This window comes from Canis lupus, chromosome 3 (assembly GCF_003254725.2).
Source record: "Canis lupus dingo isolate Sandy chromosome 3, ASM325472v2, whole genome shotgun sequence".
Classification (NCBI taxonomy): Eukaryota; Metazoa; Chordata; class Mammalia; order Carnivora; family Canidae; genus Canis; species Canis lupus.
In genome coordinates, this window is record NC_064245.1 from 82,432,591 (window position 1) to 82,504,679 (window position 72,089).

At 36.1% G+C, this 72,089-nt stretch overlaps 1 long non-coding RNA gene across 1 annotated transcript; it reads right to left on the minus strand.

Annotated features, from left to right (window-relative positions):
* Positions 1 to 6,990: 6,990 nt before the first annotated feature.
* LOC112653622 (uncharacterized) lies at positions 6,991 to 14,908 on the minus strand. Its single transcript, XR_003132318.2, has 3 exons — positions 14,759 to 14,908; positions 7,709 to 7,771; positions 6,991 to 7,059 (listed from the first exon to the last, which is right to left on the minus strand). It is a non-coding gene; the product is annotated as an uncharacterized LOC112653622 (long non-coding RNA).
* Positions 14,909 to 72,089: the final 57,181 nt, after the last annotated feature.

Consider the following 72,089-nt stretch of genomic DNA (forward strand, 5'->3'; position numbering starts at 1 on the left):
GATGTGGGACTCAGTCCCGGGAGGGAGTCCGGGATCATGCCCTGAGCCACAGGCAGATGCTCAACCGCTGAGCCACCCAGTCATCCCTCATTCTTGGAATTTTTAACGTATTAGTGATTTGTCTTAGATTAAATGAAATAAGTGACATAAAAACAAACACAAAAACTGAGTAATTGCTGCTGTTTGAAGTGACACTTCTTACTTCTTCCCAATGTCTACTTTTGGTGGTATCAGTTCACTTTCAATGGCCGGAAACACTAGAAACCTTCCAAAATGGAATTTCTCTGTCTCATGTCCTCCTGATGTTTTTGCTCTGATCACTGGACTGTGTTCATCCCTTCTACTCTCTTGTAGCAGTATGCTACAATGGTCACCACGATGATGAATGGATTTGATTTTGCTTATTTTTAAATCCATAAGCAAATATCTCAAGCATGATCATCCATTCACCTTGTTCCTCTGATATGATCTAAGTACTTCAGAAATCCACCCCTGCCTTCCTGTTACTATTTATTACCACTGCTCTCAGACACACACACACACACACACACACACACACACACACACACATTGTATCATGTAAAGAACGTGAACCTCCTACCTGGTGTCCCTGCCTTTACGGTTGCATTTCCAACAGCACCCCCATCCCGGGCACTGTATTATCTAGAAGCAATTAGGATGAGGCGGGGTACAAATCTGTCATAGCACTTTCATTACAAAGTATTCCAACATCTATAAGACTTTACTGCATTATAAAGAGATGGTTGTATTCCCAAATTATTACAGCCTCCTTTAGCTAAGGGTGAGTATATTTCTATGTATTGTAACACTGAGTAATACCTAAATTATAGTGTTATTTAGAAAACATGTGTTGAATTGATCTGGATAAATATGCATTAACTTTGCAGAGAGACTATTTGGTTTATGATTGTTATCTTTCCTTCATTCTTTGCTTCCACCTTTCTCTTCTTTCACTCCTTCCTCCTTCTTTCCTTTCACTCTTTCTTCCTTTTCTTCATCCTTAGAGTATTTTTTAAATGCTTGTTATTGACAGGCTTTTGGTGTTTGGGATCCAACAAAACAAAAAGTCTCTGCCCTGCTGGAGCTAAGTTGTGTAATTAAGAATTAAGAATTAGAAAATGTAGTAGCTAGCCTAGATAGTATATTATCAGATTTAAGTCCTACGGGGAAAATAAGTAAAATTTGAGCAAGGTAGAGATGATCCAGAACACCAGAGGGGAGAGTTGGAACAGGCTGAAGTATGAAATGGGGCTGTCAGAATAGATCTCATTGAGAAGGCAAGATCTGAGCAAACATGTGAGAGAGAGGAGGGATGAGCCAAATAGAAAATCTCAGGAAAACTCATCCCAGGCAGAGAAAAGAGCTGTAGCAAAGCTGGCTCGTGTGTGGTATCTCCCTTTATCTGATTCTCACCAGCTAAAGATACAAGTCTAACCTATACTGAAGTTCTTTAAAAAACTGAAGCCTAGTGCATATGAATATCTGATTTGTCCTGTAGTTCATGGCTATAAAATTTTTTGCATTGTCATTTTCATTCACTTCTGTTAGTTCCTGTTTCTAAGCAGCAACTCTGAGTCCTGGAAGGAAGATTGTGCCAGAAGGTCATTATGTGTGGAAGGAGGGAGAAAAGCTGTGAGCAATTCAACTAAAGCTGTTGTAGCGGCAGGCTAAAGTCGCAGAAGGGCCAGGGAGCAGCACACTGAATGAATGCAGAGTGGCCAGAAATGAGGCATCAGATACCAGTGTGGGAAAAGGCAGCTCTAGAAGGGAAGCTTTTAAGCACATTGACTGTGTATCACGAAGACAGAAGCTCAGGCATGAAGAAAAGTAGGAGAAATAAAACAGAGGCAACATTTTTCTTAAGTCATAGCAAGTCAATAAATAACTAGATTCACCAAATGTTGCTTTTCCATGAACAAAGGCTTAACTAAGATTCATAAATGTAGTAAAGCAGATGCAGTGTGGGAACCATGAATAAGACCTCTTCATAGTCAAGGGTATGCATTTATGTGCTTATGACATCGTAAAGAATTTTTTTTCAGGACAGAGATCAAGAACATTTTTTCCCTCTATGCTCATTTTGGTATATTAGATGGTGAAGTGTTATTTTAACACGTTAAGAACTCGCAGAGGCTTTCCAGAAGAATTTGCAAAGACAAAATGTCTAGGATATCATGAATATCATGAAGAGTACTAGTTTTTCTTCTTGCAATTTTACAAAACAAAGACACACGCACCAATTCAGAACATTCAAAGGACAGACAATAAGTTCACCCTTGTTTTCTTTTTTACTGTTTTTTTTGTCTTTTCTCCTCTTTTTGAATTTCTTTGTTCAATTGAGTTACACAGGAAATTCTTTGATGAAGGAGTTCTATGTCTTAGACTATACATATAATTTTAGTTGTCTAGTTAGGGTTGAGAATGATGGCGATGCCAATGGTTTTTTTTTTTTTTTTTTTGCCAATGGTTTACCAGATAGACGTAACAAGCAAATAAAAGAAGTATGTGGGAAGGCATTTTCATATCAGAGAAAGGGAGATTAGTCCATAGTGATTGGCTTACAGACACTACAGCAAGGGTTAAATCAGGAAGATGATGCTTCCAGGGGACATAAAGATACAAGGAAAGGGTCTAAAAAAAAGAATGACAAAGATTGTCCAGAGAAGTAGATGAAGAATTAGAAAACACTCGCAGGAAACTTGGCAAAAGATGATTTGAAGGCCATATGGTCAATGCTTGCAATTATTACAGGAGGGCAAAGTGGTTGTGACCTGAGAAGTAGGTCCTGTGAGTTCAGGTATTAGAAAGCCGTGACTAAGCACAGAACAATGGGAAAATGAGGAAACAATTGGAGATGAGGCCATGAGAGCTGTGAGGGCAGTGAGCAAATAAATCAGATTTCAGGGATTCAGCAATGCAAGAAAAGACAGAAAGGAAGGAATTGTGTAATTGGAGAATGGTGTGGGTTAGAGAATTATCTATTAGGAACAGGAGGACTTTATTATTTTTTTTTTTTTCTGAGATGAAGGCAAGTAAAGGACATATACTTTAAGTACGAAGGCAGAAGATGAAACAATTACGAAATAATTATACAGGAACAATAATAACCACAATTTGAGTACTAGGTACTAAGTTAAGTGGTTTACATTTTCTACTTCCTAATCTTCCTCCAGAGGAGTTATTAGTACCTTTAGTTTTCCAGAGGAGACTGAAGCAATTATCACATGGCCCAGATCACACAGCTCACACTTCGTGGAAATGATATTTAAGTACAATTTTTTTTAAGCAAAAACCATGGTCTTTATTGCAATTCTTATAGGGTAGGTGGGTGGAGTTAGTAGCAAAGGAGACTGGGGAAGGCTTTGTGTTGAAACTGAATAATGATGAAGGAGTGAAGAAATAAAATTATTTTTTTTTCGTGTGTGTGTGTGTGTGTGTGTGTGTGTGTGTGATGTAAACAGCAAGGAATTTAAACCTGAAAGGATGATGAAATTTAGAGAATTTTAAACTTCTGAGGAATCAGGAATGCAGCTGATAAAGCTGAACAAAATATTTGCTGAGCAATGTTGATAGAGTGGTGAAAAATATCAGATGTAGCATCAGGAAGCTCGGAGGGGGGAGGAATGTGCAAAATGGACCCTTCATGGTCACCACATATAGGGCACTGGGCTCAACTTCCACTGTATCACTGGAAATGAGATAAGAAACACATTTTATTGAAGAATCTTAATTTTAAGATTAAGAAGAGAGGTTATAAATCAGCTTTTCTTTCATCATCCCCCTGATGAAGTGAGTGGGACCAGGAGTACTCAGATCCTCAGAATGCACTTATGTTTCCAAACACTGTGGAATGGTGGAAGTTTTTTGAAAATGCTGTGTGCCTTTTTGGCTTCTTGAGCAAAGTGAATTGACATGCTATAGAAAGTCGTTTTTTGTTTTGTCTTGTTTTGGTTTTTGTTTTTGTTTTATACCTCAGATCTATTTGCTCTTCACTTTTCAAGCACGTTAGATCTAGAGCCATCTATTCCTCTTCAAAAGATAAAACTAATCTTTCCCCAGGAGAAATTCTGAGTCCTAAACCTGCAGACGTACCTTTTTTTCCCCCTCTGGAGACACTGATTGGCCTTCCAAAAGGGTAAGAACAGAGGCTTTACCCTTCTCTTCCCCAGGAGAATGTGTTTACATTAGAGACATTAAATTCATCTACTCTAAAGAGGTGAAGGAAGCAAGGTGTACAGGTACCAGATTCATATTTTCAGGGTTCCTGTCCTACAATACAGACCCTGGTAAGTGTACGATAATATCTGATCTCATCACATTGCCCTAGAAGAGAGGAGAAGTGAGTCAAAGAATCAATGTGATTATTGCTATAACAATAATAATCTCTCCGTGTCCCAGGAAACTCGGATCTACTTTTAAAACAATAAGAGTAAATGTAGATATTAGAAACTCCTCATATTGCACCCATATGCTATTGCCTTTTCTATTTGCAGTTCAAACTTGAAAATAAAAGTATTATTGTGACGACAAGCAATCTATGTTTGAATGCTTCTATTTCCAGATGTCTGAGGGCCAGTCATCCAGGATGTAGAGTCCGAGATCCATGAGAAGCTGTGGTCCTTTCACCTGTGAGGGGGGAAAAAGACACTGATTCTATGGAAATTCTAGCCAGGTGCAGCTCTTTGCCTGCAGGAGTCCTAGTAGCTGACTCTTCCTAAAACCTCCAGTGAGCAATAGAGTTTCAAAGAGGCCTGCTCTTTGCATTAACAGAAAACAAAAATGTGGTTGGTCAATATAGCATATGGCACAATCCAAAGAAGATCAGAATGGAAGATGCTAGTAAGAATCATCGAAATAAGCAAATTTTCAGGATTAAATTAGAAGGAAAATGAGTCAGGACATTCTAGAATATTGGAAAACTGGACAGTTAATAGCTATTTTGGTAATGCTAAGCTGAACACCAATTTCAGTGGGAGAAGCATGGAGATTTTGGAGGAGTAGTTATTTAGAATTGGTCAGAGGACGATCAGATTTTAATACATGAAAGATACTATATCGCTGGACAGTGACATAGTTTAGGATGTTATGCTAAGAATATATTGTTTAAGTAGAAAGGAACAGTAGGCGGTTGAAGAGACAAAGCTAAGGAAAACCACATCTTCGAGTAGTCTCTTTGTGAACATCTTAACTGCTGCCATGCATTAAAGCAAAGGGTTGAAACTAGTCTATAGATCCAGGTGTGGAAGGTATGAATAAAATATGACCGGGGGCGGGGGGAATAAAATAGATATAATTAGATGTTATTTTCAAGAAGCTTTTGCAGGATGCAATCTAGAAGCAGAAATAAAGTATCCAAAGAAATACTAACCCAATATCAAGAACTTCTACTATAAGGAGCTGAGAGATGAGGATATGAAACAATGAGAAGCCCAGATCTGGGACTGCTCCATTAAACCTCCTTTCCGTGCATCCTATAAATGTTACCTGATAAGTTATCTGGTCCAACTTGAACTTCACACTAGTTATAAGAGTTGATTCTGACTCATCAAACTAGGTTTGAAGATTCTACCCCTCACAAGAACAAGAAAATCAGCTGTCTTCCCGACCCTTAACTTTTCTAATCCACAAAGCATGGATGTCCATGCCTAACTTATTAAATCAGATACTTGCTTGTATATTGAATGAAATGATATGTATAAACTGTATAAATCTTTAGCGTAGGACAAGACACGGAGTGTGTATTCAATGCATGGCTTTTAGCATTATTGTATTAACAATCTCTTCCTCAAGAATACATTGCCAAATCCATTGGCCTTTTCTGCCATCAAGATTTTGTTTGTGTTTTTGTTGTTGTTGTTGTTGTTGTTTTACCTTTTTTTCATATCTAGCTATTCTAAAGGTCATGGCTTATGTTTACCAATATGAGACACTGAAATGGAGGTGTATATTCATTTTGAATCAACACCTATGGAAGGAAGGGGCAAGAAGAAGAAATTGAATTGTAATACAAGCCCAATAAAGCTTTGGTCAATCTCCTGGGGGAATCTGGAGTGAATACCACCTATTAGTGTTGGCCTATATTGAGCCAAAATGCCAGATATTTATATAGCTGACTCTCCCAGTCACCAGATATGGCTCCCAAAGCAATGGAGTAACCCCCATGAGGTGTCTCCTCTGCAGAAGGTCTGTGACCCATGTTCAAACTGGAAGGGCCAGTAGCTGGAAGCTGTCTGCTGACCACATTCCTGGAGATGCAATGAATCCTTCCCTGAGGGAAAATCTGGATGGTTCTTTTCTGGGTATACCACGCTGATATCCGCCTTACAATAGGCACTTACTTAAAAAGTGGTCTTTATTTGTATCGTTACTTTACAAGTTTCATTCTTGTAATCCTAATTAGAATATAAGCTACATACTATGGGAACAAAGTTTAATATTTCTTTCATAGTCATCATAGCACCATATACAGTATGCAGCAAATATAAAGTACCTATTTTTTGAATTATGGATAAAATAATTCAAAGTATAGCATCACCTTTGTCCAAAGTGCATTGAGGATATTGTCAGAATGTTAATTTTTATTATTATTATTTTCTTATAGCAGGAGGTAGGGAGGGACAAAGGGAGTTGGAAAGAGAGAATCTCATCTTAAACAGGCTCCATGCTCAGTGCAGTGCCCAACACGCGGGCTTGATCTTCCAACTCTGAGATCATGACCTGAGCCAAAGTCAAATGTTTAACCAAATGAGCCACCCAAGTGCCCCATGTTGGACTCTGTTCTGAAGGGCAAGTCAAGTATCTATTTTAGGACCAGTACCAATTATCCAAAGTGAGTTGCAGAAATTGTTATAATTACACCCTCAGCTGGATAGAAGTTACTCATTTAACACACATATATGAACTTCCTCTTTTCTGTCAGGCACAGTTCTCAGCCACAGGGATGCAGCAGCAAACAAAATAGATTACTTATCTGTTCTCACATAGATGACATTCCAGGAGTCTTACAGTGGCTTTCTGAAGACAACACCACAGCTTCGACTATAAACAAAGAAATGTATCACTACAGTTGACCTGACAAAATGGCAGATCAGATAGCGATGGGTGGTTCTTGCTCTACTTTGTGGAGCAAAGTGTCTTAGTCAACCAAGAAGATTCCTAGCTTCAGTGAAATGTTGTAGGAGCAACTTCAGAGGAATGTTTCAAATATTTCTCCTCCACTTCGTAGGAGAAAGCTGCATGGCTTTTTAGTCCCACTGGAAATCACAGTGCTAGATTTTTAGTATTCCAATAACAGTTTTGGATCAACACACAAAGCCCAACCATCTTCCTCTAGTTCCTGACTACAGGCATGTAGAGGTTTCTGCCTCCTGTTTCTCTATGCAAAAACACAGAGCACCCACATCCCACACGTTATATTCCCTCACACAAGCACCTCTATCAAATATTGTCTATCTATGTCAGCATATGGCTAAAGCAAGGAGTTGAGGTCATGATCCCAACTCAGAAAAAGAGCATGACATAGTTTAGTGGGTCAGGGTCTGGCTACTGGGTAATATTGATTTTCTAGTTGCCCACCATGAGACCATGCTCCTTTTACATAATTACAACAATTATTCGATTTACACCATTACCTCTGTTTCTAAATAAGATTTAGAACTACACAACCACCAATAGGAGTATGACTTACCTGGTCACGGTCAGTTAAGGAGCATCTACAGTTGGCAGAGAAAAGCTGGAATTTAAAGCTGCACTGTGAACAAAGGCAAAGGTTAAAAGCATTATTTTAAAAGCCCTTTACCCTGGGGATGTCTTCTGGAAGTGTAAGCCGTCCCTCTCGGGAGAAGTGGGAACACTTTGAGCATTTGTGCATCTGTGATTTCGTCCCAGAGGAGCAAATTTCTTACATGCAAACATGAATCTGTATTAGCTGACAGAGCTCTTCTTGCTGCTGAGACTTCAGTCATGTTTAAGCCACGTGAGTCAGGATAGTGCAGTACAGGGCAGAGGCAGAAAATCACGAGGAAGCATCTTCCAAAAAAGAGGAAATGAACTTACATAAAGGAGGTGATGAAGAAGGAGACTGAGTAGGGGTCCCCTGAGCACATAGATTTTGCTGAGTCTTTATATAGGTCATTGCATGTGTGTCTGCCTGTGAAGGCACAAAGGATATTTTAAATTACTATATAAATGTATCATCATCATCATCATTATATATCGTATGTTATTATTTGTCAACCTCAATATGAAATATACATTCTTAGTCTTTCAGAAATCCTCTTTTCCCAGGGCCATTGTGACTCCAGGAATAACAACAACAAAAAGATTGATTACCCTTCCCTGAAGTCTCCCTATGACCCACTAGTAAAATACAAGGAATGAAAAAGGTAAAGCATCAATAAGAGGTCCATGTTGCTCTGCAAAATCTTTCTTTTTTTAATATTTTATTTATTTATTCATGAAAGATACAGAGAGAGAAGTAGAGACACTGGCAGAGGGAGAAGTAGGCTCCCTGCAGGGAGCCCGATGCGGGACTTGATCCCAGGACCTCAGGATCAGGACCTGAGCCAAAGGCAGATGCTCAACTACCGAGCCAGCCAGGTGCCCCTCTGCAGAATCCTTCTATAACCTTTCTTTTTTATCTTTTGTAGGCCCAGCCATCAGCACCATTATCCTACAGTGGGAGATGTGGCAGGTATTATTTTAGATTATAAGGTATCTCCTTCCTTCCATCCTTCCCTCCTTCTTTTCTAAATTTTTCTTCCTCCCTCCTTCCCTTGCTTCATCCCTTCACATACTTATGCAGCAGCATATACAAAATAATACAGAAGTTATTTATTATGCTATTGTTTTTGATGACTTATGAGCGATGAAGTTTTATCCATACCAAGGATTTGTGCTGTATGGTTTTCTTCTTTGCGCAAAATTTAATTCATTTGCCTCAAGGCCAAGAGCCAACATATTGATTTATGGCTGTCAGCTTGATTATATTTTCCTGCTAAAATATACTTTTAAAATATTAAAATATGTTAGTTGATATATTAAAATTAATTATATAAAAATTATATAAAATTAATTATATAAAAATTATATTAATTACTTATGTAACCCAATAGGTTTAAATGAGAAACAAACTCATTTCACTTTTTATGATATGATTCAACATTTTACACAAATGTTTTTGTCCTTGGGGTTAAGGATAATTGGTGCCCTTTGTATGGGACAGGGAAATGTAAAAATCATATAAACGTGTTAAATTAGTTTCCTAGAGCCTCGGTAACCAATTATCAAAAACTTGATTGTTTAAAGTGATAAATATTTATTTAGCTCTCACAAAAGTCAGGAAGCCAGAGGACTGAGATCACATTTTCCTCGGGGCCACCCTCCTTGCAAAGGGTGTAGATTAGAAAACTTCCTTAGCTCTTGCAGCTTCTGGTGTCTGCAGGTGCTCCTTGGTTTGTGGCTGAATAATACCAACCTTCGTGTGTCTTCACGTGACCTTCTTCCATCTCTCTGGGTGTCCTTTTCTGTCTTAGAAGGTCATTCACATTGGATTTAAGGCCCACTGCAGGCCAGCAGGATTTTGTCTCAATCCTTACCTTTATTATACCTGCAAGGACCCGATTTCTAAATAAAAGCATATTCCGAGGTTGGGGGTAGACATGAATTCTTGGAGGGACACCGCTAAACCCACTACATGCATTAATGCAAAAGGTGAGCATTTTAGAGTTGTTACAAGATTGGATGGATGCTGTGATAGCCACTAAGATCTTTCATGAGTGAAGGACCCACTGGATGTGCTGTTGGCAGGAGACCCCCAAACATCAGTAATCTTTTTTGGGAATTATCTTAGCTGAAAAGGACCACCTCATCCAAGATTCTGTGAGTGGGTTGCATCCAATGACTGATGGGGGAAAGGCGATGAAGACATAATGTTCTTTCCTCCACTCGTGATAGCTCTCAAGGGACATCATGCCTTCACCGCTCTATGCAGGGTCAGCTCAGGTTTCCACTGAGGTTGCATTCCATGTTGACATCTCAATCTGCCTCATGCAGTTCTCCCATCTATCTTTCTCTTTCCCTCCCCTACCAGATGCCTCCTACACAGCTTGCAAGGGCACTCACTTACAAACCTTCCTTATACTAAACTTGTTCCAGATTCTACTTCCAGGGGATTTCTTCCTGCTATAGAAGATATGGATACACAACTTATACGAATGTTTCACAGAATAATACTAATCTCCATTATCTACTATACCTTTTATTATATTATCATTTTGCTTTATTCCATCCTATCCTTTATGTTCTACTTGTCCTATCCTATCCTATCCTATCCTATCCTATCCTAGCATCTTAACCTACCCTATCTTGTCTCAAACTATTCCATTCTATCCCATTGTGTATTGTGGGCAGAGATTAAAGAATTTGTGTCAAGAAAGACTCAGTAGGAACCACAAACAATAGTTGGAAGAAACATTGCTCTTGTGTGCTTTGCTGTGAAAATAAAGCACATTTCTCTAACTGCAGTTACATTGACTCCTAAAAGAAAAATGTTTAAATTTACAAATATATTAATAGCCCTCTAGACCATGCAAATGGTAAGTTGGGTTATTAGGTTTTGCCAAAGTATTATTTGAATTTCTAGAAATGCCTATAAAAATGCATCTTAAAGATGTAGCCAATTACTGGCAAGATTGAAATGAACAAAAATGCATAGAATGTGAAATATAAATTTAAAACATTCTTATTTAAAATATTTGGAATGTCTCATCCTAAGGTAGTAAAGAAAGTTTGATTCAATAAGCAAAGACACAAACACATATTTCTTACTATGAATCAGAATTTGCCCTGATACATTTAAACTTGCAAGGTAATAGGACACAACAAATTTTCTTGTGGTAGCAGATCTTTGATACCAATTTGCACGTTTTCTGCCTTCTATTTGGTACACTTTTAGAATGAATTACACACCCCAAAATTCTGTAAAACCTCATATCAAACATGTTAAGTCCTTCATCCCCTGCCGTCTTTTGTTTTATCCATACAAATCTTTTCTTTAAATATATCAACTTTTATTGTTTTCCTTTTCAAAACAATGAAATTCCTGTTTTGATATGGTTGTGTGTTGGTCTTTAAGATTAAATAATTGAAAAAAAAAATGATGTAGGTGTAGTACAGTGGGAAAAGTTCTAATCTTGGTCTTTAGTTTGCCCAGTTGGAATTCTATTAGTCAATATTTTAAAAAATTAAGTATTGGGTACTTCATGTCTTCACTTTAAAAATAATAATAATAAGACTGGCATACATGTTTTAAGGTTGAATGCCGAACTGATTTTTTAAGGAAAACTTCTGAAAGGAATCTAGAGTTCAAGACATATACAGGCTTGACAATAATTTTTTTAAAAAATTAAAAAATAAAGCATCAAATGTTGGTTTTTAAGTCAACTGTCAAGTTGGTATCTGGTACTTCTCATTGTAATATATCAGGAACTATGCAGATTTCAGAGAAATATCCTCTTTCCTTATTAAGAACCTACTAGATGGAGGTTCCGTTAGGACTTATAGGGATATAAGTATGAGTCAGACATATTCAGGGGCCATAAAAAATAGAGAGAAGGGGGTAAAAGAGATAATTATCAGCAAGAACTTGTTACCATTAATAATGCGAACATTGACATGAGAGAGACATAACTGAGATTTCAAAATATAACAGGAGATCAGGTGTTAGAAGTTTTCTTAAAAGAAAATTGACCACTGCACATCTATTATAACAACAAAAAAACAACAACCTGACCCCACCAGTTGCTGGTGAGGATGTGAAGACACAGGAACTCTCATTCATTACTTGTGGTAATATAGCTTGGTACAGCCATTTTGGAAGATGGTTTGGCACATTTTAATACAACTTTATATACTCTTACCTATAATTTAGCAATCGTGTTCTTTGATATTTACTCAGATAAGTTGAAAACTTATGTCTACACAAAACCTGCAAATGTTTATAGTAGCTTTATTCATAATTTCAAAACTTGAAATTACCAAGGTTATTTCAGAAAGTGAAAGGATAAACTGTGGTATATCCATATGGTGGAATATTATTCACCACTTCAAAGAAATAAGCTAAGTCATGAAAAGACATGGAAAAAACTTGAACACATAGTATTAAGTGATAGAAGCCAGTCTAGAAAGTCTATGTACTGTGTGACTCCAACAATATATGACTTTCTGGATAAGAAAAACTATAGTGAAAGTTAAGGGATCAGTGGTTGCCAGGAATTGGGAGAGGAGGGCTTAATAGACAGAAAACAGCATTTTTAAGACAGTTATTGTGTCTGATACTATAATACTGCATACAGATCATCATGCATTTATCAAAATCTGCAGAATGTACAACACCAGCAATTAACCTCAATAGAAAATACGAACTTGGAGTGATAATGATGTGGGAATGTAAGTTCATGGATTGCAACGAATGTATCATTCTTTTGCAAGATGTTGATAGTGGGAGAGGAGGGTGTGGAGGACAAGATATATAAGGGAATCTTACTTTCCTCTCAATTTTTATGTGACTCAAAATAAAGCTAAAGGTCTATTAAAATAAAAAACTCCAAACAAATTAATATTACAAATCTCAGAGAGTTGTAATAAAACAAAAAGTGCATCCTTCAAAAAAGAGAAAGGCATTATAGCATGAAGTAACAAAGAAAATCTTAGAAAATATTTTCTTGTTTAAGGTGAAATCAATTTTACATATTATAAATTGTCATAAAGAACTAAAGGATAATAGCCAAGGCTATTATGTAAATTTACCTATTACTATATCTATTTGAGGAAAAAAATTAAATTTTCCTCAATATCCAGAAGTAGAAGATTCCCTAAGTAAAAGATGATTTGTACCACATAGCAGGATATTTTATAGTCATTAAAAATGAAGATATAAAACAGAATTAATGAAGGAACAAGTAAAAAACCAAAAGAATGTATTAATTTTTGATGAGCTCAAATGACATTTATATATTTGTTCATCACTATTTAGAAAAACAATTCACTCTCCAGCTTTCAGGAGACTAAGGGAAAGCTATGCCTTGCAACTGCTGAAAACTTAGTTGAGTTGCCAAGAAAGCAGCATGGAGATAATCACATACTTCTGATAGGGCTCTCTTTTTTTTTTTTTTTTTTTTTTTTCTCAAAAGATGAAGCAATATTCAAGATTAATCAGTTGTAAGCTATCTTCCTGTCATCAACAATGCATAAGTAGCAAAGAGAAAGAAGTTGTGGAAAGAGTTGAACAGCTGAATAATGAATGTGTGTGTGTATTTTGTTAGATGCATATTATATATGCAATCTCTAAATCCCATTTTGCTGTTATATATAACCAAATTATATACAAATAATATATATTTATATGTAATTACACACACACACACACACACACACACGATACCAAATGGGGATCCAAAGATTCAAAATCCATTGTAAAAGAAAGTGAAGTGGGAAAATTAAAGTCACAGATTGATTCACTCAGAACATTTAGAAAAGAAAAAAAAATCTGATTAAATGTTCTTCAAACCAGTAGATGAATGGCTTGAGGCTCTAAATCAGATTGGATAAAAAGTTACAAAATCTACACAAAGTATTTCCTTTTTCATTAGGAACTATCTTTAAGAAAATCTACATTTTTAAAATTGAAATATTGACTGAAAAAAGTTCTGTTTCAAATCAAAAGTCTTAAAGAATGACTAGAAGTACAAAGGTCTGAGGTAGCCAGTCAGATGCGTTGTGTTACAAATGAGCTGCAAGACAAATGAGATCAAAGCAAATTCCAGCTCTTATTTTATTTTCTTGCTTGTTTATATAACATATAACATTGGCTTTGTGGCGTTATGTGGCATATTAATATTTGATGCATTTCTGCTTAACTAGATCATTCTAAAAAAAAAAAAAAAAAACAAACTAGATCATTCTATACAGCCCTGAGTCTCGTCCTTCTTAGAATAGATAGGATATGATCTTAAATAGTGTTTTCTAGATTTGTGAGCTTAAAAATAGTAACTGATAGTAAAATCATAATAACCTAATGTGGAGAAAAAAAGAAAAGAAAAACCTTAGGAACATTAAGACAATAGCAAAAAAATGGATCTACGTTATTTTGTCTTAACAGGCATCAAATTCTTTAGCTACTCTCAACATACCAATCATGTTCTCTACTTCTGGTAAGAAAATAATTTTAAAAATAACCCATTGGAGTCAAGGAGTAAACTGGATGTCTGTTCATTTCTTTGTTTTAAACTTAAGGACAGAGTGGCCCCCACATCTCAGTAAATAGCAAAAGGCTCTAGCAATTTTGGCCCTGGAATCATTAAAATAAAACAAACACACAGAAAACAGCAACAAAGTAAAGCCACACAAAGTACCAAAAAGTTGTAGCCCAAGGCATACCCCAAGTCCAGGATCCTGGCTACCTGAGTTCAAAGTATTGAGCCTTCACTCTTCCTAAAACTCCTCTGTGATATTTATTGTCCTAGAACAATCTGTAAACTGTGCCAATGACTCTCCCTCGTCACCAAAAGCAGAGACACAGAGCTCAGAAAGGTCATAGTGTTCTAATAAACCCCTCTGAGAAAACAGCACGCACGTCCAAGATTTCAATTCTCTTGGAATCAATAAACTTCCAAATGTCTCTGGGAAGCCATGCTTCTTGTGAGGCAGGTTGTCCTTTCCAGATCCACGGGCGTCTTACCTTGGGTGCTTCAGCACTTAGCAGGTCGATTAACTGTTACAAGAACTGATTCCCCTAAGGAAATGGGTCCTTATCTTTTCGGCCCAGCGAGCTGAAGGCGAGCTCTAGTGAATAGAGAAGGGAGGAAGTGAGTGAAGGAATTCGGTAGTACAGCACAGGAGGAAGAGCAGACTGATAGGGTGTGTAGATGGGATTTGGTTGGCTGCCTGCCTCTTTTCCTTCCTATTCTGTGCTCATATCTCAATATTTTAGTTTTACTTATTCATCTTTTTTTTTTCCTCCCCCGTAATAGGAAAATATTCTAAGCCTGGCCAAAAATCCTACATGATAGTAAAAGCAGCAAGATCATCTGCAAAACAAAAGCTCCCCTCAGACACATTAAAAGCTAGGCAGAAATTGGTTAATACTTCTCCAGTAGCTGTTTTGCTCAAAGCTGATTTGTTCAACCTTGTGGACTCTCCTTTGGGAGCTTAGAACACTTACTGTAAGTACATTTGTGCCCCATGAAATCACAGTCAACTGAGCGAGCTATACATCAATTAATACTTTGCATGAGCTATGTCTCCCCTCAAATGTAAAATCAGCAAAGTCCACAAGTTTGAATAGTGCATTTAAAATACACTAATAATGCCTATCTTCAGAACAAAAGAATCCTGATTTCTGAAAGTGCTTCACTGAAACTTTACACAGAGAAAATACTTCTTTTCCAAATAATTGATTATATTCAAACTTCCATAAGTTGAAAATAATTGGTATAGGTTAAAAGTATCTTTTTTTTTCATTCCTTTTTGGTCTTGTTCAACAATTTTTTACTTTACAATATTCAGATCCTATTTACTTAAGTTTGACTTCCATGATTTCACATAATTTGTGAAAAAAATAATTACTGCTTTAAATCTGTAGTGTGTTCCCTGTGCATGCTTCTTCCCTGTGCATGCTTTTCCTGGCTACCACTTATTCTTTCATCTGAAAGTATATTAAAGAGTAGATTCAGGTACCATGATACTATCTCTAATCCAAACAGAAATTGGGTTTATATTTATGATACAGGAAAAAAATTGAAGTGATTTAAAAATTTAAAGAAAGACCTATCTGCACTTCACTACTGAATGTCTGGGTTGTTTTATCAACAACTGACTGAGTCAATATGTAGCAATTAAAAGCAGAGATTCTGGAGCCAAACTACAGAGATTCTAAAGAGCCAAACAGGTTTATGTTCTGTTTTTTGTTTTTTCGTTTTTTTTTCATTTATTTTCTGTGTGACCTTAAAAAGTTTACCTAATTTCTTTCCTTTCAGTGAATTCATCTGAAGAAAGTGGCTCATAATACTAAATTAACTTATTAGAATTAAATGAATACACACATAGGCACAGAGTAATTAGAATTCTCTTTGGTAATAGAAATAATAGATAGATGGATAGGCACAAGTGCAATGAATATGTTAGCCATAATTCCTGAATTCATGAGCACAGTATGTGCCTTATCAAATCTTGAAATTATCTTCAAAACTAAAGAGATATTGTTTTTAGCTCAAACCTTTTGCCATAACTTGTATACACACGTAACAACAACAACAAAAAAACTTCTAATTATATAACAGCACTACAAGTACACATGTTCTAAGGAACTAAAACAAATATGCACAGTTCTTGATGCACAGAAGGCCCATAGGAAATGCTCAGTGACTTGAAGTTAGGCGGGAAGAAAACAGAGCTTTGTCATTTGATTCTGATATTTTCATATTGACAGAGTATTTGTTCTGTATGGGACAGTCAAGAAGGTTAGGCCAGGACCCAAGAATACAAAAATGAATAATAAATATAAATATGTGTGTGTGTTGATGTTACAAGGCATTATATTTTTAGTAATAGAAGTCTTATTTACAGAATAAGAAGAGAATGAGCATATCTGAAAAAAAATCTGGAATAGTTCACCAAATGAGGCTTTATAGTTGGATTTTGGATGGGCAAGACAATCTGAGCTTGCAAAATGGATACTGAAATGGGAATGAACAACATTTGAAATAACATAAGAATAGTGGTTGAACCTGAGGGACTTGAAAATAATTCTATAGGCATAGTGTTCAGGTACCTGACACCCAGTAGGAGAAGAGTGTTTTGGAGACACAGATAAAGAGAACACAGCCTACAAACAGCCTTCAACAACATGCTCACAATTTTGTATTTATTTTCTAGCATTTGAGAGCTCCTGCAAATGTTGAATAGAAGAGCTTTATAATCAGATTTCCCTTCCAGAAAGATCACTGTAGTGGCAGTGATGTAGGAGTACTCCAGGGAAGAAAGGGTAAACATTTCAAGGAAATTATTTCAGTGAAACCACCTGAGTATAAATGAATGTATTACAATGAAAAGAACAAACAGACATAAGACAAGTTAAACATCCTTAAAAACCAAACATATTTGAGATGAATTGGGAAAGATGAACAGCTATCATGGTGGATGTCCCCAGACGGTGATGTGCTGGTAAACTGGCTCCCTGATAAGAACAAAATCAAAGTGCTGAATTGTAGTATCTGCCAATTTCCATGGTATAAATTTTCCAGTGAAGTGAATTACAAGCTGTCAACCTGATGTCACTGAAGGTGGAATTGGGGAAAATGTGCACAATTGGGTCTCACAAGCCAGTAAAGATCTGGTTCCAGAACACCACTTCCTAGGATCACTTCCTTATAAAAAATCAAGTTGACTGAGATGTAACAAAAACTGGAGCAAATAGAGAGAGACAAGTTTTGAAAGAGAGAGAGATTCGTTGTGAACTTAGTTTGAAATATACTGACTGTAATTTGCTTATGAGACATCCAGATACAGATGCTCATGCTAGTGGCTGTTGAGTGGGAGGATTGCTGGGGAGCAGAGGGACCTATTGCTATCACCGTGGTGAAAATTGAAAAATACCTGCCTAAGACGGTATTTGCAAGAGATATAATTGAAAGGACATATTCAAATGATATTTAAAAGCAATAAATTACATAACAGAATTTGTAGAATGAGGAGGAGCCAAGTGTGTTTTCAGATTTCTTACCTAGATGACTGTTTTTTTTTTTTTTTTTCTTCCTGTTGCTGTTTTAACCAAGGGACACAAGTCACAGAAAGAGGCATGTAGGTTTGGGTACTAACAAAATAATAAATGAAATTTTATATATATATAGTATAAACTATATATATATATATAGTTTCAAATAACTATATATATATAGTTTCAAATATATAAACTATATATTTATATGTAGTTTCAAATACCTACATCATTGCAGATAGCCTGTAGAGAGTTGGCCTCAGTGGAATAAATGGATGGGCTATCAATAAACAGTGACTAAGAGAAGAAAAGGATCTTCAGTGGTGGGAAGGGAGGAGGAAACGCTCTGGGGAAAGGAAACACAGATGCGAGATAATCTGTAGAACGTTTTGATGATGTGAGAAGCGGTAAAAGAAAAGAAATGTTCTTATCAGGATGGGGAAGGGCTCAAATGCTAAAGAAAGGAGGATTCGAGAAAACCAGTGAAGATGCTGGAGGAATGAGCATGATCCAATAACTTTACAAAGAATTTGTAATTTGTGAGATGATTTAGAAGAGGAAGAGCAAAACACAAAGCCTTCAGGGGCCATTTGAGGTGGTCTGGGCTTGAATAGATGGGAACTGGACATATGATGAAAACTCATGATATTTGAAAGGAAGGAAATATTTAAGACCACCATTTCCTTTTATAGAGTAAGACTACTCACAGAGAAGGAACATTTTCCCTTTGCTCAGCCAGACGTTCAGAAACTGAAATAATAGCCAGCAAAGTCATTAATATTTTAAACTTCACGGTAAGGCTTACAAGTTTAAAAAGAGAAAAATAAGGGCAGGGAATGCCGTGCCCATCAGAGGAAATGCAAATAAGCTCAGAACTGGGACAGTTTGGGCTGCAGGTGAGGTGGGATAACATGCCAAATGGAAGGGACAGAGTGACAAGGTGAAGCAAACTGATCTGGGCCATTGCAGTGAACTTCTTTGCCTTGAAACACTGTGTCGGGATCCGTGAGTGGCACAGCGGTTTGGCGCCTGCCTTTGGCCCAGGGCGCGATCCTGGAGACCGGGATCGAAGTCCACGTCAGGCTCCCTGCATGGAGCCTGCTTCTCCCTCTGCCTATGTCTCTGCCTCTCTCTCTCTCTCTCTGTGTGACTATCATAAAAAAAAAAAAAAAGAAAGAAAGAAACACTGTGTCTCGTTCCTCATACTGGAAGCATACTTAACATTTTATTTTGCTATACAAAATGTAAAAATAAAAGTAGATCAACTCGGAGCTATTTATGTATTCCCTCCAAGATTGTGCATCTTTCAGAAAAACCATCTTCCAGAATGGCTTATAATTGATTTCAGACATACAATACATCGGAATAAATATAGTTTTTGAAAGTTTGCTATTCACACCATACGAAGTATCAAATGCCATTACTAAATATCCCATTTCCGAGTATTTATATTATCTTGCCATTATCGTGTAGCATTGATAGACACATTAAGTTTTATTACCATTTTTACATATAATTTTTATAATTTGGAGAAATATTTTTCTCTACCATATTTGGTTCCTCCTTTTGATGATATGCTATAATCATGATATAAACAAGTTAAGTGATAAATTACTTAGACTTCTAAGTAAGGTCTATTAGACCACTTTTTTTTTTTTAATTTTATTTAGATTCAATTTTCCAACATAAAGTATAACACCTGGTGCTCGTCTCATCATGTGCCCTCCTTAATGCCCCTCACCCAGTTACCCCATCCTTCCACCCATTTCTCTTTCTGGTACCCTTTGTTTGTTTCTGAGTCAGGAGTCTCTCATGGTTTGTCTTCCTCTCTAATTTTTCACCACTCAGTTTCCTCCCTTCCCTTATAGTCCTTTTCACTATTTCTTATATTCTCCATATGAGTAAAACCATATGATGATTGTCCTTCTCCGACTGATTTATTTCACTCAGCATAATACAGTTCTGAGTTCCATCCACATCGAAGAAAATAGGAACCATTCATTCTTTCTGATGGCTGAGTAATATTCCCTTGCATATATAAACCACACCTTCTTTATCCATTCATCTGTTGAAGGACATAGTGGCTCCTTCCAGATTGGCTATTGTGGACATTGCTGCTATGAACATTGGGGTACAGGTGCTTCTTCACCTCACTATATCTCTATCTTTGGGCTAAACACCTAGTAGTGCAATAGTTGGATGATAGGGTAGCTCTATTTTTTACTTCTTGAGAAATCACACTGTTTTCCAGAGTGGCCGCGCCAGCTTGCATTCCCACCAACAGTGCAAGAGGGCTCCCTTTTCTCTGCATCCTCTCCCACATTTGTTGTTTCCTGTCTTGTTAATTTTAGCCATTCTCACTGGTGTGAGGTGGTATCTCATTGTGGTTTTGATTCGTATTTTCCTGATGGCAAGTGATGTGGAACATTTTTTTCATGTGCTTGTTTGCCATGTGTAAGTCCTCTTTGGAGAAATGTCTGTTCATGTCTTCTGCCCATTTCATGACTGGATTTTTTTTTAAGATTTTATTATTTATTCATGAGAGACACACAGAGAGACGCAGAGACACAGACAGAGAAAGAAGCAGCCTCCATGCAGGGAGCCCATGTGGGACTTGATCCCAGGACTCCAGGATCTCACCCTGAGCAAAAGGCAGGTGCTTAACTGCTGAGCTACCCATGTGTCCCTGACTGTTTGTTTCCTGGGTGTGTTGAATCTGATAAGTTCTTTACAGATCTTGGATACTAGCCCTTTTTCTGATATGTCATTTGCAAATATCTTCTCCCATTCTGTAGGTTGTTTTTTTAATTTTGTTGACTGTTTCTTTTGCTGAGCAGAAGCTTTTTATCTTGATGAAGTCCCAAAATAGTTCATTTTTGCTTTTGTTTCCCTTGCCTTCATAGATGTGTTTTGCAAGAAGTTGCTGTGGCCAAGTTGAAAAAGGTTGTTGCCTGTGTTCTCTTCCAGGATTTTGACTATTAATTCAAAAAGTATTATTTCTTAATAGGTATAAAATCAGCAGGTGTATACTATTTTAAAGTTCATAAAGAACTTTTATGAACTCTAGTTCATCTTCACTTCTACTCTGGAAGCCATTGGAAAGTGTGCTGAAAATCATTCTATTAAGCAGCATTAATTAATATTCCCATTTGATTGAAAAAGTACAGAAAGTCAAGAAATTTTAATGATTAAGCCATGATCAATGACATTTAATACAGATATTCTAGCTCTACATCCTCATACTTCTTCTCTAGATGAAGATGGACAGAGCAAGACAATTTCTAACTTGTTTATATTAGACTTCAAATAAAATCTAAAGATAAAAAGGATGGGGAGGTGGGTCTGAGTCAAAAGTAACAGCAAATAAGTGAATATCTGCTTCTATTTTTAGGGACCATAGTGAACACCAGAAGACAACCACATAATATTATCATTTTTATTTATTTAATTAAATAAACATATTGAATATGTTTATATTATATATAAATACACATATAGTTTATATTATATATAAATGTACTAAATACGTGTATATTTAAATTTATCAGAAATCTGAAAATGCAAGAAAACCTAAACAAAGTAAATTTCTGAAAAAAAAAAAAAAAAAAAAGATGTTTATAGGAGAAAGAGATCTCAGCTCCTCTTACCCCTGCAGAAGGACGAGAAAATAATAAACCTGCCAAAGTCTGGAGTAGGAAAAAGCCTAACTAAAAGTTAATAAACCATTAGTGTCCAGGTTATAAGCCATACAAAGCACCCTGGGCTCTCAGGAACCAAAGGCTGAGCAGCCAACAAGCAGGAGCATTGAAAGACATCTATCTGACAGATGGCTGGCCTTCACCTCCAGAAGGCTGAGTGCTGAGTATGAGAAATAAAACATCTCCAGCGTTACAGAGAGTAAGGCCTCCCATCTTCTGAACGCTGAGAGAAGAGTAGAATCATAGAAAGAATCTCTGGAGTTATAGAAAGCTCAAGGCAGATCTAGAGGTGAAGAGAACTATACAGCAATTCCAAAGCTGGGTGGCTAGATGATACGGCAGAGAGATCAGCTTCCATAAAAAATTGTAGAACACTCAACCAGGCAAGCAAGTATAATTTATATTTAAAAGAAGAAATAATTAATAAAGATAAACCCAGAGATAAGATGTTAGAATTATCAGACAAGAGCTTGAAAAAATGTGGGCTTCACAGGAAATATGGAAAACAAATGTGAAATGATGGGAAATTTTAGCAGAGGCATAGAATCTACAAAAACAAACCAAAAGTAAATACTAGGGAAAGATATACATAGAAATATTCATATGTAAATGTAAATGTAGGTATAAATATATGCATATATATAGATATCAAGAAATAGATAATATCAAATGAAGAATTCATTAAATAAACTTATAAATAAACAAAATACAAGGAAGAAAATGCATGACCTTGAACTTGAAGATAAATACACTATGAGAAAACAAGAGAGTGGAAAAAAAGAATAGTACATGTGAGATCTGTTGGAAAATATCAGATTGCTCACCATATATACAAGCGGGGCCATATTTTTAAGGAAACAGAAAGTCCTTCAGCATTTTTTCATTGTGGTTTATTGGAATTGGAATCTCTCAGCCTCTATGAGTCTGAAAATGTATTTATCTAACTTTCATTCTGAATCTTATTTTATTGTATTTTATTTTATTTGGATTCTATTGCATTTTATTGTATTTGAATATAGAATGCAAATACAATATGAGGTTTCATATAGAATTATTTGAATATAGAATTTGAGGGTATTTGAAGTTATTTTATTTGGCTAAACTGGTGATGGGAATTAAGGAGCACACTTGTGAGGAGCACTGGATATTATACCAAGTAATGAATCACTGAAGTCTACTCCTGAAACTAGTATTACACTAGATGTTAACTAACTAAAATTTAAATTAAAACTTGAGGGACGCCTGGATGACTCAGCAGTTGAGCGTCTGCCTTCAACTTGGGGCGTGATCTTGGGGTCTTGGGATCGAGTCCCACATTGGGCTCCCCACAGGGAGCTTGCTTCTCCTTCTGCCTGTGTCTCTGCCTCTCTCTCTGTGTCTCTCATGAATAAATAAAATCTTAAAAGAATAAATAAAAATAAAACTTGAAACATGAAACAAACAAAAACCAAATAGAGGTGTTGGGTTTAGTTAAAGCAGGCAGAGATCTTTTAGTTTTTATGGAGAAAAGCAAGGAATATTTTTAGTGATTAATGCAAGCAAAGAGATTTGGTGATGGAATAGTTCTAATGGTAACACTTGAGTTTTCCTAGAGTCAATAGAGAGAAAAGAAGTAGTAATTAATACTTTGATAAGAGAAAAGATAATGGTTTTTTCGAGGGTTGCTGAATAGGGTTTTCAGCAATGATGGATCCCTACTAGTGATTTATCCTGAAGAAGTCTGTGTATTTTCTAGCCATATTCTTCAGCTAGGTTTAGCAGCAGTTGAGTTTATGTCAGGCTAGTGTAATAGAGAGTGACAGAGGAGACAGGGAGTGGGAAACATGTGCAGGATGATATTCACAGAGACAGGCTAGGAAAGATAAGTCATGTGGGGAGGCATGCAATGTTTTCACCAAAGCCACCAACAGTGAAAAACTGATAAAGGGTCATGGATTGAACGGCTGGGCTCAGGATAAATATGAAACCATTATAGGGAAAAAATGTGTTAAAGAGGGTAATGATTTTTAAAGTTTTCTTATAATTTATGGGTTTGACTCAGATAAATTAAGATGTAAGCCACAATGAAATTAGTTTTATTTCCTAAAAGAAAGTGGTGGTCAGTTTCTCCTCTCCCTCTTCCTCCTCCTCCTTCTCTTGTTTTGTCTCTTAAGGCTAATTTTACTTTATAAAAGGAATCACATGTAAATTGCCAATGAACTGACTTTACTTGAACCTGCTCTAAGAGGAATTCTTCATGGGATTTCAGCTACTTCTTTACCAGGAAATCATCTATTCGTCCCTGTACACCCACTAGAAATGTAAATGTCTTTGTGAAGATTTTTCCAAGGCCCTTCTGTCAGAGTTAATCACTCTCTTCAATGTTCCCATAAAACTTTGTACTAAAATTCTATTACACGGGTGGCATTTGTGTTTGAGTGTTCCCAATGTATACATCCTACATAGGATTATGAGTTCCTCAAAGAAATGCAGTTTATCCTATTCATTTCAGAATCTCTTCTGTTTCATTGCCTCTAGCTCAGAAGATGCTCCATAAATATTTGCTGAATGAATCTATTTTGTTAAGCAAAGAACACTTGCAATAAAATGACTGCCCCAGAGTTTTTAATAAATGGCATATCTTTCTGCAAATATTGAAGTGAGATCAGATTTCTTTAGGGTAGGACATACATATATTAACCAAGCACAAACAATCAAACCTCCAAGGTTTTTCTCTCCTTTTTGGACTGAGAGCTGTCTAAAACCAAACTAAATTATCTCTATCATTACAACAAGGAAGGGATAAATAATTTACACATTTAAAGGGTATTTTTGTCTCAGCAGCGAGTTTAATGATCACCTATTAAGTGAAAGACTCTCAAACTAATGAGGTTGGATTGATCTGTAAACAAAACTTTGAACAATTATTTCAAAGTCATTGTTGTTTCTGATCTATTTTCTATTATGCCTCTTCCACATTTTTTCATATTCCTGTTCAGAACTCTGAACAATGATCCACATAGATCTAGAAGCTTGAATAAAAATTAGGTACTACCAAATCATTGTTTGGTAAGATTGTATGGAGCCCTATAGATGCTTAACTTCCTGAAACTCCAATCAAAACTTATCTTGTATTTGATCACTTAGTATCCCATTCTTCTTAGAAGCAGGCAAAGTAGGCTTCAAGAACAAGTGAAAATGGCAGAAAATATCTTGATCCTTCTGTCACTGTTAAACATCAAGTGGGAATTCCACCTATTCTTAATAATCAATTGGATTCTTCTTCCTATTAAAAAACAATTTGGATTTTAAATGATTTCCTTTGCTGATTTGATTGATGGTGAACATTTCAGCAAAAATTCCAAAAGAAGTATTTCTTGGCCTTTTCAACCTACTCCCGCAATAAAGACATGTCATTAGAGCAGCTACAATATTTTGCTGCATTCCTAAGAAACTTTTCTGCTATGGTCATGAATGAAGCAGGAGTGAAACCATCTGCTTTCCTTCTTATCGGATTATAGAAGAAGCCTTGAAAGAAAATAATAGATTGGGGGAATTATCAGGCACAGGACTATTGCCTTCTTGGAGTGCCAGTGATGTCACCTCTGGAACACGGATTTAGAAAATGTTAGATTTAGAAAATCTAACTCCATTTATCACATGTTAGCCACGGGCCCAACCTAGGGCCTGGTGCTAAATTCTCCCATTGTATGTTTAGGATACAGTTGGAACAAGTCTATGCAAGTACTACCCCATGATTTTTGTTAACACAGAGCTATTTTTTTCTTTTCCTTAATGTGCATGTCTTCTTCATTAGTGTGGTAATACTATAATCATATAACATTGATGCATTGAGTTGTTTTCTAAACTAAATATATTGAAATATATTGATGAAACTTAAAAGATTGAAAGAGCTTTCCTGTTCCATCCAAATTCAGGGCACTCCTACATTGTAGACCTGCTTACTCAGAGTTTTGTGGCTTTGTGTTTTCAGATTTATTTCAGGAAAGATTCTAAAAGAAAAGAAAAACTCAAAATAGAACACAAAGCATTGTCACTCAGAATAAGGTAAGGGAAACAAACAGCACCACTGTGTCCTTACTCTGAAGTCAGTACAATTTGATAGTCTACCTTGAAAGAATTCATATAATAATGTATTTATAGAAAGTGTGCGATTTTAAGAGTGTCTTGTTCTATTTCTGTTTATGAGACTTTTGCTGAGTACCTACTACTGCATTACTTTTGCTAAATACATTCACATAATTAAAAGGACAAGAAACACTCCACAGACCTCTTGCCATAATATCAAAAGATCTTTGCATTTCTCTGTGTCTTAGCTAAATTTGAATAAGTCACTTATACTCCTTGTTATTCTCTCTGTATATTTTTGAGAGAATAATTACTTTGGTAATTGCTTCAAAAATGTTTCTATTTTTATTATTTTAAAAATTTATTGTATTTAAATTCAATCAGTTAACATATAATGTATCATTAATTTCAGATGTAGAGTTTAGTTACTCATCCTTTGCATATAACACCCAGTGCTCATTATATCACATGCCCTCCTTAATGCCCATCACCAATTACTCCATCTCCCCATGCACCTCCCCTCAAAAAAAATTTTTTTTTTGGTTTAAAAAAAATGAATGGAAAGAATCTCTGTGCGTCCTGTTGGAATTTACCCTGTATTAGATTATTTGGGTAGTTTTCCTGAAAACAATCACCGAACTAGAAGGGATTTGCAAATAATATAAGCAGAAAAAAAATCACCTCAAATTATGGACTATGTTCTTAGCCAATATTATGATAATGTCATATCAGAATATCTACCTATCTATCTATCTTCCACATTTGAAGTCCCTTGCTGGCCTGATTCTCCAGTGTTATTGACATATCATTTATATCAGCTTTTATTATACCTCTGAGATTCTACAAGTGCCTTTGATTATATGACACATTTTCAACTGATGTGTGACTACAAACCTGACTAGTCCTCTTGAAGCTAAAGAAGCAAGCAGGGGATCCCTGGGTGGCTCAGCTGTTTAGCACCTGACTTTGGCCCAGGGCATGATCCTGGAGTCCTGGGATCAAGTCCTGCGTCAGGCTCCCTGCATGGAGACTGCTTCTCCCTCTGCCTGTGTCTCTGCCTCTCTCTCTCTCTCTCTCTCTCTCTCTCTCTCTGTGTGTGTGTGTGTGTCTCTCATGAATAAAGAAATAAAATCATTAAAGAAAAGAAGCAAGCAATATCTGCCATGGCACCTGCATATCTAAAAGTTCACGAAGAAGGAAATAATGGCAACACCCAAGACATGTATTCTAAGATATTGCATAGATTGCCTCCTTTCATATGAACAAAACAGCTTCATTAGGTGCAAGAGAAGGCAACATTCATTCTCATATTTTACTTTTGTTTCTTTTAAACAACTGTAGCTATCATTATGTTAGTATAGCTGTTTCCCATGTCTAACTTTAAGGATGACCCTTGGCCCTATGGTTTTTGTCCTCTGACATATGAAATCTTTGGCAGTAACAGCAGTTGATAGCAACATAGCTCATCAATGTCCCATGAGAGGAGAAACAAATACGTTAACTGCTTCACTCTCCTCTGGATAGTACTTCTTAGAAAGCCCAGGTTATCAAGCACACAGGTTTGTAAATAGCTTAAGATAATGGAAAAAAGAAGTACTTACTAAAGTGCCAGGTATGTGATCATTATCCTTTCCCAAGATTCTTAGGTTTCCATTTTCAGCCCAACTCCTTTATTTTTCCTAGAATGAAAAGCTAACCACATCGGTGGGATATATTTATTTTCTCTCCATGACATGTACATTGTTGGGTAATGCTTGCAATTTATTAAGCTTGCTCATTGCTAAATTTGTGGTGGAGTCACAGAAATAATGGAGGCAATTTTAAGGCTAATTTATAAGGAAACTATCAGAAAATGAAATATCTAACCTGGCTATGAGACATAATGAGACTTAGCTTTTGTAAATTTATACTGATAACACCCAGAAGGAACATTATGTTTTGTATTATAAAAACATCAATATCTCAAAGAAGTCTTTATTAATATCATTTAAGATTTTTTTAATTTTCAGAAATATTAAGTAAAACTGGGCAAGATTTACGTATCCATACTTTTCTTTTGCTCTCTCCCTCACATACATGCATATGTGAGACTTTGGCTCTGCAATTGACTTTTAATGAGGCAAATCCCTGAGATTTAGAGTAGAATCCCTATAGGCCCTCTATCAATTCCTTTCTATTAAGCTAATGACTTTTTTAAATGAATTATTTTAGAGAAAAGAACTAATGAGGTTGAAAAACTGTTGTTTTCACCCTAGTCAAAGAATCTCCAGGCAAGACATGCTTTATAAAGGGATACTTTTTCATTTTTAGGAAATGTGCTTTCCAATCAGTAATAATAATAACAATAATAATAATAATAATAATAGCAGCCCAGAGCAAGGAGCAACTTCTGTGGATCTTGTGATTCCTCAACTTGCTTTTGAACAAAACTGTAAAAAATATTCAGCACAAGTGGAAAAGTATTAATATATCTTATCTACAAATAGCTTTGTTAAAATGCATTTTCCCTTCCCTTTTCAATTTTCCATTGTTTAAAAATTTTATTGTTTAAACATTTGTCTCCTAATATAAAGCAGTGTCTATAATTTTAGTGCAGTTCAAACATTATTCTTTCTTAAGATGGAAAGTTAAATTTTTTGTGAGTCTTTTTTCACTAAAACCTAGTAAATCAGCTTATATTTTTCTCATTGGGTAAATATTTTTCGAGACCGTAAACATGGCCCTCTTCTGTATATTCCCAGGCTCTTCCTATCCCTTTTAAGTAATGAAAATTTCACAGTCTATGTAAGGTATTTTTATCACTAAACATCAATATGAGATTTATCCAGGGACTGAAGTAGTTTTAAAATAGAATTAAAGTAGTTATCATTTATCTCCTATTTAAAAGAAAAGCTGATAAAAGAAATATGCATCTATAATTGCCAGGTTCATAAACAGAAACCTAAGCCTAGCAGCAAATACAAGAGAAAAAAATGAAATAAGAAGCAGGGGCAAATGTTTGGAGAGAAAGCATTTGAGATGAGAAAAAAAATTCTATCAGTCTCTTAAATAATTACTGAAATTCATTCTTACATGATGGTTTCCCAAATACTTACCTAGTGATAAATGTTGAGAAAACATTGAGGAAAATGTTTTAGGGGCACCTAATTGGTTCAGTCTTTTAAGCATTCAACTCTTGATTTCAGCTCAGGTCATGATCTCAGCACTGCATCCTGCTCCCTGCCCCTCCCCTCCACTCCTGCTCACCATCATCTTTAAAAATAAAATTAAAAAAATAAGGACATAGATTTTGTTTTACATTGACCTTTTGAAACATAAATAAAAAGCCACACTAAAATACAAATGAAAATCTGTAATTAATGTATGTGGGTTAGTTATCTACTAAAGAACGAGTTAAACAAAAAGTTGTTTGTTTTGTTTAGTTTGTGGGTTTGGGTATGTAGATAGATTCATCTTGTGTTACGTGAGTTCCATTCCAACTCTTCAAATGTATTGATGCACATGAAGCCTCTTCTCCTTACTTGCTTTCCTTTCTCTTCCCTCCCTCCATAATGGCCAAATAAGCCATATGGCAGCAAGTGAATCTTTAACACATAACCCTGCATTAGTCTGCCATAAACTCTCTGCTTATTTGGAAGAGATAAAATGGTAATGAGTGTCGAGAACACAGGCTCTGGAGATAGGCACCTCACTTATTAGCTGTGTGACACATTACTCTGACTCCCAGTGTCTTCATCTATTAAAAGGGTCTAATTACACCTATCTTCTGAAAGGAGACTTGAATTTCTGTCCAGCAGAGAGCACGCTATTCAGCATACTTCTCCATTTTGCTCATCTGTGGATTTCCATCACCTACACCTGGGCTTATCACACAGAATCAATATTTGATTTTTATTATAGTGACAGATTACCACACATTCAGTAGCTTGATATAGTATGAATTGATTAACTTACAGTTCTAGGAACATGGATTTATTATCTTAAGTTTCTAGAGATCAGAAGTCCTAAAATCCAGGGCTGTGTTCCTTCTGAGGGTGATAAAATCTGTTTCCTTGCCTTTGCCAGCTTTCAGAGGTTGTCTATATTCCCTGGCTCATGACTCCTAACAATTGTCATTCTAACCCCTTCTTCCTTCAGCATACTTCCTCTGAACTCTGACCCTTCTGCCTGACTATTGTTAGGGCTACGGTGATTATTTTAGTCCCACTTGGATAATCTTTCCATCAAAAGATCCTTAACTTGATCACATCTGTAAAGGCCCATTTACCATGTAAGGTAACATATTCATAGATTTAGTTGATTGGGACATGATGTCTTTGAGGGGCCATTAGTATGTCTGCAAAAGTGTCTTGCCAATAAATATCTGTTGCATAAATTAATTAACTATAGGTTGTGAGTAAAAAGCTGCTTCTTTCTTTCATTTACACATTTATACAGTCATCAATTATCCATTTAATTCATATGCATGGAGTTTATTGAAAGCTTGTCTTGGCAGAGTACAAATAGAAAACAACATTATTTTTCTACAACCCTGTCCATTGCAAAACAGTTTTATCATTTTTTTCTAACACGGAAATAAAACTTGGGTATCATAGATATTTCTATTTATATACATATATGTGTGAGCATGTGTGTGTGTTGAGAGAGAAAGAAATCAAAGATATTTCCCTGGCTTTTAGGTAAACTGAACAGAATGAGATGAGGGAGACTTTGTATGTTTGTGAGAAGTGGATGAAGCTGTAAAGATTCAGTAAAATAGTTTAATGTTGCCTATTAGCAACTCAACTGAAGATGTATAGTGGGCAAATGGATATAGTTATGTTGAGGTAAGAGAAGAGAAGTATTTGAGTGTGATAACATTTTATATGCTATTTGATGATATTTAAAACAATAATCCTAGATGCAATCACCTGGAGAATGAGTATAGACAGAGAAGGCAAACGACACAAGGACTCAGATTGGGCAGTCCAACATATAGGGATTGGATTAAGAAATGACAGCAATAAAGAAGGCTGAAAAAAGAGGCCAGTTGAATAAGAAAATAATGAGCCCCCCCCCCAAAAAAAAAGTTAAGAAAGCAAGAGTTTTATAAGATTAAATAACTGTCAAGATCAGTTGAATAAAGGGCAAGGTTGAGATTTGAATAAACACTCAAATTCTATTTTCTAGAAAGTAGAAATATGGTAGTCTGAGCATCTTTTTAGAATGGTACAGAATACTTATTTATCCTTGGTATCTAAGGTCACATTCCATAATCTTTTCAGAGAGAATCCCTAACAGAAAAACGTAACTGATTTACATTATTAACTTGAAGTGTATGACTTATTAGATTTTGCTTCCTTTCTCAATGTTTCTGATTGTACATATACTTAGATTATGATTAAAAATTAAAGGATGGATTTTGAAAATGCATTGTTTTTATAGTGTATAATACTTTAACAATCCACAATTTTAAAATGAAAATTATCTATGTAATCAATATTTTTCATTTTCTTTCCATTTTCCATTGCGTTTTAGTTTATCTTCTCATTCTACCTTTTTTTGATAACCGTTTTTTCGTAAGATTTATATATTTGTTACCTTACTTTTTAAAGATGTATTTGTTTATTTATTTGTTTGTTTGTTTATTTATTTATTTATTTATTTATTTATTTATTTATTTATTTTAGAGAGAGAGAAAGAGGGAGAGAATCTCAAGCAGACTCCCTGCTGAGCACGAAGCATGAGGTAGGGCCTGAACCCAGGATTCTGAGATCATGATCTAAGCCAAAATCAAAAGTTAATGACTTAATTGACTGAGTTACCCAGGTGCTTCTAGAAAACTGTTTTAAAATGTAAAATTGCAAGGACACGTGGGTGGCTCAGTTGGTTAAGCCTCTGACTTTTGGTTTCATCTCAGGTCATGATCTCAGGGTTGTGAGATCGATATTTTCCTGTGTCAGGCTTAGCATAGAGTTGCTTGAGATTCTCTCTCTCTTTCCCTCTACCCCTACCCCTCCTCCTACACTGTGTATTTGTTTGTGCTCTCTCTCTCTCTCTCTTTCAAATGAATAAAAGCTTTTAAAAAATGTAAAATTGCATCTTATTTCTTTCTCTTTTTCTAGCATGATTTCTGTTTGCCCTATTATTTTTTTTATAATTTTCTAATTTGTCTTCTTTTTTTTTTAGATTTTAATTGTTATATAGTTATTTCTTTAGTTCAAATAATGCTCACTTTAACAATCTATTTAAATTAATATCTAAGGAGTCATGAGCTCCAATATTTATTTGTGTATTTACATAATGACAATAGCTAACCTTGGTAAGTTCTATAGGAAATGTGGAAAAAGTACATTGTAACACAGATAATGCTTTAGAGAATGGTCTCTGTCTTTAGCACTATTGTTTACAAAATGGCACTCTTTGAATATTCCTAAGGAAAGAGCTGCAGAAATGTTTTATGAAGTCATATTTTTCAAACTATCTCTGGTGAAAGATTTTTTTTTCACTGTGTTGTTCACCAGTATTTCATAACATAGAATAAAAATTAATTATTAGAAAATGAAATAGAAAACAATGCCATATAAAATGCAGCCCTGATGTTTTGTTAGACTCAATAATTATAAAGTCACTCCAACAGCATTCTGTAAAAAGAACATCAAAGCATTTGCTATCATTTTCTAAACTTGGGTCATCATGGGTACTGATCTGTGGACCACACTGGGGGTAGGGGAATGTTTCTAGAGTCTCCTCTTCTTGAATTCCCTTCAAAGATGTTGAATTTGACAAGAATATATTACAGAATTTTATTGAAAATTATTTTTAAGTCAGTTATCATACAGAAAGATAGGCTGCTGATGACTATACCCGTCTTGTAAGTTATATCATAAAAGGTTTTACAATGAAAGCATATGGTTTCTTCCTATCAAATAACAGTAATTGTTTTGATAATGGTAATATCTTTTATTATAACATGCTTCAAATTCATTTCAAATACTTCTTTTGGAATCCTTATAACATTTTATAAGTCTGACAAGATTTTTCATGTTTTATAGAGAAAAAAAAAAAACAGATACAGTGAGGTCTCATGGCTTTCTAAGATTGTAAGTCTCATCATGATCAGCCATTCTCAAATACATGCTTTCTACCTCTTGCTCTCTTCCAAGTTAATATAATCATTAGCACTTGACTTTTATTTTTTATACTAGATTTTGAAATTTGATGTGAGAAAATATTGAGATCAATTAACCAAATTTGAGTTGAGGAAGTATTGAGAGAGACTGTGGAAAGGAATGTTCTTTATGATGCTCCCGTTTATTTATATTGAGGAGGTACGTGCACATTAATGAAAACCACTGTAGGGAAGAATTCAGAGTGTTGGTTTTAATGCAACAGGGTTTAGCAATAATAAGTCCTGATAATACTATGATGCTGTGTGCAGTGGATTGACCTTATACTACACTGACATAGGCTTCCGTGTAGAAGCACATCTTCCTGGTTGGAACATTAAATTTAGCTAGCTTTCTCAGAAACAGACCTATTCTTTTTGCTTTTCATCACTAGAAAAGATTCTCAGGGATTTCTATTTTAGGTCCAGTTCTATTTTTAGGCCAAGTTAACACAAGTTAATAGGTTAGCACAACATCCTAGACATTCACCAAGATGATACTTTAATCTTGCATTTTTGTGCTTATAATCAGATCTTAAGATGAAGAATAGATAGTTGCTGAGGTCTCTAACCTGAACTGGTACTGGTCAACATTGGTGACTTTTTATAACTGGGTCTGTAGGTAGTAATTAATGAGTATATGTGCACGTATGGGTAAGGAATGGATTTGCCCAGAGCTAGGAGACTGGTGCTTGATACACCATGCCCCAAGGACAGCAGATAAAAGATTTTACTTCCAACAAGTAAATGCACCGCAAAGGGGAGTCAACTCTGCAGAGTATTAATTCTTCAATATCATGCGTTTTAATCAGATTCTCACCCTATTGAAGCTAGCCTCAGGAAGTAGGTTTTGAAGACAGAGATGAGATAGAATAAGGAAGAATAAAAAGAAGAGGAACATTTTCTAAACTGCTCAATCTCCAACTTTCCTTTGAACTTCCTTTCCTTAATTTCCCCTAGAGTTCCCTTCTTTAAATTTTAATGACTCCTATGTTCACCATTTATGCAGTAACATACTCTTCCTGTGCTCAGAGGCTAAGTACTTTTTGTACATGAGACCACACAATAAAACATTAACCCAGCTTCTAGTTTTTGAAGTATGCTCTATTTGTTTAAAATTCACTATATTCAAAGTTATCACACTTTTGTAAGCTGGTAACGAAACTCTGAAATAAGTACAATTTGTATAAATTGGCAATTACAACACCAAAAAGGCCATAAAAGTTTTTTTTCAAAAATACAGTGTAGTTAGATTCTTATCTAAGTCAGTAAAAATGATACACACCAGGGTCTACAGAAAAAAATTAAAGGAAACTCCACTACTTTATTCTATATCTGCTCCATATTGTGGCTGGTATAACATATTTACATTACAAATGTTTTGTTATATGTTCCCTGTCAATACTGCATTCTTCTTTTTTTTTTTTTTTTTTCAGTTTTTACCAATGGAGACTGAAGCAACTTATTACCACATACTACTCTCAGATTTATTTGTGAATATATGTAGATACATCTGTGCTGGTACCAGAGCTATACTCTATTTCTCAAAGAAACATTAAATTCTTGGACTGGAGGGATGATGAAAGATTCTCATATTGTTGGTTATTAGATTCAGCAATACAAAACCTAAATTCAAATTTATAGATTTTATTTTTAGAGATATATGAAATACAATAGTAGAATATTTATTTTGTTGTTCAGCGGTATACAAATATCTGCATATGCTGATGCATATGGCATTGCAAGAGCTAATTTTATATATCAGTAGATTGAATTATCTTATATGTGAATCTTCTGAAATGATATTAAATATGTAATAATTCTGGATGTGTCTGTGAGTGTTTGTGTGTGTGAGGCTGACATCAGAGTACAGTGGTCAGATGCATATGTATATGGGTGAGGGGTTAAGGAGAGAAAAGAGACATTTAAAACATCTCATAAAAGTCTTTTTTTTTTTTTTTTTTTTTTTTTTAATGAGGACATTAAGGATCTGAGGGAATAACGTATTGGACCAGTGTCCCAAATAACAGTCTCATCTTAATTGAAAACAAATTTGACTATGCCTACTTAAAGAAAAGTGTCAGGCTTGGGGGTTGGGTTGGGGGGAAAGAAAGAAGAATGATGGGATGGGGTCTGCAGGGGAATGTAATCATGGTTGTAAAATTATATTTTGCATAAGTTTTCTCATTATATTCCATATGCTATTACTTTCAGGATTTTATAAGTATACACACTTTATTTTATGAATGGCTTAAAAGATTTTAAGGATGATTTTTATCTAATCATATCCCTACTTTAATATATTGCATAGATGATATATTTTTTTAAAATATGCTTTTCAAAATCATGTCTTGATTCATTCTAAGATATTAAGTCTCTTGTTTCAAATAATCTTAATCGAAATCATGTTTTTCCTTTTTAAAAATATTTTCAGTCATACCTGAATGCAGTAGCAATAACATTATATTGACTAAATTTTTTTCTAATGATTTATGTCACAATTTAAAATTCTGCAGCATCTCTTGGTCCTTGTTAGGAATTAAAACCTAGTTTTGGAAAATTGTGGGCTAACTGTTCTATATTTAGTTATATTTAGAACTACATTTAGCTCTTTCTTTGCTTTTCTCTTTCATTCTATTTCCTTCCTCATTTCACTAATCAGATCTTTTCTCTAGGAATCATTCTTTAACAGAATTACCTGAGAATTTAAATTTTAATGACTCCTATGTTCACCATTTATGCAGTAACATACTCTTCCTGTGCTCAGAGGCTAAGTACTTTTTGTACATGAGACCACACAATAAAATATTAACCCAGCTTCTAGTTTTTGAAGTATGCTCTATTTGTTTAAAATTCACTATATTCAAAGTTATCACACTTTTGTAAGCTGGTAACGAAACTCTGAATATATGTAGATACATCTACATATATTAATTTGCAGGTTTCATCCACACTTATCAAAGTATAATCTCTGGGGGTGTAGAGTCTGACTCTGTAACATACATTTTTTTTAAAGATTTTATTTATTTATTCATGAGATACAGAGAGAGAGAGAGGCAGAGACACAGGCAGAGTGAGTAGCAGGCTCCACGCAGGGATCCTGATGTGGGACTCGATTCTGGGTCTCCAGGATCACGTTCTGGGCTGAAGGCAGGTGCTAAACTGCTGAGCCACCCAGGGATCCCCTGTAACATACATTCTTCATGTGATACTTATAAAGAAAACAGCTTTAACACCTCAATCTTAGTGGATATGAATAATATCAATACCAGTTGTTACACGAAGAAGTTAATAATTAAAAAAGGAAGGGAGGGAGAGAGGAAGGAACAAAAGAACAAAGGAATAAAAGGAAGGAAGAAGGAAGGAAGAAGGGAGGGAGGAAGGAAGGAAGGAAGGAAGGAAGGAAGGAAGGAAGGAAGGAAGGAAGGAAGGAAGGAAGGAAGGAAGGAAGGAAGGAAGGAAGGAAGGAAGGGAGGGAGATAAAATAATGGATTCCCCCTCTGGCTATTATTTCCATTTTACAATAAGGCAACTGGAGGTGAGAGAAAATAAATATGCAGATACAGATTTTCATTTTGTGGCATTTAGTTTTTTATTAAAGATAATAATACTAAGACCAAATTATTATTGATGGTAAATTTGGAGTTTTTGATAACAAAATTATTTGATTGATAACATGACAGATAAGTCAATTATTTTTAAGACTTGTATAATATCACAGTTTTTTAATGATTCTAAAGACTTTGTAAGATATCAATTATTGTTCAAATCCCATTAGCAAATTAATTAGTATGTAGTTAAAAATCTGCCACAGATATTGTAGAACAAACAAATCAAGTAATTTATGACTACCCACCCATGATAATAAAGGAATTTTCAGTGGGCTCTAGGGAATTGACATATTATTAATTAGTGTTCCTTTAGTTGTTCTTTTACTGTTGAATAATTAATATAGAATGACTCATATTACATCCAATAAACAGAAATTAAATACAGTTGACCTTTGCGCAACACAAGTTTGGACTGCACGGGTCCACTTATATGCAGATTTTTAAAAATAAATACAGTACAAGACTATAAGTGTATTTTCTCATGATTTTCTTAACAGTATTTTCTTTTCTCTAACTTACTTTATTATAAGAACATAGTATATAATACAAAGTATGTGTTAATTGTTTATGTTACCCGTAAGGTTTCTGGTCAACAGTAGGCTATTAATAGTTGTTTCTATAGGAGTTAAAAAATACACGGAGACTATCAACTGTGTGAGGGTTACCCTAACTCCCATTGTTCAAGGGTCAATTGTGGTTTTGTATTTCTCCTTCTTTTACTGTTTCTCATACTTCTGTTCTCCTTTTTAATTATAATTTTAATGCATTACTTATTTTATCTTTATTTTTAAATTTTTATCGAAGTATAATTAACATACAATGCTATATCAGTTTCAAGTGTATAAGAGATTTAACTGTAAATATTTTAATCATAAACTAGATAAAAAATTTTTAGATTGTCCTCTAAATCCTGCCATACCTCTGTGTGAGTTAGAATGATATAAATAGCAATTAAAAATATCCCCATTTAGGTTTGTCTTAAAAATGAGTAAGTTATTTTATAAAATGGAAGCCTAGACATCATGAAATTTCAAGGATTCACGGCTTTCCGAAAGCTAGGACCTTTCTATCATCAGCTCTGAAGTTCACTGAGCTAAATGTATTTTAAGGCTTGTTCCTCTCTTGATTGCACGATAGCTAGCAGCATCTGTCAATGCAATAGGCTTTCTTATTCACTATGTAACATTACAGATGACCATGAAAAACTTGACCCTCCTTCCATCATGAGATGAAGTCTGTGTAACCTCTTCTTGCATCTAGGTGGGCTCCGTGACTAAATGAGCAATAGAATATGGCAGGAATGGTTCTGTGCCTGCTTCTAGGACCAGACCTTAAAAGACTGGCAGTTTGGACTTCTCTCTCTTTGAGCTGCTGCTTTTGGAAGCCAATGACCATGTTATGAAAAAGCTTAATCAGCCCTGGAGAGGCCCACATGAAAAGCAATTGAAGATTGCCAGGTAAGTTCCCAGAGAGCAGTCAACACCATCTTATGATTCTTGTAAGTGAACTATCTTGGAAATTAGTCTCCTGTTCCTACTCCAGCTGACCAGCTAACACCACATGGAAAGTACAGACAAGCCATCCTCACCAGCCTTGTCCAAATTGCAGACAGGTGAATAAAATAAGTGATTGTTGTTTTAATCCCTAAATTTGGGGGGTATTCATAATATAGCAATAGATAATCACAAGAGTCATATTTCTCAAGAGAGAGAAATATAAGTCCTTGTCTTCAGTGTAATGGGCTAACAGTCCCAGTGCTCATGCCAGAAGTCACTTGGTGATAAATTCCAAAGCTGACTGTCGTTGCCTAAACTAAACCTACTGCCAAAGTGGAGATGAGATCGGTTTTTGCAGATACACCTGGTATATGGAGCAAAGCTAGATTCATGAAGGAAGGAAGAAAAATTGGGGCCAAGAGAACAATCTATAATGTCCATTGTTATCAATATACTTTCTTTTAGGATGATAGAAATCTCAGATGCCATTTTTTAAAACAGAGACATTGAAACTTTTATAAATGTCATTAGTCATTAAAGTAAGGAAGGATTAACAGAGCAGATAGTGATTCATGAAAGACCATGTTAACATAGAGGATCTATCATTTGGAAACCTTATTATAAGAGAATAGATCAGATTAAGGTGATTCAGAAATTCTACTGGCCTCCTCTATTTTGCTTTATTGAAGAGACTATCAAAACAACAAATACTTACTACAATATTAAAAAAACAACAACGTTCAATAGATCAATTCTCCAGGTAAATAAAAAATCATGCTTTCATGTCTAGTGAGACAGAAGATGCCCTTAGGCAAAAAAAGCTGAGTCACAAATGAGTTTTGAGAACTTTTGTTCCACAAGGTGGATAACTTGTACTCGGTACATGCTTTCCCAAGGATAGATTGTAAGCAGTAAGATGGTCTAGTTTCCAAGCTAGAACATGAAAGTGACATTCACTTTCTATGTGAACTTAGAAAAAAAAAAAAAAAAAACATTGATTTTTTTTAGCTTTCTTTATTCATTTAGTAATGACTTACTGAGCAATTGTGATATAATAGACATGGTACCCTCATCTATAAAATAAAATAAACAAACATTTTTTAAAGATTTTATTTATTTATTCATGAGACACACACACAGACACACACAGAGAGAGAGAGAGACAGAGACAGAGACACAGGCAGAGGAAGAAGTAAGCTCCATGCAGGGAGCCTGATGTGGGACTCAATCTTGGGACTCCAGGATCATGCCCTGGGCCAAAGGCAAGTGCTAAACAGCTGAGCCACCCAGGGATCCCCTAAACATACATTTTTTTAAATTGCTGTGAAGATTATATGAGCTCTTGTTTATTAAAAAAAAAAAGTACTTATAACAATGTTTGATTATAAATCATGTGTTTTAAATTTTTGCATACCTATAGTTGGAGACGACTCAGAAGTAGAAAACCAAGGGCATCTCTAAGACATACAAAATCCCTTAGCTGTTAGCAAATTCAGATTAGCAGAGCAGAAGCAAGTCCACATACCCAGTATCCTATGGAGTGAAATGTGATGTAGTGGAACCACTTCTATACACAACGTGGGAATTTGAAGCAACACAGTTTATCCTATAGAAAAAGTGTACTGCATATATAGTAGGACAAATTCATCACCTTGAAGTCTAAGACAGTGTGAATATTTTAGGTTGTAACAAGAATTTTATTGAATGATGTAGTTTTAAAAAATGAGTTAACTGAAAATTGGAAATAATAATTGTATGATTTTAACCAACCTTGTAGAAATAACAACTAGGCAGGCCTAATGTCTTTAAAACAATTTTATAGAGGTTTTGTTTTTGAAATCAGTCTCAGCTTTTCTCTAAAGAAGTCAGATCCTGGGACTGGATTAAAAAATGGGAAGAAGGCTTTACAGTTTAGATGACAGTTGTTTCTTCTTTAGTTTGTTCTTTCTTCAATGAAGTTGATAATTTGTTCATGACCCTTCTGTTTATCCACTTATTCATTTCATACCAATTTACGAGCCCTATGCTTGGTGCTCAATAAATTTTGTTAATTAGGAATCAATTTATTTTCTTAGCTTTTTATGGTGGGGGAGGGGATATGATTTTAACTAGATCTCCATGATGGAATTGAGTGAAGTGACTTATAATTACAAATATGCCTCACTGATGCCCAGATTTTAATCTTCCTTGATTTTCCATTAAATTTAATCTGAACAAATGCTGTGAATGGAAGTCTCACCTAGCATTAGAGTTGCACATACACAACCCAAACACACATATGTGCATCCTATTTCCATTTATCTTTGTGAAAAAAAGAAAAAATACAGAGATCATTTTATAGGATATGTTATATTCCACTGCATTGTTGCCTGAACGTCTTTCAAGGTAAATTTATACTTGACAACATCAACCATTTTCTCTCCAACAGAAAAAGAAAGGCTTTGACCTCACAGTGAATCCTTTCTCTCACCATTGCTACAATTTTTCACTCCTGAGTGATTTGGATTGCAACAATAGCGAGTAGCTTTGAAGAGCTGAGGTGGGAGGTAAAAAGTTATTTTACCCAAAATGGAAATCTCCAGCTGTCCTTGTGATAATTGAGAGGCCTACAGTAATAAGTGATTTCAAGGAAAAGAATATCCTAAATGTGAAATGAGAGCTTTGATAGGTTTATTTGTAGTATAAACGAACTGAAGAAAAAACATATATCCTGAACTGACTCTCGGCATGCTTTTATAAGGATGAGACTCTCCAGATTTCCTACTGGGGGCTTAGCTAGTGTGACTTGCAAATGAAACAACGACTCCAGAGATCTTCTGCTCACCCAGAGAATTTTGTACACATACGGGTGACCAGGGGTCACCAGAGCGACACCTTCATTGCAACAAAGATGTGTTTTAGATATAGACAATCCAGGTTCAAGTCTCTCGTTAGTTCTTATTAGCTGAGCAACTTGAGTGCTATTTGACATTTTTTAAAAAAGATTTTATTTATTTATTCATGAGAGACACACACACAGAGAGGCAGAGACACAGGCAGGGAGAGAAGCAGGCTCCATGCAGGGAGCCTGATGTAGGACTCAATCCTGGGACTCCAGGATCAGGCCCTGGGCTGAAGGCGGCCCTAAACCACTGAGCCACCGGGGCTGCCCTAATTTGACATTTTTGAAACTGTTTTCATCCGTAATAAGAAAGTTGGTTGTACTAGTAAACAATTGAGAAATGGCTCTACTCCCAGAAATGTAGATAAAAATACAGGCAACGTGGCTCTATCACAAGGGGAAATAAAAAGCCAAATTTTCATGTGAGAGTACTAAATCTGCTGCTTACCTACGATGTCAATCCCATCTTGAGAATTTACTGATTCAAAATTTCATGTCTTAATGTGTAAAGTTTTGGATTTTGAAAGTACTACTGAGACAGGTTAATGAGATTTTTCATATAGAATGTTTAGACTGTTTTTTTTTTAGCACATGGCTGTCACTTAAGTAACTAATAGTGTTTAATTTCACTTTATAAAATGGTCAATTAAAAGGTTAGTTGATGAGGGAAGAATGGATGAAAGAGAAGAAAAAATACACAGACCAGCATTATCAGCATTAAAGTCCAAGAATATCCAGCAGGCCAACTGACCCATTCTTACTGACATCCCTTTACAGAAGATGATTACATCAGGGCATATGGGTTTGATGTTGTTAGAAATGTGAATATTATAAATAATACCTCTTTATTTTGATTTCATCATCTCCAAGCAACCATCTACCATCTGACTTCCCACTGACTTACATACAGAAAACAAAAATTATGATGTCTCCAGACCCAAATAAGTATCTGATCTGGTTATTAATTCAAGTTTTCACTGAAATGAATCCCCAGATCTTCTGATTTTATACATTAGTCTTTATACAGTTCAGTAGAAAGAGTCAGCTACTCTAGGCTTTATAGCTTCTGGATATACAAGAAAATTTCTAAATGTTCCAAACAGAACATAACTGTAATAAACTAACAGTAAGATATGGCTTCTATTTAGGGATCCATCCTGGAAAAACATGGTGCTTTTCTAATGCACTGTAAAGCTCTAACACCACCAGCTTGCTTTCCCATGAATATTATTTTAATTAAGTTATATATATATATATATATATATACACACACACATATATACACATATATATACCCATGCATATTCAGTTCAGTTATATAACAAAAATGGCAAAAAATTTAATTATATTTATAAGAATCATAAAGTTGATCACAGACTGATTAGAAATGAATATCTTATCTCCCATGAGTAGTGGATGCACTGAGGTGTGTACAGGATTACAGGCTATTCCTGGATCACAGATATTACCTCTCAATCTTATAATAAGCAAATTTAGAGATAAAAATGGAGTTTAAGGCAAATATTTAAGATCTTGACAATTTTATGACTTAACAACACAGAATTGCTAATATTTTCGGAAACTATTTGGAGGAGGGCTAGTTTGACTTTAACTACTTTAATTATATAGAGATATAGAGATATATCGATAGACTTACACTACCTTTAAAATTGATGTTACTTAGCAATTGTCCATCCTCAAGAGATTTATTTTTAATAGGTAACAACTCATAATTAGTATAACGATATTGTAGCACATACATGGTTGCTTCCAAATGACTTATGTGTCAATCAAAACAATTTGTTTTGCTAAATATTTTTAATAATCATCCTGGGTACTATTTGTAACACCACTTTGCAGAATTTATAAGTAGGTTTATAAGTAAAGATAAGCTTCTAACAAGCTCTCATTTAAATTTTTATAAATTTGGAATTGTTAAATCTGAAATGGATCAAGTTTAAATATAGCATCTCAAGTGAAAAGAGTACTAGTCAGTCACAGAGGAAGAAGTTAATACCTGAGAATATTGCTGCAGAATTATTGTAAGATTGCACTTTTAGCAATGCACTTATAAATAATGTATTAGAAATACTAATTCAGAGCCTCTGTAATAAATTTTCTCTACACTGAGATACATATAATGTATAAATTCTTATTTATGGTAATTAAAAAGGTTAGAATTGGTTCAATCTTCAGAATGTTAAGTAGAAATAATAAAATTGTGTAAATAAAATATAAAACTCATTCAAAATACAGGGATGTGCAAATTGTTTTCAAATATCTTTAAGAATATTGAAAGAATATTCATAATCGGTACATGTTAAATTAATGGTGTATCATTCTTATTTACTACATTATTCTCAAGTTAAACCTTTTTAAAGTAATATTTTATGAATCTTCTGTTTATAGAACTTGGTACACGGAGTCAAAATGCTGTCTACTTTTAAATTTGTCTTTAATTCTGACAGCCTCTTTAATTTGCCTTAATATACAAAATATGAATTTATGGGCATATAAAACTTCATATATCTTTAAGTGAATAGATTTAAATCTTCACTAACAAAGGTTTAATCTTTTACAAGAAAGTGATGGCCTATATTTAAAATATTTAATTATAATATTTATTTTAAAATAATTGGTATCTTAGAATTTCAAAAAAATTCTGACATGCAATTTGTCATTGATAATAACCCTGGAAGATGCGGAACAGATGTTATTATTCCTATTTTAAATTTGAGAACAAGTGAAACTCTGAAAGACCTTGTAGCTTATCCAAGGTAATTTAGCTAATATTCAGGGAAACTACTAACAATTTGACTCTTATTCTGGTGTTTTTGTTTTCTTTTTTGTTTTTTTAAGATTTTATTTATTTATTTGAGATAAAGAGAGAGAGAGAACGCATAGGAGAGAGCATGAGACAGGGCAGAGGCAGGGGGAGAGGAAGTAGCAGACGGTTGAGTGGGAATCTGATGCCGGGCTCCATCCCAGGACCCTGAGGTCACGTCCTGAGTGGAAGGCAGATACTCAACTGACTGAGCCACCCCTGAGCCCCTCTGGTGCTTTCCCTTAAACATGAATGAATTGGGGCAGCCCGGGTGGCTCAGTGCTTTAGCACCACCTTCAGTCCCAGGGCATGACCCTGGAAACCCAGGATCAAGTCCCATATCGGGCTCCCTGCATGGAGCCTGCTTCTCTCTCTGTCAGTGTCTCTGCCTCTCTCTCTCTCTAGAGTGTCTCTATGAATAAATAAATAAAATCTTAAAAAAAAAAAAAGCCTTGAATGAATCATGTGAAATGGTGATATAATCCAATAAAAATAAAACACGATGATTACTATTACATAATATAAAGAATCTTTCAAGTACCTGTTTTTATTAATTTGATTGAAAAAGGATAAATTTTTACATATACACACAGAAATATGTTGTCAGTTAAAATTTAAGAAGACTACCATGCACACCTAATTGTAACTGTATATATGCTGCAATCTGGGTGTTGTTTGAACATTTGGAACGGGATTTGGAAGAGAACTGGTTTTTATGTCATTTGTACATCAGTTGAAACTGAAGAAAAGCAGTTATTAAAGATTTTAACAGGATGCTGTCTTTTTAGTTTTCCTACATTAGTCGTTGTAAGGATAAATTCAAATGACCATTTTTCTAATTATTGTTCATAATATCCTTCCACATAAACAAATAATTAGTGTTTTGTTTCTGGAGTCATGTTTATGAATGCTGGCAGTGGAGACATTTCCTCCCTTCTTATAAAAGCAGAGGAAGCTCCTGTGGCTCCTGAAAACCCAGACTGTGCTCTAAAACAACTGCCACAACCAGAATAACCCCAGTGGTTAGGTACAAATCTTCAGAATTGTTTCTAGTCTAGACACAACTCATTAAAAAGGTTTTGCACCTCCTCAATCGTAAACACAACAGGAGAAAGAATCAAGAAAATGATAATTCTCTGAGTCTTAAAATAATTACACAGAAAATTAGTTTCATCCCTCTGGCCTACTTTAAAAAAAAAAAAAGAAAAAGAAAGAAAAAGAAATGGAGATGAGGAGGTAATCTAGCCCATTCCCTTTCTTAGCTACATGGGTAATACAAAACATTTAAAGAATAACATTATGCCCTGGCAAAAAAAAAAAAAAAAAAAATCATATATCATTCTTCACTGATTAAGAAGTGATTAAAATTATGTGCAAAGCAGCTTTTACAGATTGCAATGAGAACTTTCTCACTCAATCACACAGAGGTTATTTCCTTCCTACGCTTCCCAAACAAGATTTTCTTTTGTAGAGTTGATAAATCTCTTTCCATCAACGTAAACTAAAGTTCTATCCCCAAAACTGGCCTTGCAAATCAAAATTCAAAGATGACACGGATAAGATGTGACAAAGGGGTTCCTGAAGATCAGCTTCAGAGTAGCGTTAGAAGGCAAAGCGGGTAGAGTTGACTTAACTGTTTGCAAGTTCCAAGTTTCCTTTTTAAAATTATAATGAGTTGTTCAGTTCAGTAACATCTGGCACTGAATACATTTTCAAAAAAATTGCTGAAAGACTGAGAAATGAAAATTTACCTTTTAGCTACAGTTAAGCAAGAGGCACCTAGCTGCCCTTCTATTTCATCCTCTTTTTACAAAAGTGAAAAGAAAAAGTGATTAATCCCATGGGCTTTAGCATCAGAAAGATTTGAGTTCAAGCCCTGGTTTTATCTTATTACCTGGATAATTTGGGGTAGGTTAGCCTAAGTCTTTTTCCTCCCTCTTTTCCTCCTATCACTCCTTCCCTCCCTCCCTCCCTCCCTCCCTCCCTCCCTCCCTCCCTCCCTCCCTCCCTCTCTTCCTTCCTTCCTTCCTTCCTTCCTTCCTTCCTTCCTTCCTTCCTTCCTTCCTTCCTTCCTTCCTTCCTTCCTTCCTTTCTCCCTTCCTTTCCCCCCACCTTCTACCTCTCTTCTGTCCCTCTCTTCCTCCTTCTCTTCCCCCCCTCTTCTTCATTTTCTTCATCCTCCTCCTCTTTCCTTCTGCTCCTTCTTTGCGGACAAAATCATGAGCACAATGTATTTAATTGAAAACTTCTACAAGTTTCTAAAGGAAAGTCGTCAACTTCTAGCCTATCATTCCCAACAGCAGAATCCTGCTCCTGAAAAGCAAGCAGTCTGAGCTCTTTATTCTCTATTTACTTGGATTTCCTTTAAAAGTGTATTTTTAAAAATAAACTAGTTTTAGAATACTTTTAGGCTTACAGAAAAGTTGAAAAAGATAGTAACAGCAAATTCTTATATATTCCTCACCTAGTTTCCCTTGCTGGCAACATCTTTTATTAGTATGCCATATTTTTATACTTTATGATTGTTTAATGTCCTTTCTGTATTCCAGGCTTTCATCCAGAATATCACATTCCATTTAGTCATAGATTGTTGTGGGCTCCTCTGGGCTGTACCAGTTCCACAGACTTTTCTTGTTTCTGATGCCCTTGACCACTGAGTACTGGTTTGATACTTTGCAGGATACACCTCAACTGGAATTTTTATGATGTTTTCCTCATGATGAGACTGGAATATGGGTTTTGGGGAGGAAGACCACAGAAGTAAAATGCCATTTTCATCACATCATATCAAAAATACATGCTATCAACCTGACTTGCAAATGTTGATGTTGACCTGGAGCATCTGGCTGAAGTAGTGTCTGTCAATTTTCTTCACTGAAAGTTACTCCTCACTTAACCCCCATTCCAAATTGAACTCTGTGGAAGGAGGCCATTATTCCCAGCACACACTTATGTGTGGGGAGCTACACTTCATCTCTTGAGGGAGATGTATCTACATCAACTATTGGAATTTTCTTTACAACTTTTTCTTTTTAAAAAATATTTTATTTATCTATTCATGAGAGATACAGAGAGAGAGGCCGAGACACAGGCAGAGGGAGAAGCAGGCTCCCTGTGCGGAGCCTGATGCTGGACTTGAACCCAGGACTCCAGGATCACACCCTGAGCCGAAGGCAGACACTCAACTGCTGAGCTACCCAGGCATCCCACAGATTTCTTCTTTCCCATGTATTTGTACATTCAAGTATTTATTTGTATCAGAATAACTTACAGACATTTATTTTATGTATTGTGGTATAATATGAACATACTTGATTGATTTTGTCCCAAATTTTCCAACTGTGGGCATTGGAACATCCTTCATAGAAGTCATGCTCTTTTGACATATCTTCATCGTTGTGGACAGTGTTGCTGTTTCCTTTGTTTTATTTTTGAGTCATTTCTATTTTCTGACACTAGAAGATGATGCTCCAGGATCATTCTTATATATTTCCTCTCCCAGTCTTAAAATCAGCCATTTTTTGAAGAAGATCTAGGTCTTTTCATTGGAAAATAGTGTTAGCAACCCAGATTTGTGAGTTAGATGTGGTCTTTGTTACTGTACTATTAGTGTTTCTAGGTTCTTTCAGGTGACAGAGCAAGAAATATATATGTGGACTAATCTGTGTATGTACTTATATCTAAACATGTATACATGTAGCCATCCATATCTATATCCAGCTAAACATGAGTTCATACTGCTATCTCCACCTTTAATTCATTAAAAAAAATGGATCATTATAGCCTATTCCCCTTGCTTATCTTTAAACTCATAGACAGAGAGAAACCTAGTTCAATGCTTGTCATTCATTTACTTACTGTTCAATTCTAGTGCAATTGTATGATAGTATTAGAATTGCTCATGAGTGCCATGGTGAGAAAGAATTATCAATTAGAATACACTGCTTATGTACAGCTTCTTTTGCCTTTAAGCTTCCATACTCCACTCATCACCAAAGTTACTTAGGTAAACATTTCTTCCTTCTCCATTTTAGAAAGGCTGTTTTATAAACAGTAATATAGTTAGATTTTTGTGTCACATTCTACATCTCAACATCCTGAAGTTTTTTTTTTTTTAATTTGCATACATGAAGTTTCACTCTTATTATTATCGTAATGTAAAGGTCTCTGTATTTTAACAAATTTATAAAACCATGCTTCCAAAATAACAGAATCTGGGGGAGGGGCAAGATGGCTGAAGAGTAGGGTCCCCAAATCTCCTGTCTCCACCAAATTACCTAGAAAACCTTCAAATTATCCTGAAAATCTATGAATTCAGCCTGAAATTAAGAGAGACCAGCTGGAATGCTTCAGTGAGAAGAGTTCGCGCATCTATCAAGGTAGGAAGATGGGGAAAAAGAAATAAAGAAACAAAAGGCCTCCAAGGGGGAGGGGCCCCGCGAGGAGCCGGGCTGAGGCCGGGGCGAGTGTCCCCAGGACAGGAGAGACCCGTCCCGGAGAAGCAGGAGCTGCACCAACCTTCCCGGGCGGAAAGGAAACCGCAGGGAGGTGGAGCAGGACCCAGGGGGGTGGGGATGCCCTGGGGCTCCCGGGGACACTAACAGGGACCTGCGCCCCGGGAGAGTGCGCCGAGCTCCCTAAGGGCTGCAGCGCGCACTGCGGGACCCGGAGCAGCTCGGAGGGGCTCGGGGGCTCCGCGGAGGGGGCTGCGGGGCGGGAGCAGCTCGGGGGGCTCGGGGGCGGCTCCGCGGAGGGGGCTGCGTGGCGGGAGCAGCTCGGGGGGGCTCGGGGGCGGCTCCGCGGAGGGGGCTGCGGGGCGGGAGCAGCTCGGGGAGGCTCGGGGGCGGCTCCACGGAGGGGGCTGCGGGGCGGCAGCGTGATTCCAACAGCGCAGGCCTCGGAGCACAGGGCGCCAGGACACAGCCCAGGATCTGGCCTCCCCCGGGACAGGGAGGGCCCAGGACAGCAAGGACGCTCCTGCCCCGAGCTGAGCAGATCAGCGGCCCCGCCCCGGAGCCTCCAGGCCCTGCAGACGGAGAGCTCTGGAGTTACTGCAGGAGCTGACTCCAGGGCTGCAGAGCTGGCCCCGCCACTGCGGTTGTTCCTCCTGCGGCCTCACGGGGTAAACAACCCCCACTGAGCCCTGCACCAGGCAGGGGCAGAGCAGCTCCCCCAAGTGCTAACACCTGAGAATCAGCACAACAGGCCCCTCCCCCGGAAGACCAGCTAGACGGACAAGTTCCAGGGGAAGTCAAAGGACTTAAAGTACACAGAATCAGAAGATACTCCCTCCTGGTTCTTTTTTTTCTTTCTTTCTTTTTTTTTTTTTGTTTTGTTTTGTTTTGTTTTGTTGTTGTTTTGTTTTGTTTCGTTTTGCTTTTTGATTTGTTTCCTTCCCCCACCCCCTTTTTTCCTTTCTTTCTTTTTCTTCTTTTTTTTTTCTTCCTTTTTTTTTCTCTTTCTCTTTTCTTTCCTTCTTTCTCTCCTCTCTTTTTCTCCTTTTCCCAGTACGACTTGCTTTTGGCCACTCTGCACTGAGCAAAATGACTAGAAGGAAAACCTCACCTCAAAAGAAAGAATCAGAAACAGTCCTCTCTCCCACAGAGTTACAAAATCTGGATTACAATTCAATGTCAGAAAGCCAATTCAGAAGCACTATTATCCAGCTACTGGTGGCTCTAGAAAAAAGCATAAAGGACTCAAGAGACTTCATGACTGCAGAATTTAGAGCTAATCAGGCAGAAATTAAAAATCAATTGAATGAGATGCAATCCAAACTAGAAGTCCTAACGACCAGGGTTAACGAGGTGGAATAACGAGTGAGTGACATAGAAGACAAGTTGATAGCAAAGAGGGAAACTGAGGAAAAAAGAGACAAACAATTAAAAGACCATGAAGATAGATTAAGGGAAATAAACGACAGCCTGAGAAAGAAAAACCTACGTTTAATTGGGGTTCCCGAGGGCGCCGAAAGGGCCAGAGGGCCAGAATATGTATTTGAACAAATTCTAGCTGAAAACTTTCCTAATCTGGGAAGGGAAACACGCATTCAGATCCAGGAAATAGAGAGATCCCCCCCTAAAATCAATAAAAACCGTTCAACACCTCGACATTTAATAGTGAAGCTTGCAAATTCCAAAGATAAAGAGAAGATCCTTAAAGCAGCAAGAGTCAAGAAATCCCTGACTTTTATGGGGAGGAGTATTAGGGTAACAGCAGACCTCTCCACGGAGACCTGGCAGGCCAGAAAAGGCTGGCAGGATATATTCAGGGTCCTAAATGAGAAGAACATGCAACCAAGAATACTTTATCCAGCAAGGCTCTCATTCAAAATGGAAGGAGAGATAAAGAGCTTCCAAGACAGGCAGCAACTGAAAGAATATGTGACCTCCAAACCAGCTCTGCAAGAAATTTTAAGGGGGCCTCTTAAAATTCCCCTTTAAGAAGAAGTTCAGTGGAACAATCCACAAAAACAAGGACTGGATAGATATCATGATGACTCTAAACTCATATCTCTCAATAGTAACTGAACGTGAACGGGCTTAATGACCCCATCAAAAGGCGCAGGGTTTCAGACTGGATAAAAAAGCAGGACCCATCTATTTGCTGTCTACAAGAGACTCATTTTAGACAGAAGGACACCTACAGCCTGAAAATAAAAGGTTGGAGAACCATTTACCATTCGAATGGTCCTCAAAAGAAAGCAGGGGTAGCCATCCTTATATCAGATAAACTAAAATTTACTCCGAAGACTGTAGTGAGAGATGAAGAGGGACACTATCTCATACTTAAAGGATCTATCCAACAAGAGGACTTAACAATCCTCAATATATATGCCCCGAATGTGGGAGCTGCCAAATATATAAATCAATTATTAACCAAAGTGAAGAAATACTTAGATAATAATACACTTATACTTGGTGACTTCAATCTAGCTCTTTCTACCCTCAATAGGCCTTCTAAGCACAACATCTCCAAAGAAACAAGAGCTTTAAATGATACACTGGACCAGATGGATTTCACAGATATCTACAGAACTTTACATCCAAACTCAACTGAATACACATTCTTCTCAAGTGCGTATGGAACTTTCTCCAGAATAGACCACATACTGGGTCACAAATCGGGTCTGAACCGATACCAAAAGATTGGGATCGTCCCCTGCATATTCTCAGACCATAATGCCTTGAAATTAGAACTAAATCACAACAAGAAGTTTGGAAGGACCTCAAACACGTGGAGGTTGAGGACCATCCTGCTAAAAGATGAAAGGGTCAACCAGGAAATTAAGGAAGAATTAAAAAGATTCATGGAAACTAATGAGAATGAAGATACAACCGTTCAAAAGCTTTGGGATGCAGCAAAAGCAGTCCTAAGGGGGAAATACATCGCAATACAAGCATCCATTCAAAAACTGGAAAGAACTCAAATACAAAAGCTCACCTTACACATAAAGGAGCTAGAGAAAAAACAGCAAATAGATCCTACACCCAGGAGAAGAAGAGAGTTAATAAAGATTCGAGCAGAACTCAACGAAATCGAAACCAGAAGAACTGTGGAACAGATTAACAGAACCAGGAGTTGGTTCTTTGAAAGAATTAATAAGATAGATAAACCATTAGCCAGCCTTATTAAAAAGAAGAGAGAGAAGACTCAAATTAATAAAATCATGAATGAGAAAGGAGAGATCACTACCAACACCAAGGAAATACAAACGATTTTAAAAACATATTATGAACAGCTATACGCCAATGAATTTGTCATTCTAGAAGAAATGGACGCATTCCTGGAAAGCCACAAACTACCAAAACTGGAACAGGAAGAAATAGAAAACATGAACAGGCCAATAACCAGGGAGGAAATTGAAGCAGTCATCAAAAACCTCCCAAGACACAAGAGTCCAGGGCCAGATGGCTTCCCAGGGGAATTTTATCAAACATTTAAAGAAGAAACCATACCTATTCTCCTAAAGCTGTTTGGAAAGATAGAAAGAGATGGAGTACTTCCAAATTCGTTCTATGAGGCCAGCATCACCTTAATTCCAAAACCAGACAAAGACCCCACCAAAAAGGAGAATTACAGACCAATATCCCTGATGAACATGGATGCAAAAATTCTCAACAAGATACTGGCCAATAGGATCCAACAGTACATTAAGAAAATTATTCACCATGACCAAGTAGGATTTATCCCCGAGACACAAGGCTGGTTCAACACCCAGTAAAACAATCAATGTGATTCATCATATCAGCAAGAGAAAAACCAAGAACCATATGATCCTCTCATTAGATGCAGAGAAAGCATTTGACAAAATACAGCATCCATTCCTGATCAAAACTCTTCAGAGTGTAGGGATAGAGGGAACATTCCTCGACATCTTAAAAGCCATCTATGAAAAGCCCACAGCAAATAACATTCTCAATGGGGAAGCACTGGGAGCCTTTCCCCTAAGATCAGGAACAAGACAGGGATGTCCACTCTCACCACTGCTGTTCAACATAGTACTGGAAGTCCTAGCCTCAGCAATCAGACAACAAAAAGACATTAAAGGCATTCAAATTGGCAAAGAAGAAGTCAAACTCTCCCTCTTCGCCGATGACATGATACTCTACATAGAAACCATAGAAACCCAAAAGTCTCCACCCCAAGATTGCTAGAACTCATACAGCAATTCGGTAGTGTGGCAGGATACAAAATCAATGCCCAGAAATCAGTGGCATTTCTATACACTAACAATGAGACTGAAGAAAGAGAAATTAAGGAGTCAATCCCATTTACAATTGCATCCAAAAGCATAAGATACCTAGGAATAAACCTAACCAAAGATGTAAAGGATCTATACCGTCAAAACTATAGAACACTTCTGAAAGAAATTGAGGAAGACACAAAGAGATGGAAAAGTATTCCATGCTCATGGATTGGCAGAATTAATATTGTGAAAATGTCAATGTTACCCAGGGCAATATACACGTTTAATGCAATCCCTATCAAAATACCATGGACTTTCTTCAGAGAGTTAGAACAAATTATTTTAAGATTTGTGTGGAATCTTTCATTGATCATACTTCGATGTTCTATCTAAAATCTCATTGCCAAACCAAAGATCATCTAGATATTTTATTTCTCTTCTGGAAGTTTCATAGATTTTCCTTTCACATTTTCACCTATGATTCATCATCAGTTACTCTTGTGAAAGATATAAGGTCTATATCTGGGTTTATTTTTCTGCATATATATCAGCACCATTCGTTGAAAAGCCCATTTCTTCTCCACTGAATTGCCTTTGCTTTTTTGTAAAAGATCATTTACTATATTTATGTGGGTCCTCTGGATTCTGTTCTATGCTTATATTCTTGCACCAATTCTATACTCTTTTAGATTAGCTTTATAGTAAAGCTTATGTGACTTATTTATTTATTTATTTATTTATTTTTAAAGATTTTATTTAGTTATTCATGAGAGACACAGAGAGGCAGAGACATAGGCAGAGGGAGAAGCAGGCTCCCTATGGGGAGCCTGATGTGGGACTCGATCCCAGGACCCCGGGATCACAACCTGACCCAAAGGCAGATGCTCAACTGCTGAGCCACCCAGGTGTCCCTATGTGATTTCTTTATGATAAAAAAAAACTTTATAATAAAGGTTGTGTGATTTCTCCAAATTGATTTCTCTTGTTTAGTCTTGTATTTATTCTAGGTCTTTTATCTGTATACTTTATAATTAGTTTGTGGGTATGCATAGCTTGTTGGGATTTTACTGGAATTGCATTAAATGTATCCATCAAATTGAGAAAACTTGACATCTTAGTAACACTGAATTTCTAGGAACTGCATGTAAGTCTTTTAGATATTTTGTTAGATTTATACCTAAATTCTTATTTTTTTAAAGAGGAGTCTGTTATAAATTAAATTTTTTACATTTCAAAATTTCACATTTCTAGCTCTTCATTGCTGATATATAGGAAATTGGCTTTTGTATATTAATCATGTATCCTGTGTCTTTATAGTAGCTTATTCTAGGAAGTTTTATTTATTTTTGTGGATTCTTTGGGATTTTCTACATAGAAGTCACATCATCTGTAAACAAAGATAACTTAATTCCCTCCTTCCCGATATATATACCTTTATTTCTTATTCTTTATTTTTCTTGCTTATTGTACTAGCTAAGAATTCTGATATGTTGCTCCATATGATTGATAAGAAAGGATATTATTGACTTTACCTGACTTTAAGGTGAAAAAAATTCAGTTTCTCACCACTAATTCTATAGTCAGCTGTAGTTTTTTTGTAGATGTGCTGTATCAAGTTAAGAAAGCTCTCCTCCAATCCTTGTTTATTGATGTTTTTATCCTGAAGGAGTGTTAGATTTTGTCAAATGTTTTTTCTAAAGTATTTGATACAATCATATGATTTTTCTTCCTTAGCCTTTTTATACATGGTGGTAGCCTCATAAGAAGACTTAAAAATGTATCTTCTGTTTCTATTTTCTGGAAGGTATTTTATGTGTAGAATCTTGTATGTGTATTTCACAATGTTTATTCTTTCACTTTAATTGACAGAGCCTTGAGGCGATCTTTTCTGACTCTTCTTGTGGATCTAACCACCTGGTGTGGTTCCTGGAGACAAAACTAATGGAAAAATGCCCCTTTAACATCAACCACACACACAAAAGACTGAAGCCACTGTTGTTTTGTTTTGTTTTGTTTTGTTTTTCTGTCAAATTAGTCCACTCAAGTATTTCTATCAGTTTACAGTTCCAGTGTCTCTGGTCCAGATAAGCAGAATTCATCTCTGACTCTCTGGAATCACCTGCCTCTACATTTTAGAGTGCGAGTTGGCCCTAAGATTTCATTTATTTCATGGAATCTGCAGAAGTAATTAATTATCAATTTTTCTCAACTTTTTATTTTTCCCTTTTTAAAAAATACTTTATTTATTTGAAAGAGAGAGAGTGGGGGGTGGGTAGTTGGAGGGGCAAGGGAGAGTGAGAGAGATTCTCAAGCAGAAATAAAAAAAAAAAAAAAAAAAAAAAAAAGGGGATCCCTGGGTGGCGCAGCGGTTTGGCGCCTGCCTTTGGCCTAGGGCGCGATCCTGGAGACCTGGGATCGAATCCCACGTCGGGCTCCCGGTGCATGGAGCCTGCTTCTCCCTCTGCCTGTGTCTCTGCCTCTCTCTCTCTCTCTCTGTGACTATCATAAATAAAAAAAAAAAAAAAAAAAGATTCTCAAGCAGACTCCACGCTGAGCATGGAGCCCAATACAGAGCTCAATCTCATGACCCCGAGATTAAGACCTGAGCTGAAACCGGAATCCAGATGCTTAACCGACTGCACCACCCAGGTGCCCCTCAGCTTTTTCTTAGTGTAAGAATGGGAGTGATGACTTTCAAGGTCTATATATGTTGGAGCTGAAATTGGAAGAAAACAGTATGTTTAAAATAGAAATGTTCTGGTTTTTCTTTTAGAAAATTATCTGCAAAATTTTTCCAATAGAAGATGAGTTTCAAGACATTGCCCAAACAACACGTACACCCAATCACATCTCCCATTTTTCAAATATATTTATATTGTAAATTTTATCTATATCAATATTAAATACTGATTATATTATAAAACAGGTTGTTTATAACTGAACCATATATAACATAACAATTTTACAAAAACTTATGTTACTTTTGTTATTATTTTCCTTGACTTTAATAATTGCCTTAGTTTTCTTGCTAAATTTTAAAAGTAAAGAAATATAAATTAGGAAATAAAAAGAAGAAAGGAAGGTAAAAAGGAACAGAAATAAAGAAAAAGGAGAGAAAAAAAAAAGAAACCTAATAAAGTTTCTCTCAATGTAGTTATGACATTACTTTTCTTTTCTCAAATCCCATTTTTTTCCTATATAACATACCAGAAGACATTATTCCTCTTTCCATATTTTCATCAAAATATGGAATCTATTCCATTCCTGGGAATCCTGATGACATTCTATTTCTTTTTCTGTACATGATCTGTTTATTCTCTCTGGAAGCTTTTTGGATCTTATTCTTCTCTTTAATGCCCAAAACATCAATGTTAAAATCAGAGAAAAATCTACCACATGAAGCTATTTTGAGGATTAAAGAAAATAATAGATGAGAATGCCATAATGTAATGACTGCCTAATCTTGCACATTAAGTTAATACTCATGATAATAAAAGTGATAATGTTAATGTTGCTTATTTTAATTAGATATCATGAGATTTCATTCTTTTATACATTTAAGAGTAATACTACTCACTTCTATGAGCAATTATAGATACCCTTGAGGTCAATAGGACTTTCATTGTTTAGACTAAAGATAATAAATCCCTTTATAAGCATAGTATGTCGAAAGCAAACATAAGCTCTGGTAATAGACAAGGTTCCCAATACTAGTGCAACCATAATTTAGGATGTGATATCAAGAAAGATATGAAAACTCATTTTAATAAGAAATCCCCAGACTCATTGTTAGTGCAGGTTTACATAAAATAATGATTGTTAAGAAATTGAGCCAGGCCAGTGACACAGCAGGTTTTCAAAGATGTTAATTTCCTCTTAAATTTTATTTCTATATTTATTTCCTTTAATTTATGGGACCCATTCTACCATCCAAAAGAATGCATTTGATTTTGTATACTCTGTGTGAAGAAGATTATAATCCAATAAAAGCTTACCAGAATATTAATAAGGCTGGATAGCCATAGAGTTAGGAAGCCTAAAACGGTGTCATCAGAAATGACAAAAGTATCTATTCAAACTTAATAATGCCAGCTTATCACCAACTAATACAAACATCAATTATTAAAATGTGTTTGAAAAGTTAGAAGTTTCATTGCAGTTGCAGAAAACTGAAATAAATGTTTGGAAGCAACAAAGTTTAACAAAGTATAAAGTATATTTATATTTATAATAGACCTATCTAGATTATGAGCATCATTTGAGCGTAGTGTAGTAACACTTTTTTTTTATACAAAGATATTCAACCTTTGGAAAAGTTGTCAAAGAAGGATTTCAAGCCCAGCCAGAGTAGTGGTTTGACAATTTTATAATGCATAATATTACTTGGAGTGCCAATTTAAATTCAGATTTCTGGGCTTCACCCTTTTAAGAGTGTGATTTTATGGGTGATTTTGAGATGTGCTGCTGATGGAAGGTTGATACAAAAGCATTTGAGAAATTCTGGTCTAGGGGTATGTCATGATGAGTTCTAAGGTTTATTCCAAACTTTGTATGCCATGAATTTAATAAGATAAATGTCTCTTACAGAGATGTGATTCAGTTTGGGCCTCAAATGATGAGTATAATTTCACAGTGAATCTCAATATTGTACAAAATTACATTGCCCTGACTCACATTATATAAATCAGAGGGCAGATAAAACTTAAACTGCTACTAACTTTTTAAAATATTAGCAATCCCATAGTAGGAGAAAAACAAATTGACCTAATGACAGTATCTTTTCAGTTACCATGTCTTAAACATAATGAAGCAGAAATCAGATGACATTTATTGTTTCTGAGACAATATAAAAATGGTACTTAATGTCACCTACATTAATAAACGCTGACATGATTCTAACATTGCTAAGAAAACTGCAATATTTATTTCAGAATAGACTTGCTTCTTGCAGTAAGAAAAACTAAATATATTTTAACAAAAGTATAAATTATTTGAGAAACTGATATAAATTTAGCACTGTCCTTTTGAAAATTAAATATATTTTCAGTCCAATTGGTTGGAATGAATAACAATAATATTTTTTTCCCACAAAAATCTGTTACTTATTAGGACTACATAATAGGTGGAAGCATGAGAATCTCACAATTCTATGACTTTCATCTTGGGAAAATAACTTTTTTTAAAAAAAATTAAATGACTTTTTCCTGAATGCATTTATTTTTTTTTTTTTTTTTTTTTTTTTTTTTTTTTTTTTTTTTTTTTTTTTTTTTTTTTTTTTTTTTTTATTTATTTATGATAGTCACACAGAGAGAGAGAGAGAGGCAGAGACATAGGCAGAGGGAGAAGCAGGCTCCATGCACCGGGAGCCTGATGTGGGATTCGATCCGGAGTCTCCAGGATCGCGCCCTGGGCCAAAGGCAGGCGCCAAACCGCTGCGCCACCCAGGGATCCCTCCTGAATGCATTTAAAATAAATAGAACAAGGGTTTTACATGCAATTCCAGTATTTTAGAACATGTAGTGGTAAATCATACCTATTACTACTTAAATATCTTTGCAGGTGTTATGTAACTAATCTCCCCTTCATCTCTCATTCTATTATCTTTAAACAGTCATCACCAAGAAGTAAAATCAGCAAGAATATGGCAAGGTGTGGATACTTTTGATACTAAAACAGGCTTCATGAAGAAATTTTGTTATAGTAGTGAATATTTGAGATTTAAAATTGCATGATTTCCAAAAAATTAAAGAAATAAATGAAATAAAAATCTGTTATGTTTTAAGATACAGTCCCTTTTATACCCCATATTAGATAATGGTGGAATCTTAATTTATAAGCAACTGTTAGACCATGTATTGGTCAAACAGTTGAAGGGACCCTAAATTAGCAGGAGTGCAGTTGCTTCACATTACAAATATCCTAGTAGACGCAGAAAATCATTTAATTCCCAATAGCAGGCACCCATGCAAATGAAAATCTGTCATTTAACTTGAGACTTCTGCATTTTCTTCATGTAGGAACAATCTTGTCAACCACGCTTTTTTTTTCTTCCATATTGCTATAAAATCAACACTCCTCCAAAGACCAGTGAAGAAGAGAAAGTTTATTTCTGGAACCACTATGATATCATCAAGAATGGGGACAATTCAGGGATTGGATTTTGCCTCATGTCTGAAATCAGCAGTTCTGAGTAATTTTTTTTAATAAAATGAAGGTTACAAACAGTGAAATAGCATATGGACTTGTTCAATGCTCAAAATACAGGAAAAGATCCTACTAAGAAAAAGAGGTTCTAGTTGACTCTGAAATTTTGCCTTTTTTTTCTTTTTCTTATTTTTTCCATTTTTTTCTTTTTCTGAAATTTTGCCTTTTGTTAAGAATCATTGTCCAATATTTTCTTTTTCTGTAACCAACATAGATGATGGATCATATCAGTTCCCCAACTAACAGCTTCAAAGGAGGAGTTTAAATTTCCACGTAGAGCGTCTGTTAGATTTGGTTCACCTTCGTATTGGTTAATTTCTCCTTCACATTTTTAACTTTCCTGTTTCCCTATGCTTCTTTTTTCTTTTTTTTTCTTTTTTTCTTTTCTTTTCTTTTTTATTTTTTTTTCTTTTTTCTTTATTGATAAATTCATTAGTACTATTTTCCAGTTTAGGAATACACACTTTAACTATGTGTAGAATAGTTGTTACTCCAGCAATTGAGCATACTTTTAATAATTGTTTATGTATTCTTTCCAATTACTGGCTATTTTTTATGTCATTGGGTCTTGATACATGCTTCTTTATTTTGTTTCGTTACTTCTTATGTGTCATTCCAAATGTACATTATCTCCTCAAACATATTGGGGACTTCAAACGTATTGAGCTTTTGTTAACTTTTAAGTTATTGTGGCTCTTGTTTACATATCACTATGCTTTATAGTGGGAATTAGAGATAAAATGAAAATGCCTAGAAAAAGACAACTTGTCGAAATAATGGCTGGTGGATGAAACTGGGTACCAGTTTCTCTTATTCAAAACTTCTGAGAGTACATGAGCTCTAGGGTGAAAAGTGAGAAGAATAATCTACAGAAAAAAAATCTTTATTTGTTTTTGTTTTTTAGATCTTAATTGGATGAGACTCAGGGAAAATATCTTCTGATAAGCCAGGGGACTTCATAGCAAGGTAGCTTAACCTGTGACCCTCACAGTCATCTGTAGGTAATCAAGTATTCCTGTAGAAATACTCTGGAGATTCAGGATCCATTTGAGCACACTGATCACCTAAAGTTAAAGAAAAAAGAGAAAAAAAAATCAAAGCAATAAAGTGTAGAAGAAAGAGGAGAGATTTCAGAATTAGAGGTCTTTTATTTAAGTCCTTTTTAAAATGACTTTTATAATTGGGGACAAGTACATTTCTGAATTTTCAAATCTATAAAACGAGGATTGAAATGCTACCCTAGATTCCAAGAAGGTCTTAAAGACAATGTTATTCACTGGAGCTTTGCAGTTCTTTGGTAACTGTAGAGCCATAAAAATATACATTGTTATTAAAGTGTAACAGAAAGAAATCCAGAAAAAAAAATCCCTAATCACGTTTTCCTAAAACCAACTCCGAATCGATAGTGGCTTAAGTAATAAAGTCCCACTGGACATGGAAGACTATACCTTAATATGTTTTAAGAAATATGTGCCTCTTAATATGAATAACAATACTTCTAGGTTCTCCTAGGTGCTAGTTAAACAGTTGCTCACACGGACTGGGATGTAATACAGAAGAAATCTGAGCCCATTAGACTTAAGATCTATGGCAGCTTTCTTTGCTAAATTAGTGATCTCTAAACCTTATAAACCTCATAGAGTTATTGTATTTAATGTGAACAAGTTATGCATGATTCTTGATGCATGCCTAACACATATTAGGCACTTATAGATGTTATGTTGTTATTAAGGAAACAAAGAAAAATAGACAAGTAAATTTGCTAGTTCACCTCACTCACCTTCAACCAAAACCTCTCTTCCAGTCAGTGAGGGAAGTGAATCATTCAGCTCCCTGGACTTGGGGATCACATTCAGATGGCCATCTCTGTAATGAGAGCACCAGCATGGAAATCCATTGCTTTGCCATTAGAGCACTGGACCAGCACAGGAGAGAGTTTCAATTACTTGCAGGACAGATGTCTTGCCAGTGGTCATGAGTATATGCTCCTTTTAGTGTCTGCCCAAAAAGCCTATGGTAGCTTAAACTTGCAAACTCCTCATCACAGCTCCAAACTGAGGAAAGTCAGTTTTAATGGATTCCTTTCCTGATGAAAATGGCAATAATTTGGGAGACTGAGCCTCCCATTGCTCAGGTTGTGGCTGCTGTTCTCCGTGACTAATGAATCACTGTGCAACACCTCATTGCATGGGAATTTATGCAAATTGACAATTCAACAAGGGGGTTATTTTAGTCAAATCAATCAGATATTGTATCTATTTGAAACGATAATGTAAGCATAATTGATGGTGCATAATTAATGATTAACCAAGGCTGCTAATAATTAAATGATAAGAAGGTATGAGAAGAGAGAAGCTCCAAGGAACTTGGGTTCTAAATGAGAAACTGAAGACTTCGGCTTCATTTCCTGAAGCTACCGAAATCATTTCTTGCTGCATTTATAATCATATCCCCATCTCATGAGCCCAAACACTTTCTATTGTTCTCTAAGAAACTTCTTGTGCAGTGAATAAATATGTGGGTGGTTTAGAACCTTGGCTGGGTTGGAATCATGGATCTTCCTGTGTTGGAATGCTGGCTTTAACATCAGCCAGCTGCATGACCTTGAGAGTGCTATTAATCTTTCTGTATTTCACCTTCCTAACTTATAAAATGATTATGGTGTTATGGTACCATCCATGTCTGTATGATTATGTTGAGGATTACATATTAAATTATAAATCTTAGATGTTTTCTAGAAACTTAATATGTACTAAAAACATTTACTATAATTATGATTATGATTTCTTTTGAAGCCTCTTTAGTTCTCCTTTTCCCACATGAAAGGTCACCTTATAACAAGAATTTAAACCATATTGCTTCAGCTTTCCAGTTGATTCTGGGATGAGTAACCCTCGTTAAAAAATATGGAGCCACAACACCAAAAGCACAGTCCATGAAATAAATAATTTATAATCTAGACTTCATTAAAATTAAAAATGTCTGCTCTGAGAAAGACAATGTCAAGAGACTCGGAAGACAAGTTACGGGCCGGGAGAAAATATTTGCAAATACATATGTGATAAAGAACTGTTATCCAAAATATACAAAGAACTCATCAAAGCTACCAATTTAAAAATAAAAATGCAATATGATTTAAAAAAATGAACAGATGACCTGAATGGATACATCGCCAAAGAAGATATACCTTTGGTAAATAGCTATATGAAAACACTCTTGTTATATGTCATCAGAAAATTGCAAATTAAACAATAATGAGAAGCCCCTATACACCTATTAGAATGGTCAAAATCTGAAAACAATGACAGCACCAAATGCTGTTGTGGATATGGAGCAATAGAAACTCTTCATTTATTGCTGGTAGAAATGCAGAATGGTATAGCCACTTTGAAACACAATTCGGTAGTTTCTTACAGAACTAAACACTCCTACCATACAGTCAATAATAGCATTCCTTTGTGGTTGGAAAATGAGCTAAAAATTATGTTCACACAAAAACTTACATAGTTGTTTATAGCAGATAATCACTCAAACTTGCAAGCAATCTAAATGTTCTTGTGTAGATAGTGGATAAATAAACTGTAGTATATCCGTGCAGTGGAATATTATTCAAAACTTAAAAGAAATGGATTGTGAGGCCATGAAAAGACATGAAAGAATCTTAAATGTATTTTACTAAGGGAAAGAAGATAATCTTAAAAGACTCCATACTGTAGGGACACCTGGGTGGATCAATGGTTTAGCGTCTGCCTTCTGCTCAGGTCATGATCCCAGGGTCCTGGGATCAAGTTCCACATCAGGCTCCTATGTCTCTACCTCTCTCTCTCTCTCTCTGTGTCTCTTATGAATAATAATAATAATAATAATAACAACAATAATAATAACTTAAAAATAAAGACTACATAATGTGTAATTCCAGCCATATGACATTCTGGAAAAGTCAAAACTGTGGAAACAAACAAAAAAAAAAGATCACTAGTTTTCAGGAGTTAGTGGGGAGGACAGGTAAATTGATGGGATACAGGAATTTTTGAAAATACTCTGTATGAGGGTATATTGGTGGATATATATCCTATATATTTGTTCAAATCCACAGAAGGTACAACACTAAGAATGAACTTTAATATAAACTATAGATTTGAGGTGATTAATGATTTGTAAATGTAGATTCATCAGTTGTAACAAAAACACTCTAGTGCAGGATGTTGATAGTGGGGTATTATGCATGTGTGGGGGTGGGGGTATATGGAAACTCTCTGTTTTCCACCCAATATTTCTGTAAAATTAAAGTCAATCTAAAAAAATAAAATCCAGGATGCCTCGCTCAGCAGTTGGGTAGCTGCCTTAGGCTCAGGTCATGATCCCGGAATCTGGGATTGAGTCCTGCATCGGGCTCCTGTGAAGAACCTGCTTCTCCCTCTGCCTGTGTCTCTGCCTCTCTCTCTCTCTCTCTCTCCCTCTCTCTCACTGTGTTTTTCATGAATAAAATAAATGTTTAAAAAAAATAAAGGTAGGTTGAAATACACTACAAAAAATACTAAAAATAAAAATAAAAAAAATAAAATCCATTTATAAAAGAAGAACAAGATGGAGTCTAAATCCCTTCAATGTCTATGCTTGCGGTAACAACTCAAATCTCATTTAATGTTATTTTTCTTGCCCTTAGAACTACCCAAATTCAATTTCTTCATTAGATAGCAGCCTATGCAGATTGTCTATTTTTCATGTGAGTTTTGGCAGCTTGGATTTTCAGTCAATCCATCTAATCTAAGTTATCCAACTTGTGAACATAAAGGTATTCACAATATTCTTTTATTATCCTTTTAATGTCCATGTGATCTGTGATGATGTCCCCTCTTTCATTTCTGATATTAGTAATTGTGTCCTCTCTCTTTTTATCTTAGTTAGCTTGGCAAGAGGTATATCAATTGTATTGATCTTTCAAAGAACCAGCTTTTGATTATGTTAGTTTTCTCTATTGATTTGCTGTGTTCAATTTCATGAATATCTCCTCTAATTTCTTTTTTTTCCTTCCCTTACTTGGTTTTTAATTTGCTATTTTTTTCCCATTTTTCTATGGTAGGAAACGTAAGTAACTGATTTTAGATCTTTCTTCTTTTTAAATATATGACTTCAGTGTAATAAATTTCCCTCTAAGCATTACTTTTGCTTCTACCTCCACAAATTTTAATAAATTCAGTTTTTAATTTTCATCTACTTAAACATATTTTAAATATCTCTTGAGGTTTCTTCTTTAACCCGTATCTCATGTAGTAGTGTGTTATTTAATTTTCATGTATTCTGGTATTTTTCCAGGTATCTTTCTGTTATTCATCTCTAGTTAAATTCCATTGTAGTCTGAAAGCAGACATTGGATGATTGCTATTCTTTTAAATTTGTTAAGGAGTGTTAACAAGAAAGTAGTCTCTCTTGTGAAGTCATGGGTGGTGTCATGGGAGTTTGGGAAGAATGTTTATTCCACTGTTGCTGGATAAGGTAATCTATAGAAGTGTCCATTATATTAATTAATTCACGGTGTTATTGAAATCAGCTATGTTTTCACTACTTTTCTGCCAGCTGAATATGTCCATTTCTGATAAAGTGTTCATGTCTCCAGGTATGATAGTGGATTCATCGGTTTCTCCCTACAGTTCTACCAGTTTTTTCCTCATGTGATTTGATCTCTATTTGCAGGCACATATGTGTTCCTTAGATTTCTACCTAGCATGAAGTGACCCCTTCATGCTATGTAAAGGCTTTCTTTATTTTTAATAACCTTTACTTTGAAGTCATTTATGTCTAAAATTAATAGAATTAAAGTCCTGCCTTTAAAAAATATATATTTATTTGAGAGAGAGAAAGAGAGGGAGACAGAAAGAGGGAGAGGGAGAGGAAAAGAGAAACTTTAGCAGACTCTGCAGTCAGCGTAGAGCCCAACATGGGGCTCGATCTCATGACTCTGAAATCATGACCTGAGTCAAAACCAAGGGTCCGGCACTGAACTGACTGCATTATCCAGGCACTCCTATTCCCGCTTTCTTTTGCGAACTATTAGCATGGTGTATTTTTCTCCTTTCAAGTACTATATGTATATATGTACCTTCATATTTAAGGTGGGTTGCTTGCTTGGGCTTCTGGGTGACTTGGTTGGTTAAGCAGGTAACTCTTCATTTTGGCTGTCATGATCCTGGGATTGAGCCCCATGTCAGGTTTCATGTTCAACATGGAATCTGCTTGAGATTTTCTCTCTCTCCTTGTCTCTGCCTGCCCACCTCCCCGGCCCCCACCCAGGTACATGCAGGCACACACATTCTCTCTCTCTCTCTCTCTCTCAAATAAATAAATAAATAGTTTAAAAAATGAAGTTAATTGCTTATAAAAAAAATGTAATTGCATTGTTTTTTGATCCACTCTGACAATCTCTACCTTTCTTCTTATTTCTTTCATTCCTTTCCTTCCTTTAGTCATTTTAATTGAACATTTTATATGATTCCATTTTCTCTCCTTTCTTAGTATATCAGATATGCTTCCTTCTTTACCTCTTTTAAAGGTTCCTCCCATTATTTTAGACTTTGTTAAATTTTACCTTCTGGAATTTTCTAAATCCTGAGGGAGCTATCCTCTCTCTGATACCACTGTACTTATTATTTGGTATCTGAAATGCAACTATAGACACTGAAAAGACATTGCTGAATCATTATGTAAGTAAAAATTCCATTCTTACACTTGCATAGCTTTCTTTCCAATTTAATGTTAAAGTCACTCGTTGAAATTTAATACACACTTTATTAATTTCATCAGTACTGCATAATAACCATGCCAAACTCAGTGCATTTCAGCAACAAGCTTTTGAGCACCTCATGAGTCTGAGAGTAAGAGATTTTGATTGACCTTCGTTGGGTGTCAATCACCCAGCACCTTTGTCAAGCACCTTTGTTGGGTGCTTCCAGTCTCTTCTAGGTTCAGTCCCATGCCTGGGGTTGGCTGGTTGTCATCTGACTTAGACATGTAAACTCAGACCTATTTTAGTAGGATGAGAGGAACACAAATGATTAAACTGAATATATAAATGTGTCTTAAGGTCTCTTCATGGCTTCAAGTCGACTAGAATTTATTGGCCATGAGTTATAAAGCCAAGTACAGAGTTAAAAGATACTTTTCTTGCCCACAATGAGTTGACTGGTATCAGAAAGTTATATGACAATATGTGGGTTAAAGGAGGGTGAAGAATTAGAGCAAAGTGCTTCAATTTGCCCTACTCACTACTATTTTGCTTCGTAACCAGTTTATAATCTACGGAGCACGTATGTTTGAAAAATATCTGTTGGCAGATCACTTGAATTTTGCTCAAAAAATGATACAAGGACAATAAATTGAAAGTAAAAATATGTTAATATTTCTGATTTTTCTACTGTTCTGAAAGATAGCTACTCGGAAGAAAATAAAAGTGTTCTGGAAATCTCAATTTGGAGTGTATCTTGTGAGTGTGTTTAAGCAACCAGCACAATCAGTAGTCAGTAGGCAAGTCTCTAACTACCACACTCAGTTTTGTAGGACATACTAAGTTTTTAAAACATGTCACATAGTGTTATTTATTGGCCTGTACCCAAGTAAGTGTTTTACTTGCCATGCCACATGTTGAGCCCTCGCAAATCTTAGTAGCTTGAAACTACATTTATGTTGCTCACTAATTTGCAATTTGGGCAGGATTCTGTGGAAATTTGCTTATTTCTGTTCCACATGACATTAGCTGGGTCAGCTAGAAGCCTGGGGCTGGTTTTGTCACTTCCATTCTAGGGCTTCATACTATGAAGGTTCAAACAACTGAGAACTGAAGTAGATGGGACTACTAGAACATCTCTTTCTATTGTCAGGTGCTTTCTTCAATATGGAGGCTTCACAACAAATGGACATTTATATTTCAACTCATGGACCTCAGGGTCATGTCCCAGGAAAGAAAGAGAGCCATATAGAAGCTCCACCACCTTTTATTACTTCACCATGGAAATCCATGCAGAGTCACTTCTAACACATCACGCATGTCCCCACGTACAACGTCTTTTTGAGGGTACCACATTCAGACTTCACTTTTTGATCAGAACAGTAATCAAAGTCCTAAAAGAATATTGGGGCAGCAGATGTATTGCCGTGGCCATTTTTGTAAAGTGCAATTAACCTTAGATACTCAAGAACTCTCGCCTTGTCACAGTGCTCACTCAGACAGCTAGAGGAAGCTTCTCTCTCCCAGAACCATTCCATGGACACTAGCATTTCAGCTGATGCTTTGTACCTTTTATTACTCACATTTTACAAAACAATCACTGTGTGTTCATTCATGAGGACCCTGTTTCCTTCTAGTACCAAAGCTGTAGTAAGGATTATTAAATAAACATAGTCACTGAATATGTACAACATTTTAAAAATGCATTAAGCTATTGATATGTAGGAAAGAAAATATATTCTCCTTTCAGATTATATGATGGTGGATTCTAATTATCCAAATAAAAAAGATACTTGATTCTTTATCAGTCTCAGAAAACATATCTAAAATTAACTTCTTTATTGCTTATAATTTCTCCCTGCCGTTCAATACCACTACCAGAATGTATGATCTAAAAGAACAAAATCCTCTGGTTTTGTTTGTTTGTTTGTTTTGTTTTGTTTTGTTTTTACCGGTGTATTTCCAGCACATAGAACAGTTGAGTAAATGAGTAAATTAAAAGTAACATCAGTTATGACTATAAGCAAATAAGGGAGTCATTAGGAAAGTAGGGCCAGACTTCCACACACAATAGGCAAGAAAAATCTGTCTTGCCAACAAGTTTGACAGGACTTAAGAGTTAGTGACCCCACATGAACTGAGCTTTTTTTGTTTGTTTTCAGGCAAGAAAACTGAGGTCCTTTTATTTGGATGCTGGAGTTTAGATTTATACTGTACTAAACAATGGATTGATCCTTTCAATATGTTCCCAGTGACAGAAAAAAAAATACTATAGAAACTTCTGAGATGTTTATAAAAACATATTTAACTAGGTAGAAATCTAAAAACCCTTCAATGTTTCTTAAAGCTCTTAAAAGCTGAGATAAGCCATTCCTATTTTTATAAGACGTTCACCAGCTCTATTTATGAGTCAGGTCAAGGATTATGTGGCAAGAGAGTCCATTTAAAGAGAAGACTCCAAACATCTGTCTCTCAGAGATTGTTTTAAGAGGAATTCTGGATGTGAAATTCAAGAAATGGAAGTCTAATGAGAATGTCATTCTTTTTTCTTTTTTTCTCCCAATTGGAAATGATGATTAAATTCTAATGCAGATCTTTGTCACTTCAGATTAAGGTTTTGATTTCTGTAAGAAAATATGTTCCAAGAAGTGAATAAGCCTTTTGCTACTATCATTTACTGTGAGCATAAGGGGCAGGCCGGGGTGCGTGGGGTGGAAGGGATATGTCAGAGGGAGACACCCCTGGATTTATATTCCAACTCCAAGAACTTCCAGCTGAGTGTCTTTGGGCAAAGTATCCACTCTTCATGAGCCTCGTTTTTGTTTTGTTTTGTTTTGTTTTGTTTTGGTTTGGTTTGGTTTTTTCCCATTCTTTTAATTGACCATGTACAATTTAGCCCATGGTTTGGCTTTTAAGATTAAATGAATTAGTGTATTTAAACATAAAACAGTGCCTGCTTCATAGATAGTAGTTGATTTGCAACGTCCTATGTAAAGTATACCCTTTAAATTAAATAAAATAATTGAATTAATTGTACACTTTCCTTTCATTTTATGTTTTTAAAGATTTATTTATTTATGAAAGACAGAGAGAGAGGCAGGAACATAGGCAAAGGGAGAAGCAAGCTCCCCATGGGGAGTCCTACATGGGATTCAGGCCTTGCACCCAGGATCACGCCCCGAACCGAAGCCAGATGCTCAACCATTGAGCCACCCAGGCATCCCGATTGTACACTTTCCCAATAAAGGAATAAAACCTGAGTGAGTGAGCACAATCACAGGGGAGCTAGGGAAAGAGGTCAACTGTGAGAACAGCTCCTCCAGAATACTAGTGCCGTGGACTGTTGGATTTTAGAGGAATCCACAAGGACAGATAGTTGGCAAATATTTCAATCAGCTCATCTAGCAAGACAAGAACCATGGTCAGCAAGATAATATGCCCCAGAGCAGAACTCCTCAGAATCCATCATCACATTTAATAAATATCTCAACAGTCTCTTCTGCAACAACATAAGCTTTTATGAGGTGAATAAGCTCATATGCACTTGATAAATAAGGGCCTACTATTGGCATAATGGAGAAGTGACATTAGTTCAAATGTGTTTTTATTTTTTTCCTAGCCAGTTCATTTTGAGGTACTATCGCTGAGCACAGCAAGCAATTGAGGAAACAGCCCTGTGGGTCATGCTCATTCTCCTCCCGTGGCTCCGACTGACCACCTGTCCCTTCTGGGCTCTGTTTTCCTGACTTGTGTGCACTTGAACTTTGTCCCCATGATTCAGTCATCCCAGCGATTCCTTGATATGTTTTGTCAAGCTGAATTTTCCTTTTTAAAGTGAGGTTCTACATTTCTCAGTCCAGTTTGTTTGTTGTTTGTTTCTGTAGACTGGGTGTGTCTCCTTTAACCATGCTGCTGCTTTATTTGGATCATAATTGTGTTTCATCCCAGGGCACCTGGGTGGCTCAGTGGTTGAGCATCTGCCTTTGGCTCAGGTCATGATCCCGGGGTCCTGGGATCGAGTCCTACATCAGGTTCCCCATGGGGAGCCTACTTCTCCCTCTGCCTGTGTCTCTGCCTTTCTCTGTGTGTCTCTCATGAATAAATAAATAAAATCTTTAAGAAAATAGTATTTCATCTGTATTGTGTTTATAACAGGTTTAGAGTAATCTGCACCAACTCTATTTTCCCCATGAGCCTCATCTTTTCGTGCACAACTTTTCAGAATATAGGATTTTTAAGAGTGCTAGATCTCAATAAAGAAGAAATTGGGTTATTGCCTCCCACAAAAGCCAGAGAAATGGCAATTACACTTGAACTCTTGCTTATGAACCCTTCTCTAGAATTGTACTTCAACTTCTAACGACACATAGGCAATCACCACCACAGCAGCTGATCCCACTGCTGGATCAGGAAGTTTCTTCCTGGCCAGTTGATTTGATGTACCTGCTATGCAGTCCCCAAGTCCCCTGGGCTTTATATGACTACATAGGTCACAGTCTAATGTAATGTCTCATCGACTTCTCCAGTTCAAGCATAGATTCTCTCTACAGCAGTGGTGACAGTTTAGTTCTCTCCTTTAGTTCAGCCCAGTGCTGGGCACACTGTAACGGTTCAAAACGTGACTGTTCCTGAGGTCAAAATGCACTGAAGATTCCTAGCATGTGAACATCAGGGACACAGAACCCTCTTCTAGAGAGGATGCACTCACACTCAGAGTTATCATAATAACATCATTGCTATCATTATCCTTCAATTTTAAAAAAAATATTTTATTTATTTATTCATGACAGATGCACACAGAGAGGCAGAGACATAGGCAGAGGGAGAAGCAGGCTCCCTTCAGGGAGCCCAATGTGGGACTTAATCCTAGGAACCCAGGACTACAACCTGAGCTGAAGGCAGATGCTCAAACACTGAATCACCCAGGCATCCAATTATCTTTCAATTAAATTTGGTGATAGCATCTTACAGTTTTTTAGCCTCTTTAGGTAGGGTATGAAAATCCCACCATTTCCAGGAACCTGTTCAATTTTATAGCAATCAGTCTCAAGGTAACTTTTATCATCAATTTTACAGGCAGTTAAAGGTGAGGGACAGAGGGTTGAAATAGTTTATCTACAGTCACGTGGGTAGCTACTTAATAGCTCGAAGGCATTCGGAACCCATGGGTCCCCTTTCCCAGGCCAGATCTTCCAGGCTCACTATGATTCCTTCTTAGTAAGACGTACCAAAGGCTTATTTAGAACACAAGGCTGTGACTTTTGACACAATATCTGTTCCTATGGGATAAGTAGACCAGGAATTAGCATATTTTGTATGGATTAATGCTTTCATTTAATATCTCTGTGGAGAAGGTCTTAGAGCACTGTGCTATATGTCTCATGCATGCTGATTTGAAGAAGCAGGGAAGAGAATGCTTATTTGTTGACATTTTGGTTTTGGTAAATAAAGTGACCTTTAGCTTCAGTCACACACTTGAATTTAAGGAAAGATAAATGCAAGTCTCAAAACCCTGGCTAAAAACCAAGAACATTTTGAATGAGGTATGCCTTGTACCAAGAAGAAAACACTCATTACACTCCCTCCTCAGATGTACTTGCCTTTAAAGTATCCAGATATTCATGAAAGATAGATTAAGTAAACAATTCCCGATCAAACAGTTTCATTTTTCTTTGCAAAGGCATTGATAATGCAATTCCTTTATTTATTTATTTTTTAAGATTTCTTTTTTATTCATTTGAGAGAGAGAGCATGCACAAGCAGGGGAGAGACAGAGGGAGAGGGAGAGGCAGACTCTCCCTTGAGCAGAGAGCCTGACCTGGGCTCGATCCCTCAACTCCAAGATCATGACCTAAGCTGAAGGCAGACACTCAACCATCTGAGCCACCCGGGCGCCCCAATACAATTCCTTTAAAAAAAAGCAAGTTCCTTGAATAGATGGAAAGAAAACACCACAGCAACTGGCACAGCACAGCCACATTTCTTCAAAGGAGATGCATTGCATTCAGTGTATTCAGTGGCTCAGGGACTGTGCTAAGTGGTGGGGCTACAAAGGAGACTAGAAAGTTCAATTAGATCCTAGGTTTTTTGAAAGAAGGAAGATTCAGTATATTATTTTCATGTCTGCATTTTGAAAATACACTTACCATCCAGGTAGCAATATTCTGATCATGAGCCAAGTATTACTTGGACCATCCAAATGGGCTTGAGGATCTTTCTCTTTGAACACCAACCTGCATCGCCCACGCAAACCTATTTGGGTTTTTGTTTTCAATCGGATTTTTAGGGAAGAAAGGTTTTTATTATATCTGCTCCAGAGACAGTTCAATGGAGATACTAACTTCCCTGCTCACATCTTTTACCGTTGCTTTGCTTCCTATAACCTGTTCCATACTCCTTCAGAAATGTCCATCCTGCTTGAACAAGATGTGGCTACAGCCATACTGGCCTCAGGTGACACCAGAAGTCTACAAATTCTTATACCTCATTTTCATAATTTTCTTTTTTTTTAAAGATTTTATTTATTTATTCATGAGAGACACACACACAGAGAGAGAGAGAGAGAGAGAGAGAGAGAGACAGGCAGAGGGAGAAGCAGGCTCCATGCACCGGGAGCCCGATGTGGGCCTCGATCCCGGGACTCCAGGATCGCGTCCTGGGCCAAAGGCAGACGCCATACCACTGGGCCACCTAGGGATCCCCCTCATTTTCATAATTCTCTGCTATACCACTAATGCATGATTGAAGTGTATGGGTAGCAGAGAATGAGAGAGAAAACAGACTTCTTTAATCTAAATCTAAATGATATTTATATAGCAAATATCTCCCCTCTTTGGAGATCTTAACCTCTATGCATAGAGCTTGGTATCATCCTCATCTCTCCCTTCACCCACACAATGACACATAATGATGCACTGAGTACTTTGGTCTGTGAGAGACCATTCTCGAAGACCACA